Source organism: Hyperoodon ampullatus (assembly GCF_949752795.1).
Source record: "Hyperoodon ampullatus genome assembly, chromosome: 3".
NCBI lineage: Eukaryota > Metazoa > Chordata > Mammalia > Artiodactyla > Ziphiidae > Hyperoodon > Hyperoodon ampullatus.
The window spans coordinates 65,663,905-65,735,993 of NC_136916.1; positions in this window are offsets into that span (position 1 = coordinate 65,663,905).

Sequence of the window (72,089 nt, forward strand, 5' to 3'; positions counted from 1 at the left end):
ACCAGAGCCAGGTGCTCAAGAGGTGTTCCTAGGTGGACTGCATGGGCCTCCTATTGTGGCAGGGCCACAGTGACTGTGGCACACTGATGGGCAGGGCTGTCACTCAGCTGGCTATGAGGCCTGGCTTAGGCACAGGGGTAGGCAGAGTTCTAAGTGGGGCATGGCCACTGGCACTAACAGGTTACATGGAGAATTTCAAATGCATGCTCGCCAGCGCTGGCGTTAGCAAGGTAGCCTGACATCACAAAAATGGCTCCCACCGACACTTCCTAACTCACTTTGTGAGGCCAATATCACCTTGATACCAAACAAAGTAAATTACAGGCCAATATCTTTGATGAATATTTCAATACAAGCAAAAATCTACGACAAAGTATTGTTAAGTCAGCAAAAAGTATTCAGCAAACTGAATTCAACAGTACATTGAAAGGATCATTTACCATAATCAAGTGGGATTTATTCAACATTTAAAAATCAGTAAATGTGATATACCACATTAGCAAAATGAAGGCCAAAAATCATATGATTATCTCAATAGATGCAGAAAAAAATTTGACAAGATTTAATGCTAATTTATAGTAAAAACTCTCAACATAGGAGGGACATACCTCAACATAATAAAGGCCATATATAAAACAAACCTTCAGATAACATCATACTTAATGGTGAAAAACTTAAAGGTATCTCTCTAAAATTGGGGCAAGACAAGGATGCCAACTCTTGCCACTCTTATTCAGCATAGTATTGGAAGTCCTAGCCAGAGCACTTAGGCAAGAAAGAGAAGTAGAAGTCATCCAAATTGGAAAGAACTAAATTCACCACTATTTGCAGATGACGTGATTTTATAAATAGAAAACTCTTAAAGACTCCACCAAAAAGCTATTAGAAATAATAAATACAGGGGAATTCTCTGGTGGTCCAGTTGTTAGGGCTCCATGCTTCCACTGTGGGGGGGGTCACAGGTTTGATCCCTGGTTGGGGAACTAAGATTTTGCATGTTGCATGGCCAAAAAAGAAAGAAGAAACAAAGAAAGAATAAATACAGTAAAGTTGCAGGGTACAAGATCAAAATACAAAAATTTGTTGTGTTTCTATGTGCTAGCAATGAGCTAGCAGGAAGAGAAATTAGGAAAAGAATCCTATTTAAATTACAACAAAAAGAATAAAATATGTAGGAATAAACTTAACTACGGATTTGAAAGACCTTTACACTCAAAAGTGGAAGACATTATTGAAAGAAATTGAAGAAGACATAAATAAATAGATATTCCATGCTTATGGATTGGAAGAAGTAATATTGTTAAAATGTCCATATTACCTAATGCAATCTACAGATTCAGTGCAATCCCTATCAACATTCCAAGGACAATTTTCAGAGAAATAGAGCCAAAAATTAACATAATATTAAAATTTACATGGAACCACAAGATACTGAATAGCCAAGGCAATCCTGAGAAAAAAGAACAAAGCTGGAGGTATCACACTCCCTAATTTCAAACTATATTACAAAGCTGTAGTAAGCAAAACAGCATGGCATTGGCAGAAAAATAGATAAACTGGTCAGTGGAAGAGATTTGCGAGGCCAGAAATAAACCCACTCATGTGGAGAATTGATTTATGACAAAGGAGCATAGAACATACAATGAAGAAAGGCTGACTTCTTCAACAAATGGTGCTAAGAAAACTTGACAGCCATGCACAAAAAAATGAAACTCTAGCGCACACCATACACAAAAATCACTAGCTCACACCATACACAAAAATCAACTCAAAATGGATTAATGATTTGAATGTAAGACCTGAAACCGTAAAACTGCAGAAGAAAACAGAGGGAGTATGCTCTTTGACATTGGTCTTAGCAATGTCTTTCTAGGTTTGTCTCTTCAGGCAAGGGAAGCAAAAGCAAAAATAAACAAATGGGACTACATCAAACTAAAAAGATTATGTGCAGCAAAGGAAACAGTCAGCAAAACAAAGACAACCTACTGAGGGGGAGAAGATACTTGCAAATGATGTATCTGATAAGGGGTTAGTATCCAAAATATATAAAGAATTCATACAACTTAATAACAAAAAGCAACAATCCAATTAAAAAATGGGCAGAGGATCTGAATAGACATTTTTCCAATGAAGACATACAAATGGCAATAGGCACATGAAGAGATGTTCAACATCATTAATAGGGAGATGCATATCTAAACTATAACGAGATACCCCTCATGCCTGTTAGAATGACTATTCAGAAAGCCAAGAAATAACAAATGTTGGTGAGGATGTGGAAAAAAGGGAACTCTTATGCACTGTTGGTGGGACTGTAAATTGGTGCAGCCACTGTGGAAGACATTATGGAGATTCTTCAAAAAATTAGGAATAGCTCTACCATATGATCCAGCTATCCCACTTCCTGGTATTTATCTAAAGAATATGAAAACACTAATCTGAAAATATAGCTGTATCCCCATGTTCATTACAGCATTATTTGTTTTAAAATAATTTTTTAAAATTTTATTTATTTATTGGCTGCATTGGGTCTTTGTTGCTGCACGCAGGCTTTCTGTAGTTGCGGTGAGTGGGGGCTCCTGTTTCATTGCCGTGCATGGGCTTCTCATTGCGGTAACTTCTCTTGTAGTGGAGCACAGGCTCTAGGTGTGTGGGCTTCAGTAGTTGTAGCACACGGGCTCAGTAGTTGTGGCTTGTGGGCTCTAGAGTGCAGGCTCAGTTGTTGTGGTGCATGGGCTTAGTTGCTCCGCGGCATGTGGGATCTTCCTGGACCAGGGCTCGAACCCATGCCCCCTGCATTGGCAGGTGGGTTCTTAGCCACTGTGCCACCAGGGAAGTCCCCGCAACATTATTTATAATCACTAAGATATGGAAACAACCTAAGTGCCCATCAACAGATGAATGGATAAAGAAGATGTGATACATATATATATATATGGATATGGCTATGTATTTGTATACACACACACACACAATGGAATACTACTCAGCCACAAAAAGATGAAATCTTGCCATTTACAACCACATGGATGGAACTTGAGTGTATTATGCTAAGTGAAATAAATCACATGGAGAAAGACAAATACTGTAAAATTTCACTTATGTGGAATATAAAAACAAACAAAAAATAAGTGAACAAACCAAATCAAAAGAAACATGTGGATAAAGAGAACAGAATAGTGGTTACCAGAGGGGAAGGGACAGAAAGGAGTAGGGTGAAATGCATAAAGGAGATTAACTGTGTGTTGACACATGGAATCTAAATTTTTGGTGGTTAGCACACTGTAGGGTATACAAAAGTAGAAATATAATGTTGTATACACAAAATTATATAATGTTATAAACCAGATTACCTCAAAAAATAAATCTTAAAAAGTCTCTTGCCAGTGTCTCAGTCCCTGGGGAATGTTCTAAGTGGATTCTGCCTCTCTGGCAGATGCTTCAAGATAGTAAGTGGGTCCTCATTACTTAGGGTCCACGCTTTTTAATCAGGCGTTTTTACGCTGATTTTGGGGTTAAGTCTACCTGTGAGCCCTTTAAGAGTGGGTTGTCCATACTCTGAAGTTCTATAGGTTTCCTGGACATATTTTCTATTGGTATTTGAAGACAGTTTTGGGGGCTCATCTCTCCTGTGCAGGGTCTAGGGGTTGGAGTGCTTGATGTGGAGCTCACATCCCTCACTTTTCAGGCAAAGATCCATACCTCTGTGGTCCCTCCAGATTGTGAATTGACACAACTGGTGGGTGGGTTTTCCTTGGTGAAACTATCTCTGCCTCTCTGATCCTCTGCCTCTCCTATCTGTCTTGATGTTGTCCTTTTACCTTTTATTGTGGAGGTTCTGTTTACCCAGTTTTCATGTCTCTTTCCAAGGAAATTATTCCATATGTAGTTTTAGATTCGTTGTGTCTGTAGGAGGAGGTGAGTTCAGGATCTTCCTGCAGCACCACATGAACCCTCACGAACCTTTTTTTTTTTTTTAATAAAATTTTTTTCTTAGAGCAGTTTTAGAATTGCAGCAAAATTATGAGGCACATACAGAGACTTCCCATGTACTCCCTGTCTCCACTCATACATAGCCTCCTCATTATCAACATCCCCTGCCAGAGTGGTACATTGGTTACAAATGATGAACCTACATTGACAAATTATTGTCACCCAAAGTCCATAGTTTACATTACTGTTCAGTCTTGGTGTTGTACATTTTATGGGTTAGGACAAATGTATAATGACATGTATCCACCATTATAGTATCATACAGAGTACTTTCACTGACATAAAAATTCTCTGTGCTCTGCCTATTCATTCCTCCTTCCCCTTGAATCGCTGGCAACCATTGATGCTTTTCTTGTCTTGGTAATTTTGACTTTTCCAGGAAGTTCATTTCTTTTATGGATGTACCACATTTTATTTATTCATTCATCAGTTGATAGTCATTTGGGTGGTTTCACTTTTTGAATTCTATAGACAATGCTGCTATGAATATCTGTATAGCTTTTTTTTGTGGGGCTATATTTTCATTTCTCTTGGGTATGTTTCTATGAGTGGAATTGCTGGGTTATACTGTAACTCTGTATTTAACCTTTTTACGAACTGCCAGAATGTTTACAAAACCAGCTGCACTATATTGCACTCACAATCCACAGTGTATGGTGGTTCCAGTTTTTTCACATCCTCTATAACACTGGTTTTGTCTGTCTTGGATTATAGTCATCCTAGTAGTTGTGAAGAGGTATCTCATTGTAGTTGTGAGGTTGTGATTTGTATTTCACTAATGACTAACGATGTTTAACATCTTTTGATGTTCTTATTAGCCATTTATTTAAATTTTTGGGAGAAATGAGAACATGGCCTTTTTAACCTGATGTAATGGTGACATTTAACCTGACGTGGGCTCTTGGTGTCACTCCTGTGCTTGCTCACTCTATTGGTTTTTTTATTCAAGTGGATTGCTCCCCAGAAATCCGTTGTATTTAAATACTCTACTGTGACACATACATCCCTTATTTTTGTTCATTAATCTACACATTATAGTTTACCCAAGTAAGCTAAATTAGGTCCCATTTGCTTATTTTTCCTTTTGTTTCCTTTGCCTTAGGAGGCAGATCCAAAAAAATATTGCTACAGTTTATATCAAAGAGTGTCCTGCCTGTGTTTTCTTGTAGGAGTTTTATGGTTTCCAGTCTTACACTTAGGTCTTTAATCCATTTTGAGTTTATTTTTATATTTTGAGTGAGAAAATGTTCTAACTTCATTCTTTTACATGTAGCCGTCCAGTTTTCCCAGCAGCAGTTATTGAAGAGACTGGCTTTCTTCTATTATATATTCCTGCCTCCTTTGTTGTAGATTAATTGACTGTAAGTGCACGGGTTTATTTCTGGGCTCCCTATTCTCTTCCATTGATATATGTGTCTGTTTTTGTGTCAGTGGCATATTGTTTTGATTTCTGTAGCTTTGTAGTATACTCTGAAGTCTGGGAGTGTGAGTTCAGATTTGTTCTTTTTTCTAAAGATTGCCTTGGCTATTCAGTTTCTTTTGTGATTCCAAATGATTTTAAGGATTTTTTGTTCTAGTTTTGTGCAAAAATGTCATGGGTATTTTTGATAGAGATTGCATTAAATACGTAGATTGCTTTGGGTGATATGGGCATATTAACAATATTAATTCTTCCAATCCATAAACATGGGTTATCTTTCCATCTCTCTGTATCATCTTGAGTTTCCTTCATCAGTATTTTATAGTTTTCAGAGTATAGGTCTTTCATCTCCTGGGTTAAGTTTATTCCTAGATATTTTATTCTTTTTGATGTGATTTTAAATGGTTTTTTTTTCTTTCTCTGATAGTTTATTATTAGTGTGTAGAAGAACAACATATTTCTGTATGTTAGCCTTATATCCTGAATCTTTACTGAACTCACTTCTTAGTTCTAATGGTTTTTTGGTTGGGACTTTAGGGTTTTCTATATATAGCATCATATCATTTGCAAATAGGGACAGTTTTACTTCTTTTCTTCCAATCTGGATGCGTTTCATTTCTCTTTTTTTGTCCAATTGCTGTGGCTAGGATTTACAATACTTTGTTAAATAGAAGTGGTGAAGGTGGGAATCCTTGTTCCTGATTTTAGAGGAAAAACTTCCAACTTTTCATCATTGAGTATGGTGTTAACTATGGATTTGTCATAAATAGCCTTTATTATGTTCAGATATGTTCCTTCTAAACCAGCTTTGATGAAAGTTTTTGTCATGAATGGATTTTGAATTTTGTCAGATACTTTTTCTTCATCTATGATTGTGATTTTTATTGTTCCTTTTGTTAATGTTGCGTATTACATTGATTTGTAGATATTGAACTGTCCTTGTATCCTTGGAATAAATCTTGCTTGATCATGTATATGATTCTTTTTATATATTGTTGAAATCAGTTTGCTAATATTTTGTTTAGCATTTTTGCATCTATATTCATCAGAGATATTGGCCCATAACTTTCTTTTTTTGGAGTATCTGTGTCTCTTTTTGTTATCAGCATAATGGTGGCATTGTAGGATGAATTCGGGAGTGTTTCTTCCTCTTCAACTTTTTGGAATAGTTTGAGAAGGATAGGTATTAGCCCTTCTTCATATGTTTTGTAGAATTTCCCTATGAAGCTGTGAGTCCCTGAACTTTTGTTTGCTGTCAGTTTTTTTATTATTAATTCAGTTTCACTGCTAGTTATCAGTCTGTTCAGATTATCCATTTCTTGTTGATTCCATCTTGGAAGTTTGTATGTTTCTAGAAATTTATCCATTTCTTCTGTATTGTCCAATTTGTTACCATATAACTGCTTGTAGTATTCTCTTATGATTTTTTTGTATCTCTGTGATATTAGATGTAATTTCTCCTGTTTAATTTCTTATTTTGTTTATTTGGGTCTGCTCTCTTTTTTTCTTGATGAGCCTGGCTAAAGGCTTTAAATTTTGTTTGTCATTTAGAAAACCAGGTCTTGGTTTTATTGATCTTTTTAATTGTTTTTTTAGTCTCCGTTTTATTTGTTTCCTCTCTGATCTTTATTATTTCCTTCCTTCTGCTCACTTTTGGCTTTTTTGTTCTTCTTTTTCTAATTCCTATAGATTGTAGGTTAGGATTTTTACTTGAGATTTTTCTTGTTCCCTGACATACGTGTGTATTGCTATAAACTTCCCTCTTAGGTCTGCTTTTGCTGCATCCCATAGACTTTGGAGAGTTGTGTTTTTATTTTCATCTATCTGAAGGTAATTTTTGATTTCCTCTTTGATTTTTTCATTGATCTATTTTTTTTTAGTAGTCTGTTGTTTGGTCCCCTTGTGTTTTTTTCTCATTTTTCTTCCTGTAATTGATTCTAGTTTCATACTATTATGGTTGGAAAATTGCTTGATGTAAATTTTCTTAAATTTTTTAAAATAAATTTTATTTATTTTTGGCTGCATTGGGTCTTCATTGCTGCATGCGGGCTTTCCCTAGTTTTGGCGAGTGGGGGCTACTCTTCGTTGCAGTGCATGTGACTCTCACTGCAGTGGCTTCTCTTGTCGCGGAGCACAGGCTCTAGGCACGTGGGCTTCAGTAGTTGCGGAGCTGCACTGGAGCAAGAGGGGCTGGAGCGGGCACTCAGTATGGATTGGGGCATGCGCTGGGGCTGTCCAGGCCTTACAGTCACAGTCCAGACCACTCCCAATCTGCTGCCTCTGGGAGTGCCAGTAATGGCTGCCCTTGCCCCATCCAGATGCAGAGCTGGGTCCAAGTTGGCGCCATCCCCCACAACTGTGCACTTTCCTTCGCAGCGGCAACCTTCACCCTAGTTGGGAGCTGTGTGGCAGAGCAAGGTAGGCCAGGGCATGCACTGGGGTGGTTGTGGAAACCAGCTAGAGTCCCAGGCAGTCTCAGTCGGCTTCCTCTGCCTTGTTTTGGGAGCAAGCAAGCATGTGCATGCTCTTAATGAGTGGAGTTCAAGTTTCTCACAGCCCCCCTGCCAGTCCCACTTGTCTTCAAACCAGTGAAGGGGATTTGTCTTTCTGGTGTCAGACTCCGGGCCTGGAGTGCCCAATATGTGGTTCAAACCCCTCTATTTCCAAAGAGGATCTCCAAAACCAAGTAATTCCCCTACTTCTGTGCCCCCCCCTTCAGGTGTGGGTCCCAACCTGATCACTTCTCTTCCCTTCTTTCCTGACTCTGTGTGGATCTTTCTTTACAGCCTTGGTTATGTAAGAGTCTTTATGCCAGTCTCCAGTCTGTTTTCTGTGAGAATTGATGTGTTTCTTTCTTTTTTTTTGATATGTTCTTGGGGGGAGGTGAGCTCAGCATCCTCCTATCCTGCTGTCTTGATCTCCTCTCCTGAATACATTTAAATTTATATCATTATAATCTTTTAAAGTTGTAATTGTACTCCAGTTGTATTTCAGAAAATCTGGAAAATAGCAAAGAACAAACATAGGCGGATTCTTTTTTTTTTTTTTTACATCTTTATTGGAGTATAATTGCTTTACAATGGTGTGTTAGTTTCTGCATTATAACAGAGTGAATCAGTTATACATATGTTCCCATATCTCTTCCCTCTTGCGTCTCCCTCCCTCCCACCCTCCCTATCCCACCCCTCTAGGTGGTCACAAAGTACCGAGCTGATCTCCCTGTGCTATGCGGCTGCTTCCCACTACCTATCTATTTTACGTTTGGTAGTGTATATATGTCCATGCCTCGAGAGAGAGGCATGGACATATATAGGTGGATTCTTAACCACTGCGCCACGAGGGAAGTCCTGCATTACATAGATTTTTAAGTGTCAGTCTTGGGATATGTATTTGGGTCTGTCTTCAGAGATCCATTCTTTACTTCCCATTGCTTCTTGTCTATTTCAAATCTGTTTTCTAGTGCATATGGATCATGTAGTACATAAGTTTTGTGTCTGCCTTAAAAAAGTTATTGGTATCTAGCCTACAACTGTCTTTATTGAAAAGCTCAGTAATTGATTCTGGAATGACCAAAAGAAAAAGAGGTAATTCTGCTTAATCAACAAGCCAGCCTACTTCCTTCCTTCCTTTCCTGTAAAATCTTTGTTGAGTGCCTACCATTTTTTAGATAGAATCTTAAGTAGAGGAAAGAGAAGATCACTGAGTTGCTGATCCTGTCCTTCAGGATCCTAAACTGTAGTAGAGGAGGAAATTCTCATCCAAGTGAAATGGGAAAAAGGGTATAACACTAATTGAGCATCTACGGTGTGCTGGATTTTATGTATTATTTAAAAAACTACTGGGGTACTTGTTATGTAACAGATATTTTCTTAACTGGTGGAAACTCTAGTATGCTACCATTTAACTCTGTAAAGTAGATATTATTCTCTTTACATAAGAGAAAACTGAAGTTCTGAGGGATTAATGAGTTGTCCAAGGTTATATAACTAGTAGCTATAGTAATTTGCTAAATTGAGATTCAGCCCCATATCAGTGTGTAGTCTTTCTCACTATGCCATACTGATTTCAGTAGAAGTGTTTCTCATCTAATCCTCCTAAGAACCTTATAAATTAAGGATAGCCTTCATTTTTTCCCCTTAAGCTGTGTGCCCTTTTCTTAAATCAATTTTTTTTTTTTTTTTTTTTTTTGTGGTACGCGGCTCTCTCACTGTTGTGGCCTCTCCTGTTGTGGAGCACAGGCTCAGCGGCCATGGCTCACGGGCCTAGCCGCTCCACGGCATGTGGGACCGTCCTGGACCAGGGCACGAACCTGTGTCTCCTGCATCGGCAGGCGGACTCTCAACCACTGCGCCACCAGGGAAGCCCTCTTTAATCAATTTTACTGGTATAATTTACAAACAAAAAGTATGACCACTTTTTAAGTGGGCAGTTAATTGAGTATTGACACATTTATATATAGTTGGGAAGCACTACCGCAATCCATCTTCCCAGAAAGTTGCCTTGTACTTCTCCCCAGTCCTTCCCTTCCAACTGAGGCGATCCTCTTTCGATATTTTCACCTACGATTAGTTTTGCATGTTCTAAAACTTGATATAAATGATATAAATTCAGTATTCTTTTGTGTCCAGGTTCTTTTTCTGAACATAATGTCTGTGATATTCATTTTATTGCATATATCAATAGTTCATTCCTTTGTATTGCTTTCTATTCTGTTATACAGTTATGCCACAATTGGATTATTTCTTTTCTTTTTGATATTTGGGTTGTTTCCAGTTTGGAGATATTATGAATAAAGGTGCTTTCAATATTTGTATATAGGTATTTGTGTGGAAAGAATTCTCTTGGGTAAACAACCCAGCCTTAATTTTTATAGGTGGGAATACTGATACTCAAAAGGGTTGAATGACTTCTCAAGGTCACATGACCAGTGATTTGGTTGACTCCTGTGCCTATATACTGTTTTTCCACTGTATCACACTTTCCCCCACTTTTTAGAGGTAATGATTTCAGATGAAGTGATCTGGGAATTTAGATGAAGAAGACCTCTGTCAGCTGGGGATATCAAAATGGGTTTCATGAAGATGACTTCTGAGCTGGCCTTGAAGAATTGATAGGCTTTGAATACATATAGGGTGAGAAGAAAGGAACATTGTGAGCAAAGATTCTTTCCCCCCCCCACACACTGTATTTTATTTTTACAAGAGATAAATAGACTGACACCAAGCATTGTAAATGGATGACCACAACAAAAGCAGCAAGGATTGCAATTACCAAACACGAAACACACTCATACTATGTCATAATATTGACATTCAGTCCAGTAATCCTCCACTGTAACAGCTCCTTTACTTTGCAATGAAAATTGATTTGTATATTCTTTGCCTCTGAGTCCTTGTGGGATTTTTTTTTTTATTCAAACAGAAAGTCACAACAATTATAATCATCGTCATCAGTTCACTCAGTCCCATGTAATTAATTTTTTTTCATCTTGATCTTTTGTTAGCACTTTTATGAGTTCATCAGTTTTCCATTAGAGTTCTGAAAATGCTTATTCATTCAGTTCAGCAGTATAGTCAGTTACCAGAAACCTGTACTTCTCAGAGTCTTTTCCATGAATTCCTTGAAGATGAAACCCTTTTATAGGAACATATTTGCAAAAGCATCAGAGTACACACAGAACTGTCTGTAAATGACAAAAGACTTAAAAATGACCACGGTTAAAGATTTGATGAGAGTTCATACTAATGCAATTGACAAGGAAATTTAGTTATTTCTGAGATATACATTTTAAAGTAATAACTAGAATTATTACTTATAACATTATACCAGAACATATAAGATTTTTAGAAATTTCATGTAATATCTGAAACATTTATATTAACATATTTCCATACAAATAACCCAAAGGCAGTTCTGTATTAGTTGTTTTTTTGTTTTTTTATACTGCAGGTTCTTATTAGTCATCAATTTTATACACATCAGTGTATACATGTCCATCCCAATTGCCCAAATTAGCACACCACCATCCCCACACCACCATGGTTTTCCACCCTTTGGTGTCCATACATCTGTTCTCTACATCTGTGTCTCAACTTCTGCCTTGCAGACCTGTTCATCTGTACCATTTTTCTAGGTTCCACATACATGCGTTAATATACGATATTTGTTTTTCTCTTTCTGACTTACTTCACTCTGTATGACAGTCTCTAGATGTGTCCATGTCTCAACAAATGACTCAGTTTCGTTCCTCTTTATGGCTGAGTAATATTCCATTGTATATATGTACCACAACTTCTTTATCCATTTATCTGTCGATGGGCATTTAGGTTGCTTCCATGACCTGGCTATTGTAAATAGTGCTGCAATGAACATTGGGGTGCATGTGTCTTTTTGAATTATGGTTTTCTCTGGGTATACGCCCAGTAGTGGGATTGCTGGGTCATATGGTAATTCTATGTTTAGTTTTTTAAGGAACCTCCATAGCGTTCTCCATAGTGGCTGTATCAATTTACATTCCCACCAACAGTGCAAGAGGGTTCCCTTTTCTCTGCACCCTCTCCAGCATTTGTTGTTTGTAGATCTTCTGATGATGCCCATTCTACCTGGTATGAGGTGATACCTCATTGTAGTTTTGCTTTGCATTTCTCTATAATTAGTGATGTTGAGCAGCTTTTCATGTGCTTCTTGGCCATCTGTATGTCTTCTTTGGAGAAATGTCTGTTTAGGTCTTCTGCCCATTTTTGGATTGGGTTGTTTGTTTCTTTAATATTGAGCTGCATGAGCTGTCTATATAATTTTGGAGAGTAATCCTTTGTCCATTGATTCGTTTGCAAATATTTTCTCCCATTCTGAGGGTTGTCTTTTCATCTTGTATATGGTTTCCTTTGCTGTGCAATAGCTTTGAAGTTTCATTAGGTCCCATTTGTTTATTTTTGTTTTTATTTTCATTACTCTAGGAGGTGGATCAAAAAAGCTCTTGCTGTGGTTTAAGTCAAAGAGTGTTCTTCCTCTATTTTCCTCTAAGAGTTTTATAGTGTCCAGTCTTACATTTAGGTCTCGAATCCATTTTGAGTTTATTTCTGTGTATGGTGTTAGAGAATATTCTAATTTCATTCTTTTACATGTAGCTGTCCAGTTTTCCCAGCACCACTTATTGAAGCGACTGTCTTTTCTCCATTGTATATCTTTGCCTCCTTTGTCATAGATTAGTTGACCATAGGTGCGTGGGTTTATCTCTGGGCTTTCTATCTTGTTCCATTGATCTGTGCTTCTGTTTTTGTGCCAGTATCATATTTTCTTGATTACTGTAGCTTTGTAGTATAGTCTGAAGTTACAGAGTCTGACTCCTCCAGCTCCGTTTTTTTCCCTCAAGACTGCTTTGGCTATTCGGGGTGTTTTGTGTCTCCATACAAATTTTAAGATGATTTGTTCTAGTTCCGTAAAAAATGCCATTGGTAACTTGATAGGGATTGCATTGAATCTGTAGATTGCTTTGGGTAGTATAGTCATTTTCACAATGTTGATTCTTCCAATCCAATAACATGGTATATCTCTCCATCTATTGGTATCATCTTTAAGTTTTTTCATCAGTGTCTTATAGTTTTCTGAATAGAGGTCTTTTGTCTCCCTAGGTAGGTTTATTCCTAGGTATTGTATTCTTTTTGTTGCAATGGTAAGTGGGAGTGTTTCCATAATTTCTCTTTCAGATTTTTCATCATTAGTGTATAGGAAATGCAAGAGATTTCTGTGCATTAATTTTGTATCCTGCAAATTTACCAAATTCATTGATTAGCTCTCGTAGTTTTCTGGTGGCAGTTTTAGGATTTTCTATGTATAGTATCATGTCATCTACAAACAGTGACAGTTTTACTTCTTCTTTCCCAATTTGTATTCCTTTTATTTCTTTTTCTTCTCTGATTGCTGTGGCTAGGACTTCCAAAAGTATGTTGAATAATAGTGGTGAGAGTGGACATCCTTGTCTCATTCCTGATCTTAGAGGAAACGCTTTCAGTTTTTCACCATTGAGAATGATGTTTGCTGTGGGCTTTTCATATATGGCCTTTATTATGTTGATGTAGGTTCCCTCTATGCCCACTTTCTGGAGAGTTTTTATCATAAATGGGTGTTGAATTTTGTCAAAAGCTTTTTCTGTATCTATTGAGATGGTCATATGGTTTTTATTCTTCGATTTGTTAATGTGGTATATCATTGATTGATTTGTGTATATTGAAGAATCCTTGAATCCCAGGGATAAATCCCACTTGGTCATGGTGTACGATCCTTTTAATGTGCTGTTGGATTCTGTTTGCTAGTATTTTGTTGAGGATTTTTGCATCTATATTCATCAGTGATATTGGTCTGTAATTTTCTTTATTTGTAGTATCTTTGTCTGGTTTTGGTATCAGGGTGATGGTGGCCTCATAGAATGAGTTTGGGAGTGTTCCTTCCTCTGCAGTTTTTTGGAAGAGTTTGAGAAGAATCAGTGTTAGCTCTTCTCTAAATGTTTGATAGAATTCACCTGTGAAGCCATCAGGTCCTTGACTTTTGTTTGTTGGAAGATTTTTAATCATAGTTTTAATTTCATTACTTGTGATTGGTCTGTTCATATTTTCTGTTTCTTCCTGGTTTAGTTTGGAAGTTTATACGTTTCTAAGAATTTGTCCATTTCTTCCAGGTTGCCCATTTTATTGGCATAGAGTGGCCTGTAGTAGTCTCTTAGGATGCTTTGTATTTCTGCAGTGTCTGTTGTAACTTCTCTGTTTTCATTTCTAATTTTATTGATTGGAGTCTTCGTTTTTTTCTTGATGAGTCTGGCTAATGGTTTATCAATTTTGTTTATCTTCTCAAAGCACCAGCTTTTAGTTTTACTGATCTTTGCTATTGTTTTCTTTGTTTCTATTTCATTTATTTCTGCTCTGATCTTTATGATTTCTTTCTTTCTGTTAACGCTGGGTTTTGTTCATTCTTCTTTCTCTAGTTCCTTTAGGTGTAAGGTTAGATTGTTTACTTGAGATTTTTCTTGTTTCTTGAGGTAGGCTTGTATAGCTATAAACTTCCCTCTTAGAACTGCTTTTGCTGCATCCCATAGGTTTTGGATCGTCATGTTTTCATTGTCATTTGTCTCTAGGTACTTTTTGATTTCCTCTTTGATTTCTTCAGTGATCTCTTGGTTATTTAGTAACGTATTGTTTAGCCTCCGTGTGTTTGTGTTTTTTATGTTTTTTCCCCTGTAATTCATTTCTAATCTCATAGCGTTGTGGTCAGAAAAGGTGCTTGATATGATTTCAATTTTCTTAAATTTACTGAGGCTTGATTTGTGACCCAAGATGTTATTTCTCCTGGAGACTGTTCCCTGCGCACATGAGAAGAAAGTGTAATCTGTTGTTTTTGGATGGAATGTCCTGTAAATATCAATTAAATCTACCTGGTCTGTTGTGTCATTTAAAGCTTCTGTTTCCTTATTTATTTTCATTTTGGGTGATACATCCATTGGTGTAAGTGAGGTGTTAAAGTCCCTCACTATTATTATGTTACTGTCGATTTCCTCTTTTAGAGCTGTTAGCAGTTGCCTTATGTATTGAGGTGCACCTATGTTGGGTGAATATATATTTATAATTGTTATACCTTCTTCTGGGATTGATCCCTTGATCATTATGTAGTGTCCTTCCTTGTCTCTTGTAACATTCTTTATTTTAAAGTCTATTTTATCTGATATGAGTATTACTACTCCAGCTTTCTTTTGATTTCCATTTCAATGAATATCTTCTTCCATCCCCTTACTTTCATTCTGTATGTGTCCCTAGGTCTCAAATGGGTCTCTTGTAGACAGCATATATATGGGTCTTGTTTTTGTATCCATTCAGCAAGCCTGTGTCTTTTGGTTGGAGCATTTAATCCATTCACGTTTAAGGTAATTATCAATATGTATGTTCCTATGACCCTATTCTTAATTGTTTTGAGTTTATTTTAGTAGGTCCTTTTCTTCTCTTGTTTTTCCCACTTAGAGAAGTTCCTTTAGCATTTGTTGTAGAGCTGGTTTGGTGATGCTGAATTCTCTTAGCTTTTGCTTGCCTGTAAAACTGTTGATTTCTCCATCGAATCTGAATGAGATCCTTGCCGGGTAGAGTAATCTTGGTTGTAGGTTCTTCCCTTTCATCACATTAAGTATATCATGCCACTCTCTTCTGGCTTGTAGAATTCCTGCTGAGAAATCAGCTGTTAACCTTATGGGAGTTCCCTTGTATGTTATTTGTCATTTTTCCCTTGCTGCTTTCAATAATTTTTGTTTGTCTTTAATTTTTTAAAATAAATTTATTTATTTTATTTATTTATTTTTGGCTGAGTTGGGTCTTCGTTGCTGCTCACGGGCTTTCTCTAGTTATGGCGAGTGGGGCCTACTCTTCTTTGCGTTGTGCGGGCCTCTCACTGCGGTGGCTTCTCTTGTTGCGGAGCACAGGCTCTAGGCATGCGGGCTTCAGTAACTGTGGCACTCGGGCTCAGTAGTTGCGGCTCTCGGGCTCTAGAGCGCAGGCTCAGTAGTTGTGGCGCACGGGCTTAGTTGCTCCGTGGCATGTGGGATCTTCCCGGACCAGGGCTCGAACCCACGTCCCCTGCATTGGTAGGTGGGCTCTCAACCCCTGCGCCACCAGGGAAGCCCTTTGTCTTTAATTTTTGCCAATATGATTACTATGTGTCTCACTGTGTTTCTCCTTGGGTTTATCCTGTATGGGACTCTGTGCTTCCTTGACTTGGGTGGCTATTTTCTTTCCCATGTTAGGGAAGTTTTCGACTATAATCTTTTCAAATATTTTCTCTGGTCCTTTCGCTCTCTCTTCTCCTTCTGGGATCCATATAATGCGAATGTTGTTGTGTTTAATGTTGTCCCGGAGGTGTCTTAGGCTGTCTTTACTTCTTTTCATTCTTTTTTCTTTATTCTGTTCTGCAGAAGTGAATTCCACCATTCTGTCTTCCAGGTCACTTATCCGTTCTTCTGCCTCAGATATTCTGCTATTGATTCCTTCCACTGTATTTTTCATTTCCGTTATTGTATTGTTCATCTATGTTACTTCTTTAATTCTTCTAGGTCTTTGTTAAACATTTCTTGCATCTTCTTGATCTTTGCCTCCATTGTTTTTCCGAGGTCCTGGATCATTTTCACTATCGTTATTCTGAATTCTTTTCTGGAAGGTTGCCTATCTCCATTTCATTTAGTTGTTTTTCTGGGGTTTTATCTTGTTCCTTCATCTGGTATATAGCCCTCTGCCTTTTCATCTTGTTTGTCTTTCTGTGTATGTGGTTTTTGTTCCACAGGCTGTAGGATTGTTGTTCTTCTTGCTTCTGCTGTCTGCCCTCTCTTCGCAAAGATTCTTTAGTACAGGCTTCATTCATTAGTAAATAAGTGTTTAATTAATGCCTATTCAATGCTAGGCGCTGTTCTGTATTCTGAGGCTATAGCAATAACAAAACCAGATGAGAAAGGGGGTGGAGTCAAGATGGAAGCATGGGAGGACGCAGAGTTCACATCTCCCCACAACTAGGGCACCTGTTGGACGTTGGTGGGGGACCTCGATGCCCAAGGAAACAGGAGGAACCCCCAAGAAACTGGCTAGGATGTGGGGGGGAGTGAGGGGGGGAGGAGAAGTTGAGGCTGGACAGTACCAGGGCCCCTGAGGAGTGGCTGGGAGAGGGGAGGGGTTCCCTCAACTGCATGGACCCTCAGGGGCTCGAGGATCAGTGGGTAGCGCGCCTAGCATTTCCCCTGCCCGGTCAGGTCCCAGGAAGCCTGCTGGGCTCCCAGACCAGGTCTTCTGGTCTCTAAGGTGCCATCCAGGCTGCGTGGACCCTAGGGGCGTAGGAGGGAGGTGAGGGGAGAAGAGAGAGGCGGTTGGGGAGGATCCCTCCAGGATCACAGGATCAGGGGAGGTGTGATGGGTGTTTCCCCCACCCACTTGGGCCCTGGGAAGCCTACTGGGATCTGGGCCTGGTGCTCTGCCCTCCGAGGCCCCCTCCGGCTGTGGGGGTTCTAGGGGCATAGGAGGGAGGGAGGGAGGAGGGAGGAAGGGGAGGAGAGGCGGACCGGGAGGGGACCCACCGGGACTGGGGTGTCAGGGTAAGTGCCGCGGGCATATTCCCTGCCCACTCAGCTTTGAAGCCTGTTGGGCTTCTGGGTCTGGTGCCCTGCCTTCTGGGGCCCCCTCTGGCTATGTGGGTCCTAGCAGCATAAGATGGGGTGTGGGGAGAAGAAGAGAGGCCAGTGGGGAGGGACCCTCCAGGATTGGAGGATCGGAGTAGAACGCGTCTAGCATTTCCCCTGCCCACTCATGCCCAGGGAGCCAGCTGGGGTCCTGGAAGTGGTCCTCTGTCCTCCAAGGCCAGAAACACTCCTGAGCCCCTCCTGCTGCGTTGAGCCTAAGCCCCCCTGACCCCGGTGCCTTTTCCAGCCCTGTGAGTCCGAAGCATAGGCCCTGCCCACTGCCTAAACCCTGCCCCTGCCTAAGCCCCGCCCGCAACAGCTAAGGCCTTTTCTGGCTTTTTTTTCCCTCCTCTTTTTTGCTGCTTTTCCGGTGTACCTTCTGGTTGTTGTTTCATCTATATTTTTATTTTTAAATTTTTCTAGCATATCTGTTAGTTTTCTAATCTTATTATATTTTTTACTCTTTGTTATTGTTCTCTCTTTTTTTTTTCTTTTTTGCTGCCCCACGCAGCTTGCGGGATCTTGGTTCATGAACTGGGGGTCGAGCCTGAGCTCCTGCAGTGGGAGCCCTGAGTCCAAACCACTGGAGTAACAGAGAACCAGAGAACCTCAGACCCCAAGGAATATTCATTGGAGTGAGGCCTTCGGAGGTCCTCATCTTGGCACCAAGACTCAGATCTACACAACAGCCTACAGACTCCAGTGCTGGAAGCCTCAGGCCAAACAATCAGTAAGACAGGAAGACAGTTCCACGCAGCAAAAAAAAAAAAAAAATGAGACGACAAAAAAATATGTTACAGATGAAGGAGCAAGGTAAAAACCTACAAGACCAAATAAATGAAGAGGAAATTGGCAACCTACTGAAAAAGAATTCAGAGTAATGATAGTAAAGATAATCCAGAATCTCGGAAATAGAATGGAGGCACGGATTGAGAAAATACAAGAAATGTTTAACAAAGATGTAGAAAAAATAAAGAACAAACAGTGATGGACAACACTATAACTAAAATGAAAAATACACTAGAAGCAATCAATAATAGAATAATTGGGGCAGAAGAATGAATAAGTGAGCTGGAAGACAGAATGGTGCAAATAATTGCCGAGGAGCAGAATAAAGAAAAAAGAATGAAGAGAATTGAAGAAAATCTCAGAGACCTCTGGGACAACACTAAATGCACCAACATTCAAGTTATAGGGGTCCCAGAATAAAAAAAGAAAAAGAAATGCTCTGAGAAAATATTTGAAGAGATTATTGTGGAAAAGTTACCTAAAATGGGAAGGGAAATAATCACCCAAGTCCAGAAAGCACAGAGAGTCCCATACAGGATAAACCCTAGTAGAAACCCACTGAGACGCATATTAATTAAACTAACAAAAATTAAGTTCAAAGGAAAAATATTAAAAGCAGCAAGGGAAAATCAAAATATAACATACAAAGGAATCCCCATAAGGTTAACAGCTGATTTTTCAGGAGAAACTCTGCAGGCCAGAAGGGAGTGGCAGATCTACTTAAAGTGATGAAAGAGAAAAGCCTACAACCAAGATTACATAGCAAGGATCTCATTCAGATTTGATGGAGAAATCTAAAACCTTATAGACAAGCAAAAGCTAAGAGAATTCAGCACCACCAAACCAGCTTTACAACACATGCTAAAAGAACTTCTCTAGGCGGGAAACACAAGAGAAGGAAAAAGACCCACAAAAACAAACCTAAAACAATTAAGAAAATGGTAATAGGAACATATGTATCGATAATAACCTTGAATGTAAATGGATTAAGTGCTCCAAACAAAAGACACAGACTGGCTGAGTGGATACAAAAACAAGGCCCATATATATGCTGTGTACAGGAGACCCACTTCAGACCTAGGGACACATACAGACTGAGGTGAAGGGATGGAAAAAGATATTCCATTCAAATGGAAATCAAAAGAAAGCTGGAGTAGCAATACTTATATCAGATAAAATAGACCTTAAAATAAAGGCTGTTACAAGAGATAAGGAAGGACACTACATAATAATCAAGGGATCAATCCAAGAAAAACATATAACAATTATAAATATGCACCCAACATAGGAGCATCTCAATACATAAGAAATAGCCATAGAAGGGGAATTCGACAGTAACAATAATGGTAGGGTACTTTAACACCTCACTTACACCAATGGACATATCATCCAAACAGAAAGTAAATAAGGAAACACAAATTTTAAATGACACAGTAGACCGCATAGATTTAATTGATATTTATAGGACATTCTACCTGAAAGTGGCAGAATACACGTTCCTCTCAAGTGCATACAGAACATTCTACAGGATAGATCACATTTTGGGTCACAAATCAAGCCTCAGAAAATTTGAGAAAATTGAAATTGTATCAAGCATCTCTTCTGACTACGATATGAGATTAGAAATCAATTACAGGAAAAAAAAGTTAAAATACACAAATACATGGAGGCTAAACAGTGCACTACTAAATAACCAAGAGATCATTGAAGAAATCAAAGAGGAATTCAAAAAATACCTAGAAACAAATGACAATGAGAACACGATGACCCAAAACCTAGGGGATGCAGCAAAAGCAGTTCTAAGAGGGAAGTATATAGCAATACAATCCTACCTCAAGAAACAAGAAAAATCTCAAATAAACAACCTAATATTACATCTTAAGCAATTAGAGAAAGAAGAACAAAGAAAACCTAAAGTCAGTAGGAGGAAAGAAATCATAAAGATCAGAACAGAAATAAATGAAGTAGAAACAAAGAAAACAGTAGCAAAGATCAGTATAACTAAAAGTTGGTTCTTTGAGAAGATAAACAAAATTGATAAAACTTTAGCAAGACTCATCAAGAAAAAAAGGGAAAGGACTCAAATCAATAAAATTAGAAATGAAAAAGGAGAAATCACAACTGACACTGCAGAAATATAAAGGATTAGAAGAGACTACTACAAACAACTATATGCCAATAAAATGGACAAGCACAAAGAAATGGACAAATTCTTGGAAAGGTACAATTTTCCAAGACTGAACCAGGAAGAATTAGAAAATATAGACAGACGTATCACAAGTTATGAAATAGAAACTGTAATTGAAAGTCTTCCAATAAACAAAAGCCCAGGTCCAGATGGCTTCACAGGCAAATTCTATTAAACATTTAGAGAATAGCTAACACCAAGCCTCAAACTTTTCCAAAAAACAGCAGAGGGAGCAATACTCCCAAAATTCATTTTATGAGGCCACCATCACCCTGATACCAACACCGGGCGAAGATGTCACAAAAAAATAAAATTACAGACCAATATCACTGATGAACATGGATGCAGAAATCCTCAACAAAATACTAGCAAATAGAATCCAATAGCATGTCAAAAGGGTCATACACCATGATCAAGTGGGATTTATCCCAGGGATGCAAGGATTCTTCAGTATATGCAAATCAATCAATGTGATACACCATATTAACAAATTAAGGAATAAAAACCACATGATCATCTCAATAGATGCAGAAAAAGCTTCTGACAAAATTCAACACCCATTTATCATAAAAACACTCCAGAAAATGGACATAGAGAGAACCTACCTCAACATAATAAAGGCCATGACAAAACCACAGCAAACATCATTCTCAATGGTGAAAAGCTGAAAGCGTTTCCACTGAGATCAGGAACAAGACATGGATGTCCACTCGCCCCTCTTATTCAACATAGTTTGGAAGTCCTAGCCACAGCAATCAGAGAAGAAAAAGAAAGAAAAGGAATACAAATTGGAAAAGAAGAAGTAAAGCTGTCACTGTTTGCAGATGACATGATACTATACATAGAAAATTCTAAAGTTGCCACCAGAAAACTGCTAGAGTTGATTAATGAATTTGGTAAGGTTGCAGGATACAAAATTAATGCACAGAAATCTCTTGCATTCCTATACACTAATAACAAAAAATCAGAAAGATAAATTAAGGAAACAATTCCATTTACCATCGCAACAAAAAGAGTAAAATACCTAGGAATAAATCTACCTAAGGAGGCAAAAGACTTGTACTGAAAAAACTTTAATACACTGATGAAAGAAATCAAAATTGACATAAAAAGGTGGAGAAATATACCACTTTCTTAAATTGGAAGAATCAATATTGTGAAAATGACTATACTACCCAAAGCAATCTACATGTTCAGTGCAATCCCTATCAAACTACCAATGGCATTCTTCACAGAATTAGAACAAAAATTTTTACAATTTGTATGGAAACACAGAAGACCCCGAATAGCCAAAGCAATCTTGAGAAAGAAAAATAGAGCTGGTGGAATCAGGCTCCCTAACTTCAAATTATACTATGGACCTACAGTAATCAAGACAGTATGGTACTGGCTCAAAAACAGAAATATAGGGCTTCCCTGGTGGCGCAGCGGTTGAGAGTCTGCCTGCCAATGCAGGGGTCACGGGTTTGTGCCCCGGTCCAGGAAGATCCCATATGCTGCGGAGCGGCTGGGCCCGTGAGCCATGGCCGCTGAGCCTGCACGTCCGAAGCCTGTGCTCTGCAACGGGAGAGGTCACAACAGTGAGAGGCCCGCGTACCGCAAAAAAACCCCCCAAAAAACAGAAATATAGATCAATGGTACAAGAAAGCCCAGAGATAAACCCCCGCACATATGGTCACCTAATTTATGACAAAGGAGGCAAGAACGTACAATGGAGAAAAGACAGCCTCTTCCATAACTGGTGCTGGGATAACTGGACAGCTACATGTAAAAGAATGAAATTAGAACACTACCTAACACCATACACAAAAATAAGCTCAAAATGGATTAAAGACCTAAATGTAAGACCGGACACTATAAAACTCTTAGAGGAAAACATTGGAAGAACACTCTTTGGCATAAATCACAGCAAGATCTTTTCTGAACCACCGCCTAGAGTAATGGAAATAAAAACAAAAATAAACAAATGGGACCTAATGAAACTTCAAAGCTTTTGCACAGCAAAGGAAACCATAAACAAGACGAAAAGACAGCCCTCAGAATGGGATAAAATATTTGCAAATGAATCAACGGACAAAGTATTAATCTCCAAAATATATAGACAGCTCATGCAGCTCAATATTAAAGAAACAAACAACCCAATCCAAAAATGGGCAGAAGACCTAAACAGACATTTCTCCAAAGAAGACATACAGATGGCCAAGAGGCACATGAAAAGATGATCAACATCACTAATTATTAGAGAAATGCAAATCAAAACTACAGTGAGGTATCACATCACACTGTTCAGAATGGCCATTATCAAAAAATCTGCAAACAATAAATGCTGGAGAGGGTGTGGAGGAAAGGGAACCCTCTTGCACTGTTGGTAGGAATGTAAATTGATACAGCCATGATGGAGAACAGTATGGAGGTTCCTTAAAAAACTAAAAATAGAGCTACCATACGACCCAGCAATCCCACTGTGGGACATATACCCTGAGAAAACCATAATTCAGTAGGACACATGTACCCCAATATTCATTGCAGCACTATTTACATTAGCCAGGACATGGAAACAACCTAAATGTCCGTCAACAGATGAATGGATAAAGAAGATGTGGTACATATATACAGTGGAATGTTACTCAGCCAGCCATAAAAAGGAACGAAATTGGGTCATTTTTGGAGCTGTGGATGGACCTTGAGTCTGTCATATAGAGTGAAATAAGCCAGAAAGAGAAAAACAAATACTATATATTAACGCATATTTGTGGAATCTAGAAAAATGGTACAGATGAACCTATTTGCAGCACAGGAATAGAGATGTAGACGTAGAGAACGGACATGTGGACACAGGGAGGGGAAGGGGAGGGTAGGACAAATTGGGAGATTAGGTTTGACATAGGTACACTACCATACATAAAATAGATCTAGTGCGAAAGTGCTGTATAACACAGGGAGCTCAGCTTGGTGCTCTGTGATGACCTAGATGCGTGGGATGGGGGTGGGGCGGGAGGGAGTTCTAATAGAAAAAAATTTAAAAAAAAGAACATAATGGAGTTTACATTCTTGTGGGGAAAGGGGGACAGTCCACCAAGTAAGTAAATAATATAAAGTAATGAGTGCTCTAGAGAAGAAGTGGGATAGGGAGTGCCAGTGGCGGGAGTCAGGATAAACAGGTTGCACTTTCTAAAAGAGTGTGTTAGAGGGCCTCACTGAGAAAGTGACATGTGGGCAAAGATGGAGTTAATCTTGAGTGTTCCAGATGGGGACTTTAAAGTGTAAAGCCCTGAGGCAGTAGTGTGTCTGGCATGTTGGGGAACTTAAGGAGGCCAGTGTGGTTGAAGTGGAATGAACACCAGAGAAGAGAGGAGTAGGAGGTATGGTCAGAGACTTATGGGGAGTTAGAAGGTTTAGGGTGTGGTAGGCCACTGTGAGGACTTTGATTTTTACTCTGAGTGAGATGTAGAGGCATTGGAGAAGTTGTGAACAGAGGTAGTATATTTTAAAAAATATAACATTTTTACTGGGATATAATCCATGTACACTATAACTCACCCATTTAAAAAGTGGTTCTTAGTATATTCACAGAGTTGTACAACTGTCACCATATTGAATTTTTAGAACATTTTCATCATCCCAAAAAGAAACCCTGTACCCATTAGCAGTAACTCATCATCCTCCAACTCTCTAGCCCTAGGCAAGCAGTAATCTGTTTTTCTGACTCTCTTGATTTGCCCATTTTGGACATTACATATAAGTGGAATTATGTAATATGTGGTCTTTTATGACTGGCTTCTTTCACTTAGCATCTTGTTTTCAAGATTCCTTTATGTTGTAGCATGTACAAGTACTTTATTCTATTTTATGGCCGACTAAGATTTCATTGTATGGATATAGTACCTTTTATTTATCCAACAGTTTTTGGACATTTGGGTTGTTTCTACTTTTTGGCTATTAGGAATAATGTTGCTGTGAATACTTGTCTGTAAGTTATTGTGTGAACATATGTTTTCATTTGAAGTGCTGCATTTTAAAAGGAGCAGATTCACTTGATGACGATAAATGACCTAGGCTGTCATTCCAGAAGATTGGGTTCCAACTGTTGCTTGCTTTTCTTTGTTCAGTAGCTTTTGTTACGGGGTTAAGCTATTTTTTCTCACAATTTCTCTGTCCTCTTGTTTTTTATCTAGTTTCCTAGCTTTGGATTTCTTTGAATAAAGGGTTGACCAACATTAACTAGGTTCCCTGAAAAGTAGGATCTGTTGTATGTAGAGAATTAGATGTTCTGTGATTGAGATATTACGATAAAATCTCAGTTTTTGGAAGTTCATAAGGAGAGGTTACATAGTGTTTTGTATACTGAGTTGGGATTCATTAGTGGGTCATAAATCAATTCAGTGAAAGCAGTATTTAAAAAATGAAATAGAATAGAATAGGAAATAATCAGAGTGCATCTCTCACAATAAGGATAAATATTACTTCATGAAACTTTGTTTCAGTTAATCATGTGTGTATGAACTGAGTCATGATATAAAGTGTGTGTGTGTTTAGTAAAAAAAAAAAGCTTGAAGCCTCTGGATTGGAATATCATAGGCTATTTATGTAATTAATACTCTTTCTCTTCCATTTAATTTTTTTTGGAGAGCATTGAGATATTGTTCAGCATAGAGTGTTTAAAACATGCTATAGTGTATCTAAACGGAATATAAAGGGGTGATGTTTTTGTTGTTTAATGTAATGAGAAACTTGCGGGGATGAGATTTTTATCTTTTATGAATAAATATGATTTTATGACAATGTTATGACTAAGAGTATGTACTATATATTTTTTATTATAGGAGTCACACCCCATGGGTTTGTGTGGTAAATGAACTTCTTGGCATAGAAGGGAATTAAAAAATGATGGTAAGTGATCAAGCTACCTTAAGCATTAACCTTAGTTTTTTTAACCTCCTTCTACCTCCCTTCCTTCCTTCTGTTTTTAATTCATTCTCTTTTTTGATGTAATATTTGTTACCTTCAAGACACTCTATGGAACACATTTGTTATAAAGCACAGCAATAAAGTAACTGACTGTGAATGTACTGTTCAACTTGAGAGCCATAGACTCTCACTCCTAACATTTGTATGACCTAGGGCAAGAATAGAAATGGAAGTCAACTTTTTTTTTTTTTAACAATGTGTCTTAATCTTAAAAAGTTATAAATCAGTTTATGTCAGCAGCCTGACTTACTTTCCTACCCAGGGCCCAGCCAGCTCTTAAAGGAGCAATATACTCCCTGGGGTTGACAGGGTGGAAGTTGGGCCAGGGTGGTCTCCGAATCTTAGATGGGGACTGATGTGGTGAAAGTCCCCAGAGAGTCTGGGCATATGGGTTCTCCTTCCCCATATTCTACTTTTCTAACTCAAGATTTAAGGCAGTTCTAAGTATCTTAAACTATCCCACTCAAACCCAGGAGGAGGAGGGAAAGCAGTTTCTGGGGGAATCCAGGCTGCCTAGACACCTCCTTGGGAGATTGGGGGTGGCCATTCTTAAGTAAAATTAGATGTTTTTACCTTGGTTTCTCAGCACAGAGGCTGTGCTTTGCCTCCTTCCTTCTCTTCATTGTCTTCTCTTAGGATGGGGAGGTCTCAGTTCAGTTTGTGAATCTCTCTCTTGATTCCTGTACCCTCAATTAGTTACTTAATTATCTTTGGGTTTTGATATTTTTATGTTTTGGTGTTTGATAGGTGTAATCTCCTAAAGTGTAGGGCTCAGGGCAGGAGCCTCCTCTTTTGGGTGTAAAGGCAGGACTGTTTCTACCTATATTCTCCTTTCCTATCTCATCCTGCCCCATTCCACACTCCAGTTTCTTTTATATCTTAAAGACATAAAAAAAGCTCTGAGTTTTAAATATTTTAAATCTGTCATTTGGGATTGTTTTCTTTCTGCCTTTAACATTCTGAGAAATTCTTATAGTGAGGGCCTTTTAAGTCCTAATAAGCTCTGTTTTTGTTTGTCTAAGGTATCTTTTTTCCTGCCCTAATTTTGAAAGATGGTCTGCTGAGTATAGAAGTCTAGATTGACTAATTTTTCTCTCAGTATGCTGAAAAGCTTATTCCACTATTTTCAACCTCTTTTTGATTTTTGATATTTCTTTTTCTTTTTGATTTTACTTTGTTTTAATATTATATGCAATGTTTACATGGTTCAAAATTCCTGTTAAACAGTATTCATTTAGAGAAGTATGACTTTTCTTCTTCCTCTTCTTCCCTTCGTGGGCAATCTTTTCCATGTTTTAAATTGTGGTAAAATACACAAAATTTACCATCTCACTCATTTTTTAAAAGTTATTTATTTATTTTGGCTGCGTTGGGTCTTCGTTGCTGCTCGTGGGCTTTCTCTAGTTGCGGCGAGCAGGGGCTACTCTGCGTTGTGGTGCGCAGGCTTCTCATTGTGGTGGCTTCTCTTGTTGCAGAGCACAGTCTCTAGGCACATGGGCTTCAGTAGTTGTGGCATGTGGGCTTCAGTAGTTGTGGCTTGCAGGCTCTAGAGCACAGGCTCAGTAGTTGTGGTGCATGGGCTTAGTTGCTCTGCGGCATGTAGGATCTTCCTGGCCCAGAGCTCGCACCCATGTCCCCTGCATTGGCAGGCGATTCTTAACCACTGTGCCACCAGGGAAGCCCCTCGACCATTTTGAAGTGTTCAGTTCAGTGGTATTAAGTACATTCATATAGTTGTGCAACCATCACCACTGTCCATCTTCAGAACTCTTTTCATCTTGCAAAACTGAAACTCTATACCTATTAAACAATAACTCCCTATTTCTTTCCTCCCCCAGCCCCTGGCAGCCACCATTTTACTTTCTCTCTCTATGATTATGACTACTCTAGGTACCTCATATAAGTGGAATCATACAGTATTTGTCTTTTTGTGACTAGTTTATTTCACTTAGCATACTATCCTAAGGTAGTAGCATATGTCAGAATTTACTTTTTAAGACTGAATAATATTCCATTTTATGTATATACTACATTCTGCTTATCCATTCATTTGTCTACGGACAGCGTTGCTCCCACATTTTAACTATTGTGAAAATGCTGCTGTGAACATGGATGTATAAATATTTCTTTGAGACCCTAGTTTTAATTCTTTTTGCTATATACCCAGAGTAGAATTCCTGGATCATATCAGATTTTTTGAGGAACCTCCATACTGTTTTCCACAGCAGCTATACCATTTTACATTCCAACCAGTAGTGAGCAAGGGTTCCAGTTTGTTCACATCCTTGTTATTTTTTGTTTTTTTGGTAGTAGCTATCCTAATGGGTCTCATGGGTAATCATTTTGACTAGTTTTTGGTTTATCCTTTATTGCTTATATTTTCAAAAAGAAGAAAAAATATATAAATAAGTATGTTTATAATGTATATATATTTATCATTCTCTTCCTCAAATCCAAAGATCTCATATTCTAATACTTTTTTCCCCCACTTAGCAATATATCCTAGATCATTAGAGATCTTCATTCCTTATTACAGCTGCATAGTATTTCCTTTTGATCTGTGTTGTTTTTAAACTGCTTAATGGGAAAGGTATAGTAAAGTACTGCTTATTGTGACTCTGAAGAATGTGGCCAAAACCCTGAACGTAAATGAAATATGCCTATGATCATCCATAACAGATAATTCACACACTGAAAATATATTCACTGTACTTGTAGAATTCTTGAGTTTCTTATTCAGAAACATAATAGTACATTTCCCAGAATTCTCACAAATAAGAATTGACAGCTGATAGCTTGATAGAGAAGAAGACAAAATAATTAAGAATTAAGTTTTTGTTTTCTGCAAAATCATTAGTAAGTAAAGAGCCCAAAAAGTCTAAAAACACTTTGACCTGGGTCCATTTATTTTAAGACAGTCATCCACTGCCCTTCTATAGCACCTGAAGGCTATATATTACAATATCATACAAAAGTTGGTGTTTGTAGTGATAACCTGAAACTTTCAAGAAAAGAGGAAGTTGCTTCAGTAGCCTCTGTTTCAGAAGTCAGGGAACTGTGATTCAGAGATTTTCATCCAAAATGGTAAAATCAAAAAGAATTTGTGCTTAGCAGGGCAGAACTTTAGTTGTGGATTTATGTTGAACACCTTATTTCCCAATGATGTTGTTCATTTATTCATGATATATTTATTTTGTCAATTATTTATTGATGATTTCTTTTTTTTAAACATCTTTATTGGAGTATAATTACTTTACAGTGGTGTGTTAGTTTCTGCTTTATAACAAAGTGAATCAGTTATACGTACACATATGTCCCCATATTTCTTCTCTCTTGTGTCTCCCTCCCTCCCACCCTCCCTATCCCACTCCTCTAGGTGGTCACAAAGCACCAAGCTCATCTCCCTGTGCTATGTGGCTGCTTCCCACTAGCTGTCTATGATGATTTCTTTATCATTCCAATTATTCACCATTCATGATGTATTTATGTGCTGGGCACTGTGCTAGCACACACTACCTAGAGTGATGAACAAAATCCAGTCCTCCAGAACTTACAGTCTAATGGGGAGCATAGATGGTAAACACATAATTATATAATTTAAAATTTAATTGTGAGATGTGCTACAAAGGTGTACAAGTTGATTCGAGTATATAAAAGGGGTCCTGGCCAAGTCTGGGAGTTGAAGATACCTCATTCTGAGAAAGTACCATTAAGTTGGGACTTGAAAGATCGTTAGGCCTTGGCTGGGCTAAGAGGAACACTGTCTTAGGATGCTTTCAGTAGCAAGTAGAGATAAGACTTGATCTATTGGCTCAACAGTTTCACCAAGGATTTGATCGCTTTTCTTCCCTTGGTTCTGCCTTCTGTTTTGTTGCCGTAATCTTAAGGTTTTCTCCCTTTAAGGTCCCCAGTTGGTTAGTGATAGTTTTCAGAACTTTGTATTTCCTCATGTATGGCCAGTAGGAAAATGAGTCTTTTCTCCAATATTTCAGGAGAAGATCTGAAGTCCACTGTGTATTGATTACCTTACGTTACATGCTTACACCAGAATCACTTGTTATGCCTGGAGGAGTGGAATATGCTGATTGGCTTAGGCAAGGTCATGGGTTGCTTGGACTTAGGGATGAAGTCTACTTCTCTAGAACCACATGAGACCCCAACAAAACTGAACTATTAGGAAAGATGTAGGGAGTGAATACTGGGGAGGAAGCCAATAAATGTACATTGTAGAGTGGCAGAACATTCTAAATAGCAGAGAGAATTCTATATAAATGCCTTGAATTAGGAGGGAGCTTGGTAGCTATAGGGAACTGAATAGAAGTCAGTGGGGTTGGAGCATGACAGACAAGAAGAGTAATGGAGGGACTTCCCTGGTGGCACAGTGGTTAAGAATCCACCACAACTACTGAGCCTGCACTGTAGAGCCTGTGAGCCACAGCTGCTGAGCCCGTGCTCCACAACTACTGAAGTCCGCGTGCCGTAGGGCCCATGTGCCACAACTACTGAGCACCGTGTGCTGCAACTACTGAAGCCCACGCACCTAGAGTCCATGCTGTGCAACAAGTCAATGAGAAGCCTGTGCGTCTCAACAAAGAGCAACCCCCGCTTGCCACAAGTAGAGAAAGCCCATGCGCAGCAACAAAGACCCGATGCAGCCAAAAATAAAATTAAAAAAATAAATAAATGAAATAAAATTTCTGAGACTCAATTTATCAAAAAAAAAAAATAGAAGAGAAAAGAGTAATGGAAGATGAGGCTAGAGAGATAAACAGAGGCTGGAAATGCCAGATTTCCAAAGCGGTTGTACCAGTTTAGCTTCTTGTCAGCAGTGTAAGCAGTTGCCCCAACTCCTCACCACCATACAGTATAGTCATTTATTTTAAAAAAAATTTATTATTTCCAGTGCCTGCTTTTGAGTACCTTTTTGTATGGTAATTGGTTATTTATGTATCTTTTGTGAAGTGCCTACTCAAGTTTCATTTTCCTGTTGGGTTGTCTTTCTTTTTCTAATTGATTTAAGGAGTTCTCTATCTATCCTGGGTACAAGACCTTTGTTTCTTTTATGCATATATCTTCTTTGTGGCTTGCTTTTTCATTCTTTTAATGTTGTCTTTTTAGTAGAAGCTGTTCTTAATTTCAGTGAAGTTCAGTTTATTAGTTTTTTCCTTTATAATTAGATTAGTGCTTTTTGTGTCCCGATTAAGACTTTTTTCTTTACCTGAAGTTCATGAAAATATCATCCTTTATTATCATTATTTTTAGCACCTTTTATTTTGCTATAATTTCAAATTTAAGAAAGGTTGCAAGAAGAGTACAAGGAATTCTCATATATTCTTTCACTAACTTTACCAATTGCTAATTTTGTTTCTTTTCTCATATTCTCTGTTTCTCTTTTTCTATATGTATGTGTGTGTATATAAAACATACAGATGTGTATAAATGTATATATACACAATATGTGTATCTAAAATTACACATAGGGAGTTCCCTGGTGGTCCAGTGGTTAGGACTCTGCACTTCCACTGCAGGGGCCCTAGGATCGATCCCTGGTTGGCGAAGTAGGACCCCACATGCTATGCGGCACGGCCAGAAAAAAAAGATCACGTAAACATACAAACACATATACATATATACCTATAGACATGTACATGTATTTGCACACACATATATTTGCACAAACATATCGTGTATGCATGTTATGTACATAAATATATTACTCTTCCATGAACCATTTGAAAATATTTGGATCTCGAGGAGACAGCAGTGAGTGGTCCTGAAGAGAGATCCTAGTTCCCTGCTCAGAAAGTGAACCTGGGTAGCTTGGGTGAAAACCAGGAATCCTAGCCACTTGACCACCAGGGGCTAGAGGCTAGAAGCAAAGTTGCCCTGGCTCTTGCCCCTCACTGAAAAATAAATTTCTCAAGGAGGCAAAAACTGTAAAAACTGGTACAAAGTTTATTATTAGAGACACAGCACAAGTGGGAGAGCACACAGAGAAACAGTTTATTTATTTAAGACAGAAGCAAGGCAGAGATACACACCTGAAGAGAAAGGGTGTGGGTGTCCTCCCTAATGAGGAGGAGTGCACCAGAGAGGTGATTCAAATCACTTACATAGGGCACTTCTTCTGGGTCTTTGTTTACCTTTGGCCAATTATCTCATTTCTTTCCCACAGGGGACCTGTCCTAGGGCCCACCTGAAATGTGTGTGCATCTTTTTGCCAAGATGGATTCCAGTGTAGAGGCCTCTGGGGAGGTTGACACTACCTGTTACGGGGTGGCGCCCCCTCCCCTTTTGACCCCAGAGGAGCCTTTCTGCACACGTGTAGTTGGAGAGGTCTCCTAGTCCTCAAAAATGAGAAATATGTGGTCTCTTTATCTTTTATCCAAGCAAGACTCAGCTCCTCCTTGCTCCTGCCATTATCTTTCTCTTGGAGTATCTGTCCACAGGGGACAGATTCCAGCTGCTCAGCCTGGGGCCCATGTATCTCCTGCCTCAATTTGAAGCTAGCATACTCCTTTATCCTTAAATATTCAGTGTATGTTTCCTAAGAACAAGGACATTCTCTTACATGACCACAATTCAATTATCAAAATCTAGAAATATAACATTCATATAATACTATTATATAAGCCACAATGTAGTCAAAGTTTGTCATTATCTCAATAATATCTCTTACAGCTATTTTTTTTTCTTGATCCATTTACTTATCATGTCTCTTTGGTCTCCTTTAACCTGGAATAATTCCTCAGACTTTCTTTGCCTCTTTTGACTTTGCCATTTTCGAAGAGTACAGGACAGTTATTTTGAAGAATGTCACTCGATTCGGGTCATGTTTCCTTATTATTAGAGTCAGATTTTGTATTTTTGGCAGAATATCACATGAATGATGATGTATCCTTGTCAGTATATCACATCATGAAGCATATGATGTCAGTTTGTCCTGCTATTGGTCATGTTGACTCTGATCACTTGGTTAATATAGGGTATTGTCAGGTTCTGCTATTTAAAGTTTGCTTTCTCTTTTGAAATTAATTTGTCAAGAGATACTTTGATGCTATGTAAATACCCTGCAACTCATCAAACTGTCACCCATTAGTTTTAGCATCCACTGATGATAATAAATATTAAAGTAGATAATAAATATTTGCTTTCTTCCCAATTATCTGTGTGCCTGTCTGTCTTTCAGGCTTCCTGGATTTTTTTACTGTTATAATCTATTACTACCATTTATTTTGATGGTCAGATTGTCCCTGATTTAGCTGGTGGAAGCTCCTTCAAACTGGCTCTTGTGTCTTTTCATATGCTCCTATTATTCTTTGAGTCCTTCTATACTTTCTAGTGTAACAAGCTGTTCCAGGTTCACCTTATATTTTCCCTCTCATTCTTTTTCTCACCTTATTACATGGGCTAGGAACTTCAGTACAATGATTAATGGAAGTGGTGATGGTAGGCATCCTTGTCTCTTTCAAGATTTTATCATTAAATACGCTGTTTGCTATAGTTTGTGAAGAATTTTTATCATGGATGGTTGTCCAGTTTTATCGCATGCTTTTTTCATCTGTTGAAGTGAGCATCAAACTTTTCTCCTTTATTTTGTTAATATGGTGAATTACATTCATTGATTTTAAAATGTTAAATCAGCCTTGCTTCCTGAAATAAAATCAACTTCATTGTGATGTTTTACCTGGATTCAGTTTGCAAGTGTGTGTGTGTGTGTATGGATGTATATGTAATTTTCACACTGTTAGTTTTGAAAGAATTTGAACTGGCAATTTACTTCTCTTGTCCTCTTAGGTTCTGATATCCTAAATGGGTCATGTGGGACTCTATGAGTTGAGATTTGGTCCTTCTTTTTTATTCTCTGGAAGAATTTAGTACAATTTTTCCTTCAGTGATTAAGAGAATTCATCAGTGAAACCTATCTGAGCCTGGATTGTCTATTGTGGAATTTCTTCAGTAAATATTTCTTTAATATTTAAAATTAAAAAATTTCTTTAATAAATACTCAGGTCTTCCCGTTTCCTTTTATGCCAAGTTTGGTTGTGTTTTTCAAGGATTTTTGTGCATTTCATCAAAATTTTCAAGTTATTGATACTATTTATAACATCCTTTTATGTTTTTGACTTCTGGAGATTCTAGAATCTGTAGTGATGTTCCTTTTTTATTCTTGATATTGGTTATTTTTGCCTTCTTTTTTCTTTTGCTTGATGAGCCTTGCTAAGAGGTATGTACGTTTCTTGGTAAACATTCTGAACACTTGATTTCTTAGATTATATACTGAAGAGTCAAACATAAAAACTTTAAGGCTGATGTGTATGCTTTTTATTGAAGCATTTAGTTTTTTTAAAAAAAATCTTTATTAGAGTATAATTGCTTTACAATGGTGTGTCAGTTTCTGTTTTATAACAAAGTGAATCAGTTATACATATACATATGTCACCGTATCTCTTTCCTCTTGCATCTTGCTCCCTCCCACCCTCCCTATCCCACCCCTCTAGGTGGTCACAAAGCACTGAGCTGATCTCTCTGTGCTATGCGGCTGCTTCCCACTAGCTATCTGTTTTACGTTTGGCAGTGTATATATGTCCATGACACTCTGTCACTTTGTCCCAGATTATGCCACTCTCTCACTTTGTCCCAGCTTACCCTTCCCCCTCCCCATATCCTCAAGTCCATTCCCTAGTAGGTCTGCATATTTTTTCCCATCTTGCCCCTAGGTTCTTCTGACCATTTTCATTTTTTTTTTAGATTCCATATATATGTGTTAGTATATGGTATTTGTTTTTCTCTTTCTGACTTACTTCACTCTGTATGACAGTCTCTAGGTCCATCCACCTCACTACAAATAACTCAGTTTCGTTCCTTTTTATGGCTGAGTAATATTCCATTTTATATATGTGCCACGTCTTCTTTATCCATTAATCAGATGATGGACACTTAGGTTGCTTCCATGTCCTGGCTATTGTAAATAGAGCTGCAATGAACATTTTGGTACATGACTCTTTTTGAATTATGGTTTTCTCAGGGTATATGCCCAGTAGTGGGATTGCTGGGTCGTATGGTAGTTCTATTTTTAGTTTTTTAAGGAACCTCCATACTGTTCTCCATAGTGGCTGTATCAGTTTACATTCCCACCAACAGTGCAAGAGTGTTCCCTTTTCTCCACACCCTCTCCAGCATTTATTGTTTGTAAATTTTTTGATGATGGCCATTCTGACCCGTGTGAGATATCTCATTGTAGTTTTGATTTGCCTTTCTCTAATGATTAATGATGTTGAGCATTCTTTCATGTGTTTGTTGGCAATCTGTATATCTTCTTTGGAGAAATGTCTGTTTAGGTCCTCTGCCCATTTTTGGATTGGGTGAAACATTTAGTTTTAGAACAAGCCTCTGTAAAATCTCCCTATGGCACTAGGTGGCACACTGTGACTTTGGATGAAAATACATATATTTTGTTTAAGTCTCTTGGAAGAAAAGAACCTGTGTGAAAATACTGTTTGAAATAGATATCTATAATGTTATGAAGTATCTCAGACCCATTTATTGCATTTCAAACCCTGATGCTTTAATTAAAATGTTTAAAATTGCATTAAGTTACTACTGGCATTTTTATAAGAATAGGATTTTTAAAATTGATTAGAATATATGAGTTTTTACTGAAAAGAATCCATTCAGTATATACTGCAGAAGGCACTTGTGCTTTAAACTGAAAAATGGTTTTCAGTCATGTGTTGTAAGATGAGTGTTATAATGTTTTTCCTTATGAAGTATTGGAATTAAGAATGAAGACAGTCTTGAGCTGGTGGCTTTTTCTTTGAATGTGTGTATGTGTACTAAGTATAAAAGAACTAACTACAAAATTTGTGGTAGAACTGAAATGTTTATAGAAGAAGACAATATTAGATTTCCAATTTTCTGGTCTAGCAGTACTACAGCGTTGCTATCCTGTGGCCATTTTAGTTCCGAGAAACTCATTACTTTATGAAGACTCTTGAGTTATAAAGTAAAGAATAGTGGATTTTATGATCTGATATAATATATATATATATATAATGTATGTATATCTACCTGTATAATTTTCTGTGATTGTGTAAGAGAATTATCTGAACAAGAGATGAAAAGTAGACCACCTATTTAAATGTATTCATCTGGCCTGAAAGGAATAGTTATACTTTTTGGTTAAAACAATGCTTAGGTAACCTAAATGATAGATGCCAAACTAAGTTATATAATCATTGGGAGATGTCTTTAAGCAAAAGGAGATTTTATGATGTTATACTGATTGGAAAGTATGGGAATAGAAAAGAGATCATTCAAGTATTTTACACAGAATGGAGCTGGAACATTGGTCATGGACTAATGAGTCTCAGTGAAAACTTATGAGTCAGGTAAGTAGATGCCATGTGGATATCCAGGGTAAGGTCAGAGGAATGAAGGAATGTGGAGGCAGATATTTATTTTAAAAATATAAAAAGTCGGGGCTTCCCTGGTGGCACAGTGGTTGAGAGTCTGCCTGCCGATGCAGGGGACATGGGTTCGTGCCCTGGTCCGGGAAGATCCCACATGCCGCGGAGCGGCTAGGCCCGTGAGCCATGGCCGCTGAGCCTGCGCATCCGGAGCCTGTGCTCCGCAACAGGAGAGGCCACAACAGTGAGAGGTCCGCGTACCGCAAAAAAAAAAAAAAAAAAAAAAAAAATATATATATATATATGTGTGTGTGTGTATATATATATATGTGTGTGTGTATATATATATATGTATATATATATACATATATATATATATATAAAGTCAAGTTTCGGAGAGGGAAATTTGGGTTAACTTCATAGCACAGAGTATTAGAGTGGAAGAGAGCAGTCTTTGTTTTTCTAATAGTTTGAGCTGGTTGGTTCATTCGTGTACACGAAATTCAGTTCCTGTCACTTGCAGCTTTAGCTTCTTTGGTTATTCCCTGTTTCCCTGCATGTGCAATTTCACTTTCTGTGGATCATTCGCATCAGCATAAAAACATACTATCACCCATCTTAAAAACCTTCTCTGTTCGTTCTTGCTTTCTTCTTTCTCTTTCGCCTGTATTACAAAAATCAAAAAAAGTTATTTATACTTACTGTCTCCATTTTCTCACTCAACATTCTCTTGAACTCTCTTGAGTCAAGGTTTTGACCCTACTATTCTACTGAATAGGTAGTAATAAGTTATTGATTTATTTATTATAAATTATTAATTTTATCACTTCCGGGACAATTCAAAGCTGTCAGTCTTACTGTACTATTGCTTCTTTAAAGGTGAGCTGTTTTTCCCTCCTCTGTATGCTTTTAAGTTTTTCTCTATGTTTCAGGCTATCATCAGTTTTTCTGTGGTTCGTTTAGGCATGGTGTTCTTTGTATTTATATTTATTGTGCTCGGAGTTTGTAGAGCTTCTGGAATAATTGAGCTTATATCTGTTGTCAACTTTATTTATTTTTATTTTTAAAATATCTATTGGAGTATAATTGCTTTACAATGGTGTGTTAGTATCTGCTTTATAACAAAGTGAATCAGTCATACATATACATATATTCCCATATCTCTTCCCTCTTGCATATCCCTCCCTCCCACCCTCCCTATCCCACCCCTCTAGGTGGTCACAAAGCACTGAGCTGATCTCCCTGTGCTATGCGGCTGCTTCCCACTAGCTATCTATTTTATGTTTGGTAGTGTATATATGTCCATGCCACTCTCTCAATTTGTCACAGCTTACCCTTCCCCCTCCCCATAGCCTCCAGTCCATTCTCTAGTAGGTCTGTGTCTTTATTCCCATCTTAGGTTCTTCGTGACATTGTTTTTTTTTTCTTAGATTCCATATATATGTGTTAGCATACAGTATTTGTCTTTCTCTTTCTGACTTACTTCACTCTGTGTGACAGACTCTAGGTCCATCCACCTCACTACAAATAACTCAATTTCGTTTCTTTTTATGGCTGAGTAATATTCCATTGTATATATGTGCCACATCTTATTTATCCATTCATCCGATGATGGACACTTAGGTTGCTTCCATGTCCTGGCTATTGTAAATAGAGCTGCAATGAACATTTTGGTACATGACTCTTTTTGAATTATGATTTTCTCAGGGTATATGCCCAGTAGTGGGATTGCTGGGTCATATAGTAGTTCTATTTTTAGTTTTTTAAGGAACCTCCATACTGTTCTCCATAGTGGCTGTACCAATTCACATTCCCACCAGCAGTGCAAGAGTGTTCCCCTTTCTCCACACCCTCTCCAGCAATTATTGTTTCTAGATTTTTTGATGATGGCCATTCTGACTGGTGTGAGATGATATCTCATTGTAGTTTTGATTTGCATTTCTCTAATGATTAATGATGTTGAGCATTCTTTCATGTGTTTGTTGGGAATCTGTATATCTTCTGTGGAGAAATGTCTATTTAGGTCTTCTGCCCATTTTTGGATTGGGTTGTTTGTATTTTTGTTATTGAGCTGCATGAGCTGCTTGTAAATTTTGGAGATTAATCCTTTGTCAGTTGCTTCATTTGCAAATATTTCTCCCATTCTAAGGGTTGTCTTTTGGTCTTGTTTATGGTTTCCTTTGCTGTGCAAAAGCTTTGAAGTTTCATTAGGTCCCATTTGTTTATTTTTGTTTTTATTTCCATTTCTCTAGGAGGTGGGTCAAAAAGGATCTTGCTGTGATTTATGTCACAGAGTGTTCTGCCTATGTTTTCCTCTAAGAGTTTGATAGTTTCTGGCCTTATATTTAGGTCTTTAATCCATTTTGAGCTTATTTTTGTGTATGGTGTTCGGAAGTGTTCAAATCTCATACTTTTACATGTCCCTGTCCAGTTTTCCCAGCACCACTTATTGAAGAGGCTGTCCTTTCTCCACTGTACATTCCTGCCTCCTTTATCAAAGATAAGGTGACCATATGTGCGTGGCTTTATCTTTGGGCTTTCTATCCTGTTCCATTGATCTATATTTCTGTTTTTGTGCCAGTAAGGTACTGTCTTGATTATTGTAGCTTTGTAGTATAGTCTGAAGTCAGGGAGCCTGAGTCCTCCAGCTCCGTTTTTCATTCTCAAGATTGCTTTGGCTATTCGGGGTCTTTTGTGTTTCCATACAAATTGTGAAATTTTTTATTCTAGTTTGTGAAAAATGCCAGTGGTAGTTTGATAGGGATTGCATTGAATCTGTAGATTGCTTTGGGTAGTAGAGTCATTTTCACAATGTTGATTCTTCCAATCCAAGAACATGATATATCTCTCCATCTGTTTGTATCATCTTTAATTTCTTTCATCAGTGTCTTCTAATTTTCTGTATAGAGGTCTTTTGTCTCCTTAGGTAGGTTTATTCCTAGATATTTTGTTCTTTTTGTTGCAGTGGTAAATGGAAGTGTTTTCTTAATTTCACTTTGAGATTTTTCATCATTAGTGTATAACAATGCCAGAGATTTCTGTTCATTAATTTTTTTTTTTAATTAATTAATTAATTAATTAATTTATTTTTTTTGGCTGTGTTGGGTCTTCGTTTCTGTGCGAGGGCTTTCTCTAGTTGCGGCAAGCGAGGGCCACTCTTCATCGCGGTGCGCGGGCCTCTCACTGTCGCGGCCTCTCTTGTTGTGGAGCACAAGCTCCAGATGCGCAGGCTCAGTAGTTGTGGCTCACGGGCCTAGTTGCTCCGCGGCATGTGGGATCTTCCCGGACCAGGGCTCGAACACGTGTCTCCTGCATTGGCAGGCGGATTCTCAACCACTGCGCCACCAGGGAAGCCTGTTCATTAATTTTGTATCCTGCTACTTTACCAAATTCATTGATTAGCTCCAGTAGTTTTCTGGTAGCATCTTTAGGATTCTCTATGTATAGTATCATGTCATCTGCAAACAGTAACAGCTTTACTTCTTCTTTTCCGATTTGGATTCCTTTTATTTCCTTTTCTTCTCTGATTGCTGTGGCTAAAAGTTCCAAAACTATGTTGAATAAGAGTGGTGAGAGTGGACAGCCTTGTCTTGTTCCTGATCTTAGTGGAAATGGTTTCAGTTTTTCCCCATTGAGGACAATGTTGGCTGTGGGTTTGTCATATATGGCCTTTATTATGTTGAAGCAAGTCCCCTCTATGCCTACTTTCTCCAGGGTTTTTATCATAAATGGGTGTTGAATTTTGTCGAAAGCTTTCTCTGCATCTATTGAGATGATCATGTGGTTTTTCTCCTTCAATTTGTTATTATGGTGTATCACGTTGATTGATTTGCATATATTGAAGAATCCTTGCATTCCTGGAATAAACCCCACTTCATCATTGTGTGTCATCCTTTTAATGTGCTGTCGGATTCTGTTTGCTAGTATTTTGCTGAGGATTTTTGCATCTATGTTCATCAGTGATATTGGCCTGTAGTTTTCTTTCTTTGTGACATCCTTGTCTGGTTTTGGTATCAAGGTGATGGTGGCCTCGTAGAATGAGTTTGGGAGTGTCCCTCCCTCTGCTATATTTTGGAAGAGTTTGAGAAGGATAGGTGTTAGCTCTCCTCTAAATGTTTGATAGAATTCGCCTGTGAAGCCATCTGGTCCTGGGCTTTTGTTTGTTGGAAGATTTTTTATCACAGTTTCAATTTCAGTGCTTGTGATTGGTCTGTTCATATTTTCTATTTCTTCCTGATTCAGTCTTGGCAGGTTGTGCATTTCTAAGGATTTCTCCATTTCTTCCAGGTTGTCCATTTCATTGGCATAGAGTTGCTTGTAGTAATCTATCACGATCTTTTGTATTTCTGCAGTGTCAGTTGTTACTTCTCCTTTTTCATTTCTAATGCTGTTGATTTGAGTCTTCTCCCTTTTTTTCTTGATGAGTCTGGCTAATAGTTTATCAATTTTGTTTATCTTCTCAAAGAACCAGCTTTTAGTTTTATTGATCTTTGCTATCGTTTCTTTCATTTCTTTTTCATTTATTTCTGATCTGATCTTAATGATTTCTTTCCTTCTGCTAACTTTGGGGGTTTTTTGTTCTTCTTTCTCTAATAACTTTAGGTGCAAGGTTAGGTTGTTTATTTGAGATGCTTCCTGTTTCTTAAGGTAGGATTGTATTGCTATAAACTTCCCTCTTAGAACTGTTTTTGCTGCATCCCATAGGTCATCGTGTCTCCACTGTCATTTGTTTCTAGGTATTTTTAAATTTCCTCTTTGATTTCTTCAGTGATCACTTCGTTATTAAGTAGTGTATTGTTTAGCCTCCATGCGTTTGTACTTTTTACAGATCTTTTCCTGTAATTGATATGTAGTCTCATAGCGTTGTGGTCGGAAAAGATCCTTGATACAATTTCAATTTTCTTAAATTTACCAAGGCTTGATTTGTGACCCAAGATATGATCTATCCTGGAGAATGTTCCATGAGCACTTGAGAAAAATGTCTATTCTGTTGTTTTTGGATGGAATGTCCTATAAATATCAATTAAGTCCATCTTGTTTAATGTATCATTTAAAGCTTGTGTTTCCTTATTTATTTTCATTTTGGATGATCTGTCCATTGGTGAAAGTGGGGTGTTAAAGTCCCCTACTATGAATGTGTTACTGTCGATTTCCCCTTTTATGGCTGTTAGTATTTGCCTTATGTATTGAGGTGCTCATATGTTGGGTGCATAAATCTTTACAATTATTATATCTTCTTCTTGGATTGATCCCTTGATCATTATGTAGTGTCCTTCTTTGTCTCTTGTAATAGTCTTCATGTTAAAGTGTCTTTTGTGTGATATGGGAATTGCTACTCCAGCTTTCTTTTGATTTCCATTTGCATGGAATATCTTTTTCCATCCCCTCACTTTCAGTCTGTATGTGTCTGTAGGTCTGAAGTGGGTCTCTTGTAGATAGCATATATATGGGTCTTGTTTTTGTATCCATTCAGCCAGTCTGTGTCTTTTGTTGGGAGTATTTAATCCATTTACATTTAAGGTAATTATCGATATGTATGTTCCTATTCCCATTTTCTTAATTGGTTTGTGTTTGTTATTGTAGGTCTTTTCCTTCTGTTGTGTTTCTTGCCTAGAGAAGTTCCTTTAGCATTTGTTGTAAAGCTGGTTTGGTGGTGCTGAACTCTCTCAGCTTTTGCTTGTCCGTAAAGGTTTTAATTTCTCCATTAAATTTGAATGAGATCCTTGCTGGGTAGAGTAATCTTGGTTGCAGGTTTTTCTCCTTCATCACTTTAAATATGTCCTGCCAGTCCCTTCTGGCTTGCAGAGTTTTTGCTGAAAGACCAGCTGTTAACCTTATGAGGATTCCCCTGTGTGTTATTTGTTGTTTTTCCCTTGCTGCTTTTAGTATGTTTTCTTTGTATTTAATTTTTGATAGTTTGATTAATATGTGTCTTGGCATGTTTCTCCTTGGTTTTATCCTGTATGGGACTCTCTGTGCTTCCTGGACTTGATTAACTATTTCCTTTCCCATATTAGGGAAGTTATGAACTATAATCTCTTCAAATATTTTCTCAGTCCCTTTCTTTTTCTCTTCTTCTTCTGGGACCCATATAATTGGAATGTTGGTGTGTTTAATGTTGTCCCAGAGGTCTCTGAGACTGTCCTTAGTTCTTTTCATTCTTTTTCTTTTTTCTGCTCTGCAGTAGTTATTTCCACTATTTTATCTTCCAGGTCACTTATCTGTTCTTCTGCCTCAGTTATTCTGCTATTGATCCCTTGTAGAGTATTTTTAATTTCATTTATTGTGTTGTTCATAGTTGCTTGTTTCCTCTGTAGTTGTTCTAGGTCCTTGTTAAATGTTTGCATTTTGTCTATTCTATTTCCAAGATTTTGGATCATCTTTACTATTAGTATTCTGAATTCTTTTTCTGGTAGACTGCCTATTTCCTCTTCATTTGTTAGGTCTGGTGGGTTTTTGTCTTGCTCCTTCATCTGCTGTGTGTTTTTCTGTCTTCTCATTTTGCTTATCTTACTGTGTTTTGGGTCTCCTTTTTGTAGGCTGCAGGTTCGTAGTTCCCATTGTTTTTGGTGTCTGTCCCCAGTGGCTAAGGTTGGTTCAGTGGGTTGTGTAGGTTTCCTGGTGGAGGGGACTAGTGCCTGTGTTCCGGTGGATGAGGCTGGATCTTGTCTTTCTGGTGGGCAGGTCCACGTCTGGTGGTGTGTTTTGGGGTGTCTTTGGCCTTATTATGATTTTAGGCAGCCTCTCTGCTAATGGGTGGGGTTGTGTTCCTGTCTTGCTAGTTGTTTGGCCTAGGGTGCCCAGCACTGTAGCTTGCTCGTCGTTGAGTGAAGCTGGGTGTTGGTGTTGAGATGGAGATCTCTGGGAGATTTTCGCCATTTGGTATTACGTGGAGCTGGGAGGTCTCTTGTGGACCAGTGTCCTGAAGTTGGCTCTCCCACCTCAGAGGCACAGCACTGACTCCTGGCTGCAGCACCAAGAGCCTTTCATCCACATGGCTGAGAATAAAAGGGAGAAAAAGTAGAAAGAAAGAAAGAAAGAAAGAAAGAAAGAAAGAAAGAAAGAAAGAAAGAAAGAAAGAGGATAAAATAAAGTTATTAAAATAAAAAATAATTGTTAAGAAAAAAAATTTTTTTAAAGTAAAAAGAAAACAAAAACCGACAGACAGAACCGTGGGACAAATGGTGAAAGCAAAGCTATACAGACAAAATCTCACACAGAAGCATACACATACACACTCACAAAAAGGAAAAGGGGAAAAAATAATAAATCTTGCTCTCAAAGTCCACCTCCTCAATTTGGGATGATTCATTGTCTATTCACGTATTCCACAGATGCATCACGTTGATTGTGGAGATTTAATCTGCTGCTCCTGAGGCTGCTGGGAGAGATTTCCCTTTCTCTTCTTTGTTTGCATAGCTCCCGGGTCTCAGCTTTGGATTTGGCCCCGCCTCTGCGTGTAGGTCGCTGGAGGGTGTCTGTTCTTCGCTCAGACAGGACAGGGTTAAAGGAGCAGCTGATTTGGGGCTCTGGCTCACTCAGGCCGGGGGGAGGGAGGGGCATGAAGTGTGGGGGCGAGCTTGCGGCGGCAGAGGCCGGCGGGACGTTGCCGCAGCCTGAGGCGTGCCATGCGTTCTCCCGGGGAAGTTGTCCTTGGATCACGGGACCCTGGCAGTGGCGGGCTGCACAGGCTCCCGGGAGGGGAAGTGTGGATAGTGATGTGTGGTTGCACACAGGCTTCTTGGTGGCGGCAGCAGCAGCCTTAGCGTTTCATGCCCGTCTCTGGGGTCCGCGCTGATAGTGCTGATAGCCGCGGCTCGTCCGCACTGATTAGCCCGTCTCTGGAGCTCCTTTAAGCAGCGCTCTTAATCCCCTCTCCCGGCGCACCAGAAAACAAAGAGGGAAGAAATAGTCTCTTGCCTCTTCAGCAGGTACAGACTTTTCCCTGGACTCCCTCCCAGCTAGCTGTGGTGCACTAACCCCTTCAGGCTGTGTTCACGCCGCCAGTCCTCTCCATGCGATCCGAGGGAAGCCCGAGCCTCAGCTCCCTGTCCCCGCCCGCCCCAGCGGGTGAGCAAACAAGCCTCTCGGGCTGGTGAGTGCTGGTCTGCACCGATCCTCTGTGTGGGAATCTCTCCGCTTTGCTCACCGCACCCCTATTGCTGCGCTCTCCTCCGTGGCTCCGAAGCTTCCCCCCTCCGCCACCTGCAGTCTCCGCCCGTGAAGGGGCTTCCTAGTGTGTGGAAACCTTTCCTCCTTCACAGCTCCCTCCCACTGGTGCAGGTCCCCTCCCTATTCTTTTGTCTCTGTTTATTCTTTTTTCTTTTGCCCTACCCAGGTACGTGGGGAGTTTCTTGCCTTTTGGGAGGTCTGAGGTCTTCTGCCAGCGTTCAGTGGGTGTTTTGTAGGAGTTGCTCCACGTGTAGATGTATTTCTGATGTATCTGTGGGGAGGAAGGTGATCTCCGAGTCTTACTCTTCCTCCATCTTCCCCCTCTCTCTGTTGTCAACTTTATACTATCAAAGACATCAGTGGAACAGTTGGTGATATTTAAATAATTACTCTAATTTAGATAATTATTTGGATCAATGATAATTTCCTGATTTGATAGTTGTAGTATATTTATATGTGGGAGTGTCTTTGGATATATGAAATACGCATTGGAGTACTTAAGGGCAAAAGATATGATGATTGCAGTTTATTCTCAGATGTTTTAGGAAAAAAAATGTATGAGGATATTTTGAGGATTCTTTGTGCTAATTTGTAACTTTTCTGTAATTTGAATTTATTTCAAAATGAACAGTAATATATATTTCCCACAGAGCCACACCCATTTGTTTACATGTGTATGGCTGCTGTCACACAAAATGGCGTGATTGAGTAGTTGTCATAGAGACTGTATGGCCTGCAAAGCCTAAAATAAAAATTGTTTATTGTCTGGCCCATTGTAGAGGAAGTTCGTGGACCCCTGCCCTAGGGTGTAGTGACTTTTTTCTTCTCTCAAAGTCATACTAGTTAATAAGTTCTTTTGTTTGAGAACAATGTGTTGCCTTTCTTTCACATGCTCCCCAAATAAGCCAGCAATTAAAATTTACCAGTACGTGAGGAGAACCCAAAAAATAAAGAGTAACATATTACAGTTATATAATGTAACCACACTGAAGGGTTGAGTATGAGACGAACTAATTTAAGTAATTTTGGAAAACAAAATCTAGTACTTTGGACACTGTAAGACTAAAGATGGAACTGTATAGAAATATAATCTTGTTAGTGTGTTTCTCACAGAGATATGGGTTAGCTGTTATGAAACTACTTTATTTTATTTAATTTATTTATTTTTTATTACTTTTGGCTGCATGGCGTGGCTAGTGGGATCTTAGTTTTCTGAGCAGGGATCAAACCTGGGCCTTCGTCAGTGAAAGCGCAGAGTCCTAACCACTGGATGGTTAGGGAATTCCCCCCCCCCACTTTTTTTGAAACTACTTTATGTATATATTAGAATTGAACAGGTAAGTAAATATATTTTAGATGATGAGAGCTGGGTTTCTTACTGATGGAGAAAGAAATTACAAATAAGGAAAAGGGAAGGCTAAAATGAACCTATGATGTAGGATTGAAATCAGAGGTATTGGGACTTCCCTGGTGGTCCAGTGGGTAAGAATCTGAGCTCCCAGTGCAGCGGGCCTGGGCTTGATCCCTGGTCAGGAAACTAGATCACGCATTCATGCCACAACTAAGAGTCTGCATGCTGCAACTAAGAATTCCTTATGCCGCAGCTAAAAGTCTGCATGCCTCAACTAAGAAGCCCACTTGCTGCGACTAAGAAGCCTGCATGCTGCAATTAAGGATCCCGCATGCTGCAAGGAAGATCCCGTGTGCCGCAACTAAGACCCTGTGCAGCCAAAATAAATAAATAAATATTTAAAAAAAGAAATCAGAGGTATTAATATAAACTCACAGTTTTCAATATCTCTATACAGATAGATACAGAAATACAGATGTGTTTATTGTGGATTAGTGTGCATACATATATAGTTCCTGTTACCCATCATGATTCTATGGGTTGACTAGGTGGTTTTTCTGCCCTGGGGTGCCTGGGGTGCTGGGATGGCAGCATTCATCTGGGGGCTTGACTGGACTGGAATGTCCAAGATGGCTCAGTGGATGTTGTCTGTCAGCTGGGAGCTCAGCTGGGCCTGTCCATCAGTGCTGACTTTACGTGGTCTCTCTACTGGTGGCTTTGGCTTCTCATGGCATGGATGGCTGGGTTTCAAGAGTGAATATCCCAAGAAGGAGCATTCCAAGAGACCCAGGTAGAGACTGCAAAGCTTCTTATGACCTATTTTCAGAAATTACACAATGTCACTTCCACCTCATTTTATAGGTCAAAAAGCAGGTCACAGAGCCAGGTTCAAGGGGAGGGAATTACACAAGGGCATGAACACCAGCAGGAGTGATTTATTGAGGGGAAGGGGGGCATCTGGAGACTAGATACCATACTAATTAATTCATATATTATTTTTTGCTCTTATGTGTTTAGTTCACTTATTTGGATTGTTAATTCTTTGAGGACATGTATACTACCTTATATTTTTGTATTCTTCTCAGTGTCTTGCACAGTGCTTGGCACATAGTAATTGTCCAGTAAATTTGTTGTTGACTAAGGATTCCAGGGATGCTAAGAGTTTAGGCTGGCAAGAACTAGAAGAGAAGATGAACTCGCTCATTAGTTGGACTAGGATTTTGGGCTGGGCCCAGGAGTGAATTCTTTTCAGAGGGAGGTAGATTTCCCACATGGAGTTAAGGGTTGGGCAAGGAGGCTGCATCCTTGTGCTCATAGGGATGCTTTAGAGCCCTTTTCTTTTCATAGATTCTTGGCTTATAAAAATGGGCTATTTTCTGGTTCTGAAGAACCTAGGGGCAGGACAGGAATAAAGATGCAGACGTAGAGAGTTGACTTGAGGACACGGGGAGGGGGAAGGGTAAGCTGGGACGAAGTGAGAGAGAGGTATGGACTTATATATACTACCAAATGTAAAATAGCTAGCTAGTGGGAAGCAGCCGCATAGCACAGGGAGATCAGCTCGATGCTTTGTGACCACCTAGAGGGGTGGGATAGGGAGGGTGGGAGGGAGACGCAAGAGGGAGGAGATGTGGGGATATATGTATAGGTATAGCTGATTCACTTTGTTATAAAGCAGAAACTAACACACTATTGTAAAACAATTGTACTCTAATAAAGATGTTAAAAAAGAATAAAGTATATATGTCCATGCCTCTCTCTCGCTTTGTCACATATATACACTACCAAATGTAAGGTAGATAGCTAGTGGGAAGCAGCCGCATAGCACAGGGAGATCAGCTCGGTGCTTTGTGACCTCCTGGAGGGGTGGGATAGGGAGGGTGGGAGGGAGGGAGACGCAAGAGGGAAGGGATATGGGAACAGATGTATATGTATAACTGATTCACTTTGTTATAAAGCAGAAACTAATACACCATTGTGAAGCAATTATACTCCAATAAAGTTGTAAAAAAAAAGAATAAAGAAAAAAACGTATAAAAATAAAAATATAGAGAAGCAAAAGAAGACAGTAAAGGCATCCATGATCTTATTACAACAGAAAAAAAAAGTGGGCTATTGTCATATAGCATTCATTAGTGGGAAGGTAATTTCCTTTGCATTACTGGATCTGGCTTCCATTGGCCCAGGGTTTTGTTGGGGCTGAACCTGTAGGCTAGTGTTGCTTTCAGCTGTGTGGGACTAGAGAAAGCAAGAATACACACACGCACACACCACTTACATACACGCATTGTGTGCAGTAGGGCAGAGTTTAAAATTTTGCAACTTAAATATGTTAGTTTACAGGAATTATTATTTAGATCCCAATAACTTGGAGATAAAGTTATGCAGTGGAAATATACAGCTGAGTGAAAATTTACTTTATCTGTAGGGAAAAAAATAGGAGTCTTGAAAACATTTTTTGTTGCTGAGAGCTTTCAGAGGGAATATGTACCCTCTTACTTTAACCTGTGATACATACGGGGGAGTGGTGCTGAAATGGGTACACAGCAGTGTTTGTGCTCCTTAGGACAGTTTTTCAAACCTTAGGTTGAATTCATTCTTGAAATGATTTATTTATTTTTAAAGTTGTAAAATTCAGTCTTTTTAGGAGTAAAAAAGATCTGGGACTTAACTCTTATTTCTGTCTAAGCAACTTTCTGATCCCAAATTAGTTTTAAGTGTTTCCTTTCTGAGAAAATAATAGAAATGATGAATTTGTCTGCCAGATATATTTTTTATGTTGACTAATTTAATAAACTAATACATGTTCTCTTTTCTGTGCATAGGCTTCATTCCAGCGCTCCAATAGTCATGACAAAGTAAGGAGAATAGTTGCAGAGGAGGGTCGTACAGCAAGAAACCTAATAGCTTGGAGTGTTCCACTAGAAAGCAAAGATGATGATGGTATGTATTAAAAAAAAAGTTTCATTTTTGTTGTAAATTAGAAGAATATATTTAGTCTTGAACAGTAGACAGACTGAAGACTGTTTATAATTAGAAGTCTTGGGCAAATTAGTATGTATTAAATAATAAGTAATTTTTTGTTTTGTTTTGTTTTGTTTTTTGTTTTTTTTGTGGTATGCGGGCCTCTCACTGTTGTGGCCTCTCCCGTTGTGGGGCACAGGCTCCGGATGCGCAGGCTCAGCGGCCATGGCTCACAGGCCCAGCCGCTCCGCGGCATGTGGGATCCTCTCGGAACGGGGCACGAACCCGTGTCCCCTGCATCGGCAGGCGGACTCCCAACCACTGCGCCACCAGGGAAGCCCAATAAGTAATTTTTAATTGATTTTTTTATCTTACCTAATACACAAATGAAAATGATATTGTTAGTTTCACTGTTTCACATAGGAATGAAATTGGGTGGTTATTATGACTGGCAGATTAGTTTTTTTTTAAAGTTATAGGAGATTCAGATTTTTTCTATCCTCAGGTCCATTCTTTACATCTCCATCTGCATCTTTATTCCTGTCCTGCCCCTAGGTTCTTCAGAACCATTTTTCTTTTTTTTTAGATTCTATATATATGTGTTAGCATATGGTATTTGTTTTTCTCTTTCTGACTTACTTCACTCTGTATGGCAGACTCTAGGTCCATCTACCTCACTCATTGTCAGTCTTATTAGGTATTTTTAGAGAGCAGTTCTTTTGGATCACAAAAGCTATTAAATAGAGGTGGAAATTAAATTTTTCTTTTTAAATTTAGCTCCTTACTAGCTAAAATTGTCATATGGAGCTTACTATTACTTCATTTGTTTTATAGAAAATATATACCAACATTATTTAATACAAAAGTGGCAAGAAACCTAGAAATATCTCATGGTTGCTCTATGTTATAAATACTGTTTTATGAAATTTTCTCATTTTTCATGGGTTATTCAGAACACAAAGTAATCTGAAGGTGTTATGATTAAAATTGCTTCTACTCAAAAAACATGAAAGAAAATATAATAATGAATCCTATATCTGTATATATCCTGATATTGCACATAAGTACATAAAAAATTGGCCAGTACTATTTTAAAGCTTCATTTATGTTTATTGCAAAGTAATGGAAATTAGAGCACAAGGAATTAGAACGTTCTGAATATCTATAATAATGATGACAAAGGAAGAATGTTAACTTCATAATTTTTAAGATTATATTGTTAAAACGTTGCCACTTACAGAAAAATATTTTGCTTTTTAAAAAATATCAACTCATTCTTGTTTTATTGCTGTAATCTATACTCAGGTGTTTCTGAGGATGATAATTCAATTTTTAAAAGTTTTCTTCTGTTCCTTGTTTTATTCCTGTCTCCTCTGGTACTTGTTCTAAGCTGATTATTCTCCTCGATATTCTAAAAAGCCTCTGATACATTGTTCTCTATGATGAAAGGATGAATAAAAGGCTATGTAGGGGGTGGAGAGTTCTCTGCCTCCACCCCTGGTAGAACAGTGAGGGAGGCCCTCTGATGTGCAGATAAATTGATAGTAGGTGTCATGGTTCACTTCATTTGTACTGCTTCAGGGGTCTTGGCCCAAAAGTATTTTGCAAAAAGGAAAATGAGTCTGTTGTACATTACAGAATTTTACTCCTGTTTTGGAATAGCTATCAAGAATAGAGTGATTATAAAACAGTAGTTAGTGTCTTTCTTATAAAAAAGAGCAAGTGAGAAAGCTGTATCTGCTGCAGAAATACAAAGAACTGAAAATGTCCCTTTTCAAAATGAAACTATACATTTCATAAATCAGATAAATTAAAACAAAATACTGAATTTTTATATGGTAAAAAATGTATTCTTAATTTTATTGTCAAAATAACATTTTAATTCAAAGAACTATTTTCAAAGGAGCTATATATAAGTTGAAGAGTATCACTAACCTGACTTTGTTTTTAAATTATCAGACTATCTGACTTCTTTAAGAAGTTGATTTCTTCCTATTCTGAGAAAGCCATTCAATAAAAGCAGTCTCTGGGACCTTGGAAATTTTTTTTTTTTGCTGTACACGGGCCTCTCACTGTTGTGGTCTCTCCCGTTGCGGAGCACAGGCTCCGGACGCGCAGGCTCAGCGGCCATGGCTCATGGGCCCAGCCGCTCCGTGGCATGTGGGACCTTCCTGGACCGGGGCACGAACCTGTGTCCCCTGCATTGGCAGGTGGACTCTCAACCACTGCGCCACCAGGGAAGCCCTGGAAATTTGTTTTTTATGACATCTGTAGTTCATGATGGCCATGTATAGATTGTTCTGTGGTCTCTGGAAGGAGATTATTTGTTAGTATGCCTGGATAATTTGCATAGTTCAGTTTTATATTATCTATTTGTTGATCTATATATTTATCTATTTTTGCCTTGAAGGAAAATCTAAATGTCAAACTGGTGGAAAATCAAAGAGGACGATTCAAGCCACTCATAAAACGACAAAACAGGTACAGCATATACAACTGTTTACTTTTTTGTGTTTAATTTCAATTATAAAATCTAATTTTTCAGGATTTGAATATTGCATATTTTATCTTCATATAAAAATTTAATGTAACGTCCTTTATTTAATAAATGTGTATGTAGTATTATGTGCCTAACTTGTACTAAATACTTTACAGGTATTAATTTGTTTCTTATAACAGCCCTTTGATGTAGGCATTATTCTTCATTTACAAATGAGAAAACTGAGGTAGAGAGAGGTTATGTAACTTATGACTAAGTGACACAGCCAAGATTTGAACCCATGCCATCAATTTCTACAGTTTATGCTCTTAACTCCTCCGCTGCACATTCCATATTTGTGATTCTTCTATGATTTACTTTCTAGGTACAATGATGTCTTTTGGATGTAGGATAATAAAGGTGTATTGAATCTAAAATTTTTCAGATTGTTCTACTAAAATTTTAGAGAACACAAGCCTACCTTATTTTTGAAAGTGTTTTGCCATATTTATAGTTAGCTCTGTAATCTGTAGTTATTTTCTCTGAACTTTTCATATATATTATTTTAGTTTGATGTTATTAAATATACCAATATGTATTATGTAAACCCAAAACTACACATAAGGAAAACATGGACTTCTAATCAAGGTGGCATTGTGAGTTCATAAAATATTCCCTAGTCCGCACATACAAGAGGCATCAATGATAAAATATTTTTTTAAAATTAAAGAGACAAAGGATTTTCAAAACTAAATAAAAATCTCTGTGGATCAGAAATAAAACAAACACATATATTCACAGATAAGTGGAGTTGGGGACACACTTACTGGACAAGTCCTATATAAGGAAGGCTGAAACACCCTGATTGTGGTGGGAAAACAGATCCAGGCTCATGGCATAAAACTTTAGGCTTGTGCAGTGTTCTGCACTAGGAGACAAAGAACACTACAATCTGCCTGGGGTTGTGGCCTGTGATAATTGACATCTGAAGCAATAAAAGAGAGTAGCCCTCTGGTTCATGACTGGGTCTGCTATATTCTTGAAGAGTGAGAGCTTTAAGTCCCCAATAGAAGACCTCTGGAAGGGGACCATGGTGGGCCAGATGATGGTAACCATAAAACTAGTACACATGTAGTTAGGGTGAGCAAAGTGAAAAACTAAAATAAAAGAAACTTAAATGCAAAATAAGTTTGCAAAACAAAATATCAAGGCACATGAGGAAAATAATTTCGTAAGATATAAACAACACATTCCACAAATGAGAGAATTTACTCCTCAGGTAATGAAAAATGGTCATTTTTCTAAAGAGGACTTTCAAATAAACAGCTTAAATTCCTCAAAGGAAAGATTAAATATAACGCAAAAAGGAAAATTCTGAAATAAAAGATGGATATGAATTTTGAACATCTATAGATAAAAGTGAACATCTTAGAAATGAAAATGTTGTCTGTGAAATTTTAATTTTTTATTCTTACCTGCAATTAGTAAGAATAAATGATATATTGGACAGAGAGATTAGTTAAAGAGAGAATTTGTGAGTTGGAAGACACTAACTACTTAAGAGGATTCAGAACGTAGCTCAGAGAACTAAAGAGATGGAAAATTGGAAAGAGAATTTGATTGAGAAATTCTAACATATGCATTCTAGGACTTTTGAAATAGAGAATAAATAGTGGGCATGCAATATTTGGAAAAATGATGTTTAAAATTTTCCTTACTTTGAGTTCTCAAGAGATTCAGAGCATAACTGTACAGCTGAGCAGGATAAATAAAAATATATTTATACCTAGATACATTCTAGAGAACCTGCAAAATGTTAAGGATAAAACTCTTAAAATACCAGGAAGTAAACAAAAGCACAGAGGATTAACAATAATCTTGTAATGAACAAAAGAACAGTGGACTAATATCTACAAAGTTATAAGGTGAAATAACTTTTAACCCAGAAGTCTGTGCCCATTCAAATGATCATTCAAGTTCAAGAGTGAAATAAAGCCATTTTTAGATGTACAAAGGCTAAGGGTTTGCCACCTACAGATGCTTATTGAAGGGACTATTAAAGACATACTTCAGCAAGAAGAAAAGGTAACCTGGAGGAGGGAGCTTGATAAAAAGATAGCTGTAAAATATTTTAGTAAATCTCATTAACTATTGATGGTTTTCAAAAACACTCACACAATTAAATTTAGAAAGGTGGAGCTATAATCTTAAACAGTGTTAACACAGAAGACTGTAGGGAGTTTGGAGGGGAGTTAATGTGATAAAATCCTTATTTAGGAAGAAGTCTTTGTTTAAGGCTAGCTACTAAAGGAGTAAAACAAGCGGGCACAATTTCCAAATAAACAGAGGAAAAGAGAAAGTGAATAAACAAAAGCTTTTCAACTAAATAGAAGGAAAGAGAAAGAAAAAAAGAAAAATCATAGTAAGTGAAAAACATGAAAGATAATGGTAGATACTAAGTATAAATATTTCAGCAAACATAATATCAATACATGTAAACTGATTAAATTCAGTTCTTGAAAGTCAGATGATTGAATTAAACCTCTCATTTTAGATTGAGCTGTATACTGCTTATAAGAGACATATTTAAAACTTCAAGGAAAGTTTAAAACAAAGAAAGAGAAAAAAATCCAGGCAAAATACTTGATATTCTAGATATGTTCTAAAGCTAGAATAGCAATATTCATATCAAACCAGATGGACTTCAACATGAAAAGCATTGATTACAGAAAGATAGAAATTATATAATGGTGAAAAGAATAATCATCCAAAAAGTATAAAAGTACAAAACTTTTAGGTACCTAACAGCATAGGCTTGAACTATTTAAAGCCCAAACTAACAGAATTACAAGGAGAAAAGTGTATTCATGATCATAGTGGTAAATATTCATATCCCTTACTCAGAAACTGATCAAGCAGGAATAAATAGCAAGAATATAGAATTAAGATACAATTATGATTGATCTCATATAAATACATATACATATATGTATGTATATGTATGTATGTATATGTGTATATTTATTGGCACTCAAATAGTGTACACAAAGCATATGCAAAAATTGATCACATCCTAGGTTATAAAGAAGTCTCAGTAAATAGAAGTCAGACAAGAATATAGAAGTCAGACACAACATGTTTTCTGACTGTAATGCAGTTAAATTACAAATAAAATATAAGGATATTTTCATGTAATATAAAAAAATTATTGATGGGCTAAAGACCAAATGAGAAAACAAAAAAATTAAGATTATCTGGAAGGATATTTTTTTGACCTTGAATTAGAATAGGCTTTCCTAGACAAGACAAAAAGCATAACTGATGGATATGTTATATCAAAATTAAACTAAAAAACTCACTTAAACCAAGTTAAAGGTGAGATTGACTGGGAGAAGATACCATTCCTCAAAGACTTCATAAAGAGCTAAAATTCATCAGAAAAAGGACAAATAACCCAATAAAAAATGGGGGAAACCTGAATAGCCTGTAAACCTGTGAAAAGATGCTCAGTTTCAGTAGTAATCAGGGAAATGCCTCTGGATTACTTGTGAAATCCTACAACTTTGCCCCTCTAGAAGTAGGTTTACCATCAGCAAATTTTCTTTGTTCCTCTCTTCCCTGCACATTCCCTTTACCTTCTTGTTTTAGGTAAATCCCAACTCACATGTGGGGATACTGCTTCCTCCACAGTCGTTTTAAGTAGTAGTTGTTTTCTTCCTCCACAGCACTCCTACCTGTGATCCTAGAGGTGGGTTAGGTTTCCTGCTTGCTCCTCACTGGCATTTCAGGCAGTTCTCCCTCCCATCTCCTAAAACTCCTCAGATTTGAAGGACATGCCATCAGACTATACCACCTGCTCCCTCTTCTTGTTGCAGCACTTACAGATTTCCAGGTCACTTCTCCTTATTCCTTGAAGGTATAATTTTCAGGCTCACTGCATGCTCTACACCATTACTGCTGTCCTCTCAATTTCTTGCATTTCTTTCCTCCGATAGTTTTGTCTTCTACTCATTCCGATGGTCAGACTCTTGCCTTGTTCTCGCTAACAAGTACTCTCCCTCCAGGATCTCAATCTTAGACATCCCATCTTCTACCTGTCACCTCTCCTCCTGCCTTATTCTCTGTGATCATGTGACTCTAACAATTCTTCAACCCCATGCAATCTGTAATTTACTGAGCCTATCACCCTTTCATTATCCCTCATCCTCCATATGACCACACTTTCCTGGATATCCACCTGAGATTCTATGGTTTGTCTGTCATAATGACCTTCTTGCCCACTCTCCCAACTGTCTGGCTACCCTGCCCCTTGGTAGTACACACTTGACTTGTCCTCGTTACAGCCACTTTTCTGCCTATTCTGCTCTGCGCCCCATGCATCTGAAAGTGGCAGGAGAAAAGTATCAGTTATGTTGAAAGGCTCTTTTGACACTTATGACCACTAACCTCATATGGATAGTACTGTCCCAAAGTCCTATTGCATGTCCCTACTTATTCATTTCAGTACAGATCCCATGGGCATTAAAAGGACAATAAAAGAATACCATGAACAACTCTTTGCCACAGATTTGATAACCAGGACGAAATGGACTGATAGCTTGAAAGACATAATCTGTTAAAACTCACTCAAGATGAAATAGACACTCCGAGTAGGCCTAAATGTATTAAAGAAATTAAATCAATAATTAATAACCTTTCAGAACAGAAAGTACCAGGCCCAGGTGGATTCACTGTTGAATTCTACCAAGCATTTAAGGAAGAAATTATACCAATTCTTTACAATCCACTTTAGAGGGTAGAAGCAGAGGGAATACTTCCTAACTCATTTTATGAGGTCAGCATTATTCTAACACCAAAACCAGACAAAGACGTTACAAGAAAACTGCAGACCAGTGACTCTTACAAACATAGATATAAAAATCCTCAACAAAATATTAGCAAATCATATCCCACAATAAAAAGAATGATACACCATGAGCAAGTGGGATTTATCCCAGAGGTGCAAGGTTGGTTCATAATTTAAAATAAATCAGTGGAATTCATCACAACAACAGGATAAAAAAGAAAAAACCTAGTTTTGTATCAATGATGCAGAAAAAAACTTTGACAAAATTCTACACCTAGAAAAGATGATAAAAATCTTTTAGTAAACTAGGAATAGAGGGGAACTTCTTCAACTTAATTAAAAAAAAATACAAAACCCTACAGTTAACATGATACTTAATGGGAGAAACTAGAAGCTTTCCCATTAAGATCAGTTATGAGGTAAGGATGTCCCCTTTCACCATTGTTTTTCAACATTGTAATGGAAGTTCTAGCTAATGCAATAAGACAAGAAAAGGAAATAGAAGGTATACAGATTGGGAAGGAAGAAATAAAACTGTCTTTGTTCGTAGATGACATGATCATCTATGGAAGAAATCTGAAAGAATCAACCAAAAAAACTCCTATAACTAATAATTGATAACAGAAGGTTGCAAGATACAAGAATAACATAAAGAAGTCAGTTGCTTTCCTGTGTACCAGCAATGAAAAAGTAGTATTTGAAATTAAAAATACAATACCATTGGGACTTCTCTGGTGGTCCAGTGGTAAAGAAGCTGCCTTACAATGCAGGGTTTGATCCCTGGTCAGGGAACTAAGATCCCACATGCTGCAGGGCAACTAACTAAGCCTGTGTGCCACAACTAGTGAGCTCGTGCACCTCAACAAGAGAGCTCACATGCTGCGAACTACAGGGCCAACATGCCCTGGAGCCCATGCACCACAACTAGAGAGAGAAAATCCACATGCCACAACTGGAGAGAAGCCCGCACACCACAATGAAGAGCCTGCATGCCGCAATGAAAGATCCCGCATGCCTCAACGAAAACCCGACACAGCCAAAAGTAAATAAATAAAATAAATAAATAATAAAATAAATCTTTAAAAAAACCCCACAATACCATTTATATCAGCACTCCCCAAAATTAAATAGGTAGGTACAAACCTAACAATATGTATAAGATCTATATGAGGAAAGCTATAAAACTCTGATGAGTGAACTCAAAGAGCTAAATAAATGGAGAGACATTCCATGTTGACAAATAGGAAGACTCAATATGGTCAAGATGTCATTTCTTCCCAGGTTGAAGAATATATTCAATAAATCCCAGCAAATTATTTTGTAGATATCAATAAACTTATTCTAAAGTTTATATGGAGAGGCAAAAGACCCAGAATAGGCAACAAAATATTGAAGGAGAAGAGCAAAGTTGGAGGACTGACACTAACCAACTTCAAGACTTACTATAAAGCTACAGTAATCAAAGCAGTGTGATATTGGCAAAAGAAAAGACAAATAGATATATGGGACAGAATAGAAAGCCCAGAAATGTACCCATGTAATTAGTCGACTGATCTTTGACAAAGGAGCAAAGGCAATACAATGGAGCAAAGGTAGTCTTTTCAACAAATGGTGCTGGAACATCCATACGACAAAAAAAAAAAAAAAAAAAAAAAGAATCTGGACACAGACCTCACATTCTTCACAAAAATTAACTCAAAATGGACTGTTGACCATAAATGCAGAAGTATAAAACTCCTAGACAATAACATAGGAGAAAACCTAAATGACCTTGAATATGGTGATGACTTTTAGGGTACAGTATCAAAGGCATGATCTCTGAAAGAAATCAGTGATAAGCTGGATTTCTTTAAAATTAGAAACTTCTGTTCTGCAAAAGACAATGTCAAGAGAATGAGAAGACAAGTCACAGACTTGGGAGAAAATATTTGGAAAAAGATATCTGATAAAAGACTGTTATCCAAAATACACAAAGGACTCTTATAAAAAACTCAACAGTAAGAAAGAACCTGATTGAAAAATGAGCCAAAGACCTTAACAGACACCTCACCAAAGAGGATGTACAGATGGCAGATAAGCATATGAAAAGGTGTGCCACATCATATGTCATCAGGGAAATGCAAATTAAAACAATGAGCTACCACCGCACACCTATTAGAATGACCAAAATTGGGAACACTGATAACTCCAAATGCTGGTGAGGATGAAGAGCCACAGAAACTCTCATTCAATGTTGGTGGGAATTCAGAGTGGAAATTCAGCCACTTTGGAAGACAGTTTGGCAGTTTCTTAATAAAAGTAAACATACTCTTACCTTGTGATCAGCAGTCATGCCCTTGGTATATATGTAGATGAGTTGAAAACTTATGTCTAAACAAAAACATGCACATGGATGTTTATAGCAGCCTTTTTCATAATCGCCAAACCTGGAAGCAACCAATATATCCTTCAGTAGGTGAATGGATAAATAAACTGTGGTACATTCAGCTCTAAAAGGAAATGAGCTATCAGGCCATGAAATGACATGGAGGAAATTAATTGCATATTATTAAGTAAAAGAAGCCAATCTGAAAAGGCTGCATACTGTATGATTCCAACCTTCGGACATTCTGGAAAAGACTAAATATGGAGACAGTAAAAAGACAAGTTGTTGTCAGAGGTTTAGGTCCATAGATTTCTTCAGATTCTCAGGGGAGTTGACGAGAGTTCTAAGAGAGGTGAGTCAGAAATCTCAATTTCCTCCTTCCCCTTTCCCTCTCCTTTCTTTCTTTTTTCCTCTTTTTCTCTCAAAAGTGATTGATTAAAATAGTATAACATTTGTTACATTGAATTTTATTTAAAACATGAGATTCAGTTGTGTCTAGCTTTTTCCAAAAGCTTAGGTTGCTTTGTCTTCTGTTGAATGTCTTGGAAACAGGCACAGTAAGGCACAGTAACAATGGGATAGTTACCTGATTTTGAATCTTGGCTTTGTCTCTTACTTAGTGTGAGACCTTGGGTTTATCATTTAATTTAGCTAAACCTCAGTTTTCTCCTCTATAAAATGGAACTAGTAATAGTAACTGTGATATAAAATTGCTTCAAAGATTAAATGAAGTATAACTGTATGGAAAGCACTTAGCACAGTGTCTGGCACATAGCAAGTATGACATGAATATTAGATGCCACTGCAATTATTATTATCAGTGCTTTTACTTTTATCAGTGGTAGGTAAGAGCACTGTATTTTGAAACTCTACAAACTTATCAGCCTCTACAATTTGATATGCTTCTTCTACCTTTCTTCACAAATTTGACAATTTTGCCATTAGTTTATTCACATTTTTCTGTGAGCATATTTCTTCACCTCTTTATCTTTCCCACTATAATCGTACCTAACATTATATGGGTACTACTGTGTGCTAGGTGCTATGTGAAATGCTTTATGAACATTGGAGCAGAAGTTGGAAGACTTGGTTCTGGTCCCAGTTCTGTCACTCAGCCTTTTGACTTGGTCAAGAAATTGAATCTTACTGATTTTGTCATTTACAAAATGGGAATAATACTTCAATATTTGTCCTGTCTTTATAGTTTGTTGTGATGATTAAATGATATGTTTTCAAAAGCCCTTCATAAAATGTAAATAAATGTGCAAATATAAAGTATTACTATTTTTGTCAAGCTTAAATGTCAAATTTGTATAGTCCATTGCCCTTCAGATGGAATTACCTAGCTGTAGTTTCTGCCTTTCTGGAGTCTTTCTTAGTAAGAGCCTCACATAGAGCAATCACGGAGAATAGAAACATCTTAACCTAATAGCAGTTTTGCCTGTTCTACATTTTAAGCAAGGTTGGTTAAAGTATTTGAATTGTATACATATGGGTGCATGATAGGGTAAATACATAAATGGGTGAAGATGAGTTAAATTATTTTTGAGAATTTTATAAGATTAGGATCTGAATTCACAGGAAGCTGCTAGTGTTTTGCTGATCACTCTAAGAAGTTTGTGAAGGAAGTATAATTCAGAAAAATTCAAGTTAATTTTAACTTTGGGTAGTATATAGGAAGAGAAGTGAGGTGGTCTGGAATATTCGGTAAAGGGTTGTTAGCACAGGGCCTTGGGGTGCAGTGTTATGGGAAGTCAGTGGTGTAATTGCAGAGCTCTAACTGGAAGATAGTCTCCTGTGGCTATGTGATCTTGGACAAATCAGCCTCTAAATCTCAATTTTCTAAGCTGTAAAGTAGAGCTAATAATACATACTTTAAAATTTGTGTGAGGGGATATTTGCCATCATGATTTATCATTTACTATTAGGGTTGGAAAGTGCTTGGAGAGCCGTTGAAGTAAAGGTTTTGTGGGTTGTTGATGATTGCTTTAAATTTTATTGCTTGTGTGTTGAGAATTTGGACCTGGACTAAGGCTGTCAGATAAAATATTTACTAATTTTTATTTGCTGAGTCTGACAACCTTAGTCTGGATGGGGGACTGTGGAAGGAGGATGAGCAGCTCCACCTCAGCCTGTTAAGTGTGCATGTCTTTGTGCGTATATATGTTTTGTTTGCTTGACTTTTGATAGTGAAGATTCTATATAAACCAACGTTGGCTAAAAGATTTTTGAAGTATAGGAATCACTGTTACATTGAAGGCCGAAGCCTAAAACAAAACAGGAGAGTATTAGCTTCTATTTTGGATATTCTTCACTCTGGGGCTCTTCTATGAAAAGGAAAAGCAAACAAGCTAACAGGAATGACATACACACATACAAAACAATGCAAAGAAACTTGAGATTGTTTGTTGCTGTAACTGTAGTACAAGGTTAGTATTTATTTATTTATCAGTTTAAGTAGCCACAGAGAGATAAGCAACTCCTTTGTACTTCTAGTGAGAAGTTCAGGTCTTTATGTAAACTGCACACTCCTGTTTGTGGGGGAATGATTCTTTGGTACAGTCTATAAAAGTATAGAATATAATCCTGTATTTTCAAAGTCCGCCTGTGCAACTGAGGAAAGATTGGGTCATATGAATACTATAGTTACTTTATTTGGTGAGTCTGCTCTGTAGCTGATGCTTGGTTTTATTCATCAGTGTTCTTTTCTAGTAAATTGTTTTGTATTTATATATTTTTACTTTTAGTGGAAAAAGGTTTAAAATAAAACTAAGTAACTGAATATAAGTATAGGATATGTCATTTCTAAATGAAAAGAATATACACAGGTAATTTCAAAATGTTGAAATTAGTATCTGTTATTTGTTACTGTATGTAAATGTGCCATACACATATTTAAGTAAATCAGGAGCCACTTTAGTGCTCCTTTTTGACTGAGTCTGTTCACCATTAAAATCATCCTAATCTTCAATGAAACATGTAATTGACCTTACAAACCTGCTGCTTTTATTTAAGTTGAGAAGTTTTGTTTTGATGAATTCAGTGTGATATAAGCTAAAAAGAAGAATGTCATGTTTTTAAGTATTTATGTTGAAAAATTTGATTTATACAAAAATCCAGTTTCTAGAGGCTTTTAAAAAATATTTTTTCATGTTTTGTTTTATTTCATCAGAACACTACAGTAGACTGTAAAATAACGTCATCTACAGCTGGAGATAAACACTTTGATAAAAGTCCCACTAAAACAAGGCACCCTCGGAAAATTGATCTAAGAGCTCGATACTGGGCATTTCTTTTTGACAATCTTCGCCGGGCAGTAGATGAAATCTATGTAACTTGTGAATCAGATCAGAGTGTGGTGGAATGTAAGGTAAGGTTTGCTTTGAGGCTTTGTAATCCATTTGAAGTCAGATTCTCCAATTTTTGCTACATCTGACTCGATAATTTGCCTCAGTATACAGTACTTTAATAATAACTGTAGTCTCCATGCTATACGCTAGATCTGCAGAATTTATTCATCTTATAACTGAAAGTCTGTACCCTTTGACCAACATCTCCCTATTTCCCCTATCACTTGCAACCACTGTTCTACTCTCTGCTTCTGTGAGTGTGTCAGGTTTTTCTTTGTTTTGATTTTTCAAGAGTACCCTTGTTGTTGTTTGCATTACCTCATTATTCACTTTTATATTCTGTGCAAGATTTGGTAGAAAGTTGTCTTGATACATAGTCCTAGGCAAGAAATTAAAGGATAGGTACACATACACACAATTTATGAAAAAATCTCTCTTATCTGTGTCCTCCATTGGTACTGTAGGTGGCATTAGTGAGATTTTCACATTCTTTGGTTTCCTGTTTAACGTCTTTAATTGGACATTGCTCCTTTTCTGTTGAGATACTTATCACTCTTCTAATTCACTGTGATCAGGGAAAAGTGAGATTGATGGCTAACCATAAACAATCCTGGGCGGGATTAGGATGTCATTGTAAGGTGTGTTTTCTAATTTTAGATAACCTTGTATTTGTAATAGTATATTAAACAGACACATAGCATAATCTGGCTCTAAAAATTCACTAGAAAGTCTGGCCTTTTAGTAGATACAAACTATATACTGTATTAGTTTATATTAAATAAAATTATTTTGAGAAAAACCAGAACGATATATCATCATAGAAATATTACAGAGGTAGCTTCTGTTTCTACAGTGAACATGGTTGAAAATCCTGGAATTCATTGTTTAACCTTTGAAATATTCGAAGGGTCAAAGCAAAGTTACATGTTGACACAACAGCTATGTTTCCTCTAAAATTGGAAACAGCCAAAATGTTTTAAACTAGCCTAAAAATATGACTCTTCAGAAACAGTTTTCAGAATGAACAGTGATTGAAATCACCCAAATTTATGCTTTAGTTGTCACAATTAATATTGTTACTATCAGCATGTAAAACTTTTTATGTTTTAAGAAAAATATTTTTAAGGAAAATCATATCATTGGGGTGGAATGAATCAGCATGTTGTGGTAGAAAACACTATTGGATTTAATTTTGGGTTATAGTTTCTTATATAAAATGAGCATGTGGGCCTAGATAATCTTTAGGTCATCCTTAGAGATCAATAAGATCAGCAGATTCTTTGATTTTGTGATTAAAAATAACAAAAGGTTGACTGAAGAAATCAAATTTGTCAAATGTATACTTCTTTATAGAAGTGAGTTGGACCAATTGCAACCATGTCTCTCTGATGAGCAGAAACTCTTGCACCTATCTCTGATACTGTATTTAGACATTGCCATTAGACAGTGTAGCTTTTTTTAAAAAAAATTTATTATATATATGCAATGGAATATTACTCAGCCATCAAAAAGAATGAAATAATGACATTTGCAGCAATTGGTGGACCTAGAGATTATCATCTCTAGTGAAAGAGAAAGACACATACCATATGATACCACTTATATGTGGAATCTAAAATATGATACAAGGGCTTCCCTCATGGCACAGTGGATGAGAGTCTGCCTGCTGATGCAGGGGACACGGGTTTGTGCCCCGGTCTGGGAAGATCCCACATGTTGTGGAGCGGCTGGGCCCGTGAGCCATGGCCGCTGAGCCTGCGTGTCCGGAGACTGTGCTCCGCAACGGGAGAGGCCACAACAGTGAGAGGCCCACATACCGCAAAGAAAAAAAAAAGAAAAAAAATATATATGATACAAATCAACATATCTATGAAACAAAGACAGTGTAGCTTTTATTTTCAGTCCTGTCAAAGCTTTGTGAAAGTTTAACAGTAATAGAAATTGGTTGTGCAAGTTGTAGATAATTTGCCTCAGTATACAGAATAAGTCAGAAAGAGAAAGACAAATACCATATGCTAACACATATATATGGAATTTAAGAAAAAAAAATGTCATGAAGAACCTAGGGGTAAGACAGGAATAAAGACACTGACCTACTAGAGAATGGACTTGAGGATATGGGGTGGGGGAAGGGTAAGCTGTGACAAAGCGAGAGAGAGGCATGGACATATATACAGTGCCAAACGTAAGGTAGATAGCTAGTGGGAAGCAGCCGCATAGCACAGGGAGATCAGCTTGGTGCTTTGTGACCCCCTGGCGGGGTGGGATAGGGAGGGTGGGAGGGAGGGAGACGCAAGAGGGAAGAGATATGGGAACATATGTATATGTATAACTGATTCACTTTGTTATAAAGCAGAAACTAACACACACCCAAAAAAACAGTATACATTACAAGAATGGAGAAGATTTAAAAATTTTTTCTTTTAATTTTTAACTTTTTATTATGAGAATATTCAAATACAAAGTAAAATAATGCAATATAGGGACTTCCCTGGTGGCACAGTGGTTAAGAATCCGCCTGCCAATCCAGGGGACAGGGGTTCGATCCCTGGTCCGGGAAGATCCCACATGCCGCAGAGCAACTAAGCCTGTGCACCACAACTACTGAGCCTGTGCTCTAGAGCCTGTGAGCCACAACTACTGAGCCCACGTACCACAGCTACTGAAGCCCGTGTGCTTAGAGCCTGTGCTCCGCAACAAGCGAAGCCACCACAATGAGAAGCCCACGCACCAAAACGAAGAGTAGCCCCTGCTCACCGCAACTAGAGAAAGCCCATGTACAGCAATGAAGAGCCAACACAGCCAAAAATAAATAAATATATTTTTTTAATTAAAAAAGAAAGAATGGAGAAGATTTTGACAGAGGAGTAGAAATGTGTTCTCTATTCTTTGTACTGTGTCAAGATGCTCAAAGGTTTATGCTGAGAAATAAAATCTGGGAGCTTAAAAGTTAATTTCATACCCAACTCTGCTCCTCTCCCCATCTAGGACTTACAGGTGGTGATGTAAAAATATACAGTTTAATATTTGCTTTATCCATGTGCTGGGTATATAATAACTGGAGTTCTATTTTTGTTTTGTTCTATTCTCATTTTAAAAGCATTTCTATCCATTATCTCATTTGATTAGTACCTTTGTAAGATGTATAACTCTCATTTTATAGATCCTCATTGTACAGGTACATTCAGCCTTTGTTGATTTACTGATAATATTTATCCTTCTTTGTGATTTTTGTGCAACGCCTTTGTTAAGTAACCACAGTTCAGTTCTTTGTCTCATATGTAAAATGCAGTTAATAACTCCTGTATTATGTAATTCACATGATAAGTACAGCATGAAAAAGTATGTTAACTGTATCAACCAAGATTGCTGACCAGAGCCAATCTCTTTAATCAAGAGGCTAAATTTCTCATTTTTTTCATTTAAAGGCATGCCTGTTATGCCATCAGCTACTTCACTGCATGACTTGCTAAGAACTGACTTTTCCAGCAAAGCTGTGCTCTGACCATCACCACTGCATTTCCCCTTCTTCCATATAAAGTGGGATAGGGGGAGATTGCCTTTTGGGGAGTGCACAGTTAATGAAGTTTGATGTGGTGCGTGAATTGCTTGTGAAGTTTGCGCGTATGGCTGCAGGAGACTGGCATCTTGTTCTCTGGCTGGATCTTTGCCGTACTGATTTTGGTGCCTGTGGAATATGTTGAGAGATTTTTGGGGAAAGCATACTGGGAACATATTGTACTTTCCATTCCCTGTTTTCCATTTCAACCTGGGGGAACTGGATGTGTGGCTCTGGAATATTGGGGGCATCCTTGAATATAGAGACTGCTACCTACATCTCCCTTAGAGATTTCATAGCATAATAAGCTTGCTGGAGTAGCTCATGCCAGCTGGGCTTGAAGGGACTTTAGGGTAGTATGCTTTCTTTAGAAGGAGATAGGATGGGACTTGTCATTGACCAAGTAAAGAAGACCCCCAGTGCATCTCACGATTTATGTGAGGGTAGAATTGTGTACATTAGTGAAGATGTTGGAGTAATAGGGGCTTCCTGTGGGGATACTTGGTTAGGTAAAATATACCAACCTCTGTTGGAGTTGAGGCAGATACTGCTTGGGCAGAGGGAGCCAGGGTGAACCTGACCACTGCCTAGAGAACCATGAATGTTCCCTGTGCAGAAATTACCATGTACTGCAGAGATCAGTAGAGACCAGTGACTTCAGATTGATTCAGAGAAAGATTAGGGATGCATCTCTGCCTGGCAGCACTTGATTCTTTTGGTGGTATCACCTTAGTCCCTGGAGAAGGACTGGCTGATGACTGTAGTAGATCCATCACTAATAACTGGTGAGATCTATATTAAGTAGGCTATTGCTCTGTTCCCACAGCTTCCGCTTATGGCAAGGACATACGTTTGTGAATGTAGGAGAGTTTGAAGGGATACAGAGGAGGAAGAGAGGAGAGACACAGTGAGGACAAGCTGTGTTCTTCCCCACCACAAGCATCTGCTAAAGGCCATGTAATTCTCACTTGTGCTAATAGGCAGGTTGTCTGTAGATGGGATTTAAAAACCAAGCTTTGATAATTGAATGTGACTGAAAAACAGTGGAATTTCACTGAGCATGCTCAGCAGGTTTAGTATTCAACTGAGTAGTTAGTTATATGGGGGAAAAATAAAAGTATTCTATGTTTATATCTCAATAGTTGAGACTTCTCAATTCAACAAGTAAGGATCAAAATGAGATGTGAGAAAGTGCTTAGAAAGGTATGACACGCAATAAAAAGAAAATAAATTTTATAATTAGCTGAAAGGAGAAGTCACAGATGGAGAAAAAAGAATATAGGTCCAGGACAGAGAAGGAATCATTATAGAAGTAGGAAGAAGGTAGGAGAATAGGAATGTCCCAAAAGCCATGGAAGAAGTAGGAGTGGTGCATAGGTTAAGAATGACTGCAGTTGAGAGAAAGCTGTTCAACTTGGCATTCAAGAGGGATAAGAACAGATGGGATCAAGGTGGAAATTTGTGATAAGAATTTGAAATTCCATTTGATAGGTTCTTTGCTCTTTTTATTTTGGAAAGTAGTAGGTGTGGGGTTGGAAGTTTGAAGAGAGTGGAAAGGTCTGAAATAATTGTGATGGAGAATGAAAGGGCTGACATATAGAAACCACAAGATTGCCCAGCAGCCTTGAAGGTCACAGTTGAGATTGGAAATTCTTCTCTTTCCTGTATCTTCAGTTTTCCTAATTAGATTCTTTTCCCATCAGCATACAACATGCTTATTTCTCTTCCATTCTGAACTACAAAAATAAGAACAAGAAGAAGAAACGCCCAAACCCTTTCTCTACTTTACTTATCCTTTCATCTACTCTCCCAGTCCCCATTTTCCTCCTCCCCTTCTTAACCAAGTTTCTTAGAAGAACTTTCTACATTTGCTACCTTCATTTCCTTTTCTCCTGGGTACTCATTAGTCTACTCCAACCTGGTGTCACATCCCATCAGAACTCCTGTTAAGTTCTTATTAAAGTCACTCAGTATTAGTAAGTCCAGTGGCTGTTTTTCAGTCCCTTCCATGATCGCTGAGTAACATTTCATGCTGTTGACCACTCCCCTCTTCTTACAGCACTCCCTTCTTTGGCTTTTATGGAACAACCTCTGCTAGTTTTCTTCCTCCTTTGTTGGCTGCTGCTTCTGCCTCCTCTTTATTGGCTTTTTCTTTTCCACCTGACCTTTAGCTTTTGAGAAGTCATTAAGGCTCCTTTTAGACCATCTTTCTCCCTCTGCGTTTTCTCCATGCCATGGCTTAATTTACTATTCATTTTCTGATGATTCTTAAATTTATATGTCTAGCCTATATCTTTCTTCTGATTTTCAGACTTGTATATCCAACTTGCCTAGTTGGCATCTCCACTTGGATATTTCACAAGCATGTCAAACTGACGTATATAAAACCAAGTTCATGGTAACTTCCTCTGCCCCAAACCTGGAGATGTATTTCTCTTCCCCCCTCCTCCCTTCACCTCACACCAGCCACTGTCCAATGAATCGGCCTCTTTCAGATTACTTACTAAATCTTTCTTATCTGTCCACTTCTCTCATTCTCCACTGCTAGCATTCTAGTCCAAGCCACCAGTAAAAAATGCCTGGATTACAACTGAAACCTTGTAACAGGACTCCCTGCATCCTTCCAATCCATTCTCCACCTTATAGACAAAATGATACTTAAAAACCACAAAAATAAGCTCTAATTTTTTTGATGACAGCTCCTCAAAAGTTTCCCTTTGCTCTGAGCATTAAAATCTTCAGCATGACCTTCAAATCTTGAGTGACTTGATTGGTGCTAACTTCATTTCACACCACTTTTCTCTCTTCCCTTCTGCCTCATTTAAACCAGCCTTCTTTCAGTTAGTCAAACAAGCCATGTGCTCACCAGTCTTCAGACATTTCCACATTCTGATTTTTCTGCCAGAACACTAATCCCTGATTCTCCTTGCCCAGCACCTCCTCACCTCCCCCATCCCTTTTTTTTTTTTTTTTTTTTTTTGCGGTACGCGGGCCTCTCACTGTTGTGGCCTCTCCCATTGCGGAGCACAGGCTCCGGACACGCAGGCTCAGCGGCCATGGCTCACGGGCCCAGCCGCTCCGCGGCATGTGGGATCTTCCCAGACCGGGGCACGAACCCGTGTCCCCTGCATCGGCAGGCGGACTCTCAACCACTGCGCCACCAGGGAAGTCCTCCCCCATCCCTTTTACCTAATTTCTATTCCTAATTTAGGTTTCAGTTTAAGTGTCACTTCCTCAGGGGGAGCCTATCCAGATATCTCAGACTAAGCCAGGTTCCCCTATAATATACAGTCGTCCCTCAGTATCTGCAGGGGATTGGTTCCAGGACACCTTCTCTCCCAACCCCTGCCCTGTGGATACCAATATCCATGGATGCTCAAGCCCCTTATATAAAATGACATAGTACATTCAGCCCTGGGTATCCATGGGTTCTGCTTGGGCACGTATGGCCCGACTGTACTCTTAATACTTTCCCTAGAAGCACTTATCACAATTGAAATTACATAATTGTTTAGTTTGTTGTTTTTATATCTGTCTCCCTTACTAGACAGTAAGCTCCATGAGGACAGAAACCATACTGTCTTGTTCACCCCTCCATCATCAGTTCTTGGAACTGGTGTTGAAACATAGTAAATGCTCTGTAAATAGATGTCAAAAGGCTGTGTGAAGCAATGAGACTACATAGATTTTGGGGGTGAAGACACTGGTTTACACAGTGATGTGATTCTCCTCTCTCCTGAGTTATACTTAGCATTCAGTCGCTTGCTAAAAATGCACAAAGATGGTGGGTAGATGAATTAATCATGGGTAGGTATTTTTTAGGCAGATGCAGTGTAAAGGACTGAAGTAAAGTAAAGGACTGAAGAGGGTAAGAGAGTAGTTCGAGTAGTGGACCATGGAACCTAAGCTGGATGGGGAAGGAAATGACTATTGCAGAAGCCTGATAGACGTGGAGAAAGTAAAGAAGCTAAGTGTTTGCAAATATCCTTTGGACATGGTAGCAATATGTAAGGTGGATTCTCTGTAGATAGAAATTGATAAGTTTATATTTTTAAAGTTACTATTTACATACTCCAAATTATTACTTTTTAAAATCTCCTTGATCTGTCAGACACAGATATTTTAGTCTCCCACTACTATTGCAGTTTCTTCAATATTTCCTTGAATTTCTGAGAATTTTTTTTTAAATTGCAAAATAGATTTATAGAATTATCCCATCTAGGCACACAAGTGCGAAAGTCTAGAAGTGCAAAAGAAGTTTTTGCAGCAAAACAATAGGCTGGAGAGCCTTGGATTGTAGGAGAGAGAAGGGTGGAGAGTGAAGTGGTTAGAGGAGTGTCCTCAGAGGCTTTGACCTGGAGACGGGGAGCCATGTTAGATCAGTTGTGGGGAGCACCGAGGATGGGCGGGCTCTGGGAGAAGACCTCCTCTCAGGCTGTGCATTGCCAGTTTGGGGCATTGCCACAACGAAGTATACTCAGCAGTGACCAGCAGAGGGAGGCCTTGAAATTTGAGTCCCTAGGAAAACATCTTCATTTAATGCCATTGTTTCTATTGGAAAATCAGATTTAACTTAAGGCAAAACTTTTAGGTAATAACCTGCTGTAGGAATAAGTATTACATGCATGTTTACTTTATCATAATCTACTTTCAGTTAATATCAGACTATTTCATGAAGAGTGTAAGGACATTACAACAGCACAATTCCATTGACCTACTCCACCTTTTATGTTCTCATTGCTTATATTTTACTACTCTATACACTGTAAGCGTCTCAATTTCTTAATTTTTGCTGTGAAAATTGATGGTCTTTTACAGAAATTTGAAAAGAAAATATATAAAATAAAGGTACTAAGATTTTTAAAACCATTTTGCTGCCTTATTATTAGTTGTAAAAATGATCATATGAGTAGTATTTTCACTGTGAATTTAACATTTGTGAATTCTGTTTTGTGTGATGTTAATATTATAATCTCTCTATCTTTTTTTGGTTTGTTTGATTTGCCTATTGCCCTTTAGCTCGGGTATTGCACTTTGTTACAAAGAACATGAGATTCTGCACCGGGAGAGTGGCTAAGAGTTCACCTGTGCACTTATGGACTAGGCTTTGGTTACCTCACCATTGTTTTACATTAATAACTATCAAAAATTTACTTTTTACTTTTTATTTATTCAGGATATGTATAAACTGTGAAATGATCACCACAATAACTCTAGCTGACATTCATCACCACACATAGTTACAATTTTTTTTTCTTTCTGATGATAAGTTTTAAGATCTACTCTCTTAGCAACTTTCAAATATACATTATTATTAACTATAGTCACCATGCTGTACATTACATTTCCTGGACTTCATTATTTTGTAACTGAAAGTTTGTACCTTTTGACCAACTTATTAACCCATTTCACCCACCTTCCCCCCCATTAATAGCTATCTTTTCCTCTATCTGTATCTGGTCTTATTCTGGTTATGTATTCTTTGCTGTTTTTTTTTTTTTTGCGTTACGCGGGCCTCTCACTGTTGTGGCCTCTCCCCTTGCGGAGCGCAGGCTCCGGACGCACAGGCTCAGCGGCCATGGCTCACGGGCCTAGCCGCTCCACGGCATGTGGGATCCTCCCGGACCGGGACACGAACCCGTGTCCCCTGCATCGGCAGGCGGACTCTCAACCACTGCGCCACCAGGGAAGCCCTGCTGTTTTTCATTCATTGTACGCTTACAGTAAAATTTTGTTCTTTTTATTGATTAAAGAATAATTACTCCTATGTATATAACATTTCCTGAGACATTATTTTATGATTCAGTGTTTAAATTGTAGAGGTAGATGAATTGTTATTTTTTAGTGTATTTAACATGACACTTCATTGATGATGTCTTCGTTGATAAGTCTTTGTTCCTTGTATTTGATTCTCATTTATTATAATCAATAGAGAATAGATTATTTTTCTTTGGGGTATTTGGAATAACGTAATAACTTGATCCCACAGTCACCATGTTGTAACTATTACTGGGGTTAGTCAAACCTGACTTATCTGGGCTAAGTTCCTAGTAATGGTAGCCTAGTTCTTAGGAGTAGCCATCAAACCATATTATACTTTCATTTTAAAAGATTTCTTCCTGATTTCTTTATTTCTGTTAATGACTACCACTCTCCCAGCCACCCATGCTTTCTTCTTTGTCAGCTTCAAAGTTCCTATTCATTCATTTTTTGCATTTTTTTCCCATTCACACATCCCCTCCCTGTTTCCTAGTGTCAATACATTGCCTTTTAAAGACCTTTATTACTCTCTGGTAAACTTTTTTCTTGTCCTTTTGGGTATGTCCCCGTCTCGTTTTTTTTTCTCCTTTTGTAGTGCTTTTTACCAATGATGTTAATCTTTCATTTTTTCTTATTTTTATTTTAACATCTTTATTGGAGTATAATTGCTTTACAATGGTGTGTTAGCTTCTGCTTTATAACAAAGTGAATCAGCTCTACGTATACATACATTCCCATATCTCCTCCCTCTTGCGGCTCCCTCCCACCCTCCCTATCCCACCCCTCTAGGTGGTCACAAAGCACTGAGCTGATCTCCCTGTGCAAAGCAGCTGCTTCCCACTAGCTATCTATTTTATATTTGCTCTCCAGCATTTATTGTTGTAGATTTTGTGATGATGGCCATTCTGACTGGTGTGAGGTGATACCTCATTGTAGTTTTGATTTGCATTCCTCTAATGATTAGTGATGTTGAGCATCCTTTCATGTGTTTGTTGACAATCTGTGTATGTTCTTTGGAGAAATGTCTATTTAGGTCTTCTGCCCAATTTTGCATTGGGTTGTTTGTTTTTTTAATATTGAGCCACATGAGCTACTTGTATATTTTGGAGAATAATCCTTTGTCAGTTGCTTCGTTTGCAAATATTTTCTCCCATTCTGAGGGTTGTCTTTTCATCTTGTTTATGGTTTCCTTTGTTTTGAAAAAGCTTTTAAGTTTCATTAGGTCCCATTTGTTTATTTTTGTCTTTATTTCCATTTCTCTAAGAGGTGGGTCAAAAAGGATC